At 47.8% G+C, this 71334-nt stretch overlaps 2 protein-coding genes and 1 long non-coding RNA gene across 7 annotated transcripts; 1 reads left to right on the forward strand and 2 right to left on the reverse strand.

Moving 5' to 3' along the window:
• Positions 1-7856: 7856 nt before the first annotated feature.
• Positions 7857-29182, reverse strand: LOC122374678 (broad-complex core protein isoforms 1/2/3/4/5-like). Of its 3 annotated transcripts, XM_043353568.1 has the most exons (6): positions 29009-29182; positions 26923-27114; positions 16649-16825; positions 15670-16276; positions 15140-15244; positions 7857-10766 (listed from the first exon to the last, which is right to left on the reverse strand). In XM_043353568.1, exons 1-6 carry the CDS (start codon positions 29033-29035, stop codon positions 10600-10602), a joined length of 1275 nt encoding a protein of 424 aa, XP_043209503.1. In that variant the 5' UTR covers positions 29036-29182; the 3' UTR covers positions 7857-10599. The 3 variants fall into 3 exon arrangements, with proteins under 3 accessions (XP_043209503.1, XP_043209502.1, XP_043209504.1); XM_043353567.1 differs by lacking the exons at positions 16649-16825; positions 26923-27114; positions 29009-29182 and adding exons at positions 11586-11737; positions 12422-12544 and having other exon boundaries at positions 7857-11195; positions 15670-16196; XM_043353569.1 differs by lacking the exons at positions 15140-15244; positions 15670-16276; positions 16649-16825; positions 26923-27114; positions 29009-29182 and adding exons at positions 11034-11195; positions 11586-11737; positions 12422-12544; positions 13198-14653.
• Positions 27550-35611, forward strand: LOC122374679. Of its 2 annotated transcripts, none has more exons than XR_006255261.1 (3): positions 27550-27961; positions 34278-34304; positions 35001-35611. It is a non-coding gene; the product is annotated as an uncharacterized LOC122374679 (long non-coding RNA). The 2 variants fall into 2 exon arrangements; XR_006255262.1 differs by lacking the exon at positions 27550-27961 and adding an exon at positions 31940-32041.
• A 28388-nt stretch (positions 35612-63999) lies between these two features.
• On the reverse strand, positions 64000-68347 carry LOC122374676 (microsomal glutathione S-transferase 1-like). 2 transcript variants are annotated; one of them, XM_043353565.1, is made up of 4 exons: positions 68208-68347; positions 66173-66431; positions 65371-65601; positions 64000-64916 (listed from the first exon to the last, which is right to left on the reverse strand). In XM_043353565.1, exons 2-4 carry the CDS (start codon positions 66299-66301, stop codon positions 64830-64832), a joined length of 447 nt encoding a protein of 148 aa, XP_043209500.1. In that variant the 5' UTR covers positions 66302-66431; positions 68208-68347; the 3' UTR covers positions 64000-64829. The 2 variants fall into 2 exon arrangements, with proteins under 2 accessions (XP_043209500.1, XP_043209501.1); XM_043353566.1 differs by having other exon boundaries at positions 66173-66415; positions 68208-68238.
• Positions 68348-71334: the final 2987 nt, after the last annotated feature.

Consider the following 71334-nt stretch of genomic DNA (forward strand, 5'->3'; position numbering starts at 1 on the left):
TTTCTTCTCGGGAGCGCCGGCGGATGGCCGGAGGAACCGGCAGTATCAGTGTCGGTTCCTGACTCTGAGGTAAAGTCTTCGCCTGTAGCCCTGGTGTCGCTTGCCGCCGGTCCCGAGAGCCCTTTCGATCTACTGATCAGGAGTTTCTCGTCCTTTTTTCGACTCAAGCGAGCGGTGGCGTGGTATCATCGCTTCCTCTGTGTCCTGCGTGACGGCTCTTTCCGCAGATGGTGTCTGGCGAGAAGGAGAGGCCTGAGGCGGCGCGGACACGGTGAAAGGACTGACCTGACCGTGTCAGATCTGTGCGGGGCAGAGCGTGTTGTTTTGCGGCACGCCCAGAGGGACCTGGCTGATTTTCCGAGAGAGGGATGTGACGATGGCCCAGTCGGAGTGCCTATGAGCAGTCCTCTGACGAAGCTGCGTCCGCAGATGCTGAACGGCCTGCTGGTCGTGGGAGGCCGACTCGGTCGGTCCGAGAGTGTTTCCGAGAGCGCGAAGCACCCAGTGATTCTGCCCCGTAAGAATCACGTGACCCAGCTGTTGATTCGAGAGGCTCATGAGAGGGTGGGCCATGAGGGCCGCGATCATACTTTTTGGGAGGTCCGGAAACGTTTCTGGGTGATAGGCGCTGGTCCTGAGATTCGGGGACTCATTCGCAGATGTGTAACGTGCAGGAAAGTGAACGCGCGGCCTCAGAAGCAGCTCATGGCAGACTTGCCAAAGGAGCGCGTGTCAGCCGATACACCGGCATTCTCGTCAGTGCTGCTTGATGTGTTTGGGCCGATCTTGGTTAAGACCGGGCGGACCGAGCGGAAACGCTACGGTCTGATGTGTGTCTGTGTCGTGACACGAGGCGTCCATGTTGAGATTCTGGATTCGTTGCGCACAGACTCGTTGATAAACGCCATTCGTAGGATCAGCGCTCGCCGGGGTCAGATCGTTCAGATCAGGAGTGATATGGGGACCAATCTGACCGGGTCGACAGAGAGCTCCGCGAGGCGCTGAGCGAACTCAGTCACGGTGATTTGCAGCGTGCCGCGCTGAAACAGGGCATTGACTGGCAATTCAATCCCCCCACAGCTTCTCACTTCGCAGGTGGCGTTGAGAGGCAGATCAGAACATTCAGGAAGGTATGGCGGTCCATGCCTACTCAGCAGCGTCTGGATGACGAATCGATTCGCACGCTGTTTTGCGAGATCGAGTCTGTTATGAACAGCCGGCCACTGACTTACGTATCGACTAGCTCCGGTCAGCTGGAGCCTCTGACCCCGGGGCATCTCCTATTTCTGAGGAGCAGTGCCGGACCGATACCCGGAGAGTTTTCAGAGTCCGATTCGCTATCGAGACGTCGATGGCGACACGTGCAGTATTTGGCCCAGCAGTTTTGGTATCGCTGGAGACGTGAATACCTGCTTTCTCTCCAGGCGCGCCAGAAATGGACGCGAGAGTCGAGAAATGTGCAGCCGGGAGATGTCGTTCTCCTAGCTGATCAGAACGTGCCGCGGGGACTGTGGCGGCTAGGAAGGGTAGTTAAGGCTTTCCCCAGTCAGGACGGACTTGTGAGAAAGGCTCTAGTTCGGACAGGTGAGTCCACGTACCTGAGACCGATCCACAAGATGGTATTGGTCAGTTCTGAATCTGACCTGGATTAGTACTGTGCGGGTCAGATGCGTGCGAGTGTCTGAGAGCATCTAGTTTAAGACTTAGTGTAAGGTGTCAACGTAAATAGATTCTTTACGAGCTAGAACCTGTTTGCGACAGACTAGTCTGTGTTGACCGACACCAGGGGTGTCAGGTTTGTTTTTGCCAGCAGGTTTTTTTTTTGCCAGCGGGTAGGTTTTGGGGTGCCAGACTGTTACGTGTGATTAGATTTAAGTGTCCATGTAGACTCGGCTAGCTGCCCTGGCAGTCGAGGGTTGGTTCTCACCAGCAGGTAGACGGTGAGTGGGTTCACCCGGGCGCCTTTGTGTTGATTCGAATGACAAGATATGGCCATTCGAATGGGGGAGTGTAGACGTCGCCCGTGTCGGGTTGTAGCGGCGTAGGTGTCGCTGTTATCGGGTCCTGAGTGAGGTGCGGATGGCGGGGGTCCCGCAACCCAGTTATTCGTTTTGACTTGTTAACCTTTTTTCCTATCCTTTCTCAAACCTTACCACCAGTGATAAGTTAGGTGCACTATACTCGCGGTATTGAGTGACGGAGATTCGATTGTCCGATCAGAGTGGTTTGTTACTGTAAAAACTTGCATCTCTTATCGTCAAGGAGCGAGTTTCGGTAATATTTGGTTCGGAGGCGGTATTTCATGTGTGATTATATTTCTTATATAAAAATATGGCTTGATTATGGTTAAAGTTTAGTTGACACGTCGATGTAAAAGATGCGACGCGAGTTTTTGAGTGACACGCTGGCAGGTCACGTGACCTAGCCGAGCTGTGGCGCAGTTTCCGAGCGGCGTGGGCGTTTTTTTTCCTGCCCGACCTTCATGAGGGGTGGATGCGTGTGTCCCAGCGCGACGCTGATGAGTGCTCGGCTCGCTCCGGTTGGCCCGGGGACGTGTAGGCCAGTCGATAGCTGTGCGCTTTCCCCCGTGGCTGGAGCCGAGAGCGGTCTCGTGGCCGGGGCGTTTGAGTGGCCGGCCCCTGACGGCCCAGAGTGCGGCGGTGCCGCTGTTGACGAGTGGCACGCACAGCGGAGACGAGGAACAGCCGGTAGGAGCTAGTGTTTATTATGTTCTGCCATTGTCGATATGTTGAATTTAAGAACGCTGTTAACGTAATATGTACAGTTTATCAAAAGGTCGACTGTTTCGGACGGAATTCAGTGTGGACTGTGGTTACTGATGGGAGATTTGGTACTGACCTGTGTACCCCTGTGTGTGCGTGCGCCTCCCACAGTAACAAGGGCAATAAAGGTCCTTCGTCAACGGCTCGTCTTTCGGCGCTCCGCGCTATTCAGCCACGTGGTGGCTGCTACAGTGGCGGCTGTGCCATCTACACCAGTCGTCATTCGGAATACTTCGGCTGTGAGGGCGCCAAGAGCGTTTTCAATGTACGTTTCCTGTGTACTACATGCGTCTTCGAAGCTGCATTTCTTACTCATTATGCTACCGTTTGTCTGGCCAATTCGGTCAAGTAATCTTCAGCACGTCTTTGCATAAGTGTGCTGCCTATTTGAAATTTATTACAGCACGTTAAAAAGTTATGGGCCTGCAAATGAAAGTATGGCTGGCTGGGGTAATGCCGAAAACGTGCATTTACGCGCGTTAAAGCACGCTACGTGAACTTTACCGCTGTAGAATAGCAAAGCGTATTTTTAGTCACACAAATTACACTTTTAACCGACACAACGGCCTGTTACCATAAGGAATGATTTACCTGGCCTTTACTTATTATATCACACAATTATAACTTTCAGTGTGCACCAAGCGTCCTCAAGCTCTTAAAACGCGTGTCAGCTTTGACGAATTCTGGATAAAATTTGAGATAAAGTAGCAAAACATCAATTTCGGCATTCCCGTAGATCATTTCTCCCATTTTCGGCTTTCCCCGCAGTCCGGGGCAACGCCGAAAAAGTCACTTCTTTGATATTTTTAGTTTGTGCGCTTAAAGGTAGTGTGCCAGCTTTCCTGGACCGTATGGAGTTAATGGCCCAGATAAGGAGAACCAGATTTTTAGAACTTATCCATACCTTCAAAACTCATGGAAACGTCTTAAATTCTTCAAATTTTGAGTACCCCAGTGCGAAATTCGCCCCGACGGGTTGTCGGTCGTACCCCAACCACATTTCACACCACTATGAACAATAAATGCACACACTGAAATCGCTATTACCGATATGCTCATCCAATCAAGTTTCGATAAACCCGTTCATCATCATCTCCTGCGGTTTCGAACACGCCTGTTAGGTGGTGCGGTAGACCGCGCCCAAAGCCAGGGCCCCGGTAACGTGAGGTAGCCGAGTCGGGGCAGCGTGCGCTGACCCAAGCCGGGGCCGCGCGTCCTCCCGGTGTCATGTGATAGCCCGGGGCTGCCCGCGGGGATGCGGTAGACCGCGCCCAAAGCTGCGGCCCCGGCTTGGGTCAGCGCACGCTGCCCCGACTCGGCTACCTCACGTTACCGGGGCCCTGGCTTTGGGCGCGGCTTCTGCTCATACTTTGTGGTGCGGTGGTGGTGCGTCGGGCCGCGCGCTCTGACTTCGGCCAAGAAAAATGCGTCAGCTGATCATTGTCATTTCTGCCACTTGCGTGTGGTGAAATGGGGTCATAACTTAAGAGACGGCTTTTTCATATCAATTATTTTACATAAAATCATATTTCAAACCATAAATAATGTTCGACAGCCAAATAAAAGAAACAATACCACAGGCTTACAGTTTAAGGCTCGACATTGTGTTGTCTACGATTAGACAGCTGATAACTCATTCCCGTACGTCGTAACTCTATAACCGGGGTTACATGAGCGATCCGTTCCAAATACGCACTACGCTAATGCGCATCAGCTCCCCACAAACGTATCTACGGCACCGGTTACATGAGACTAATTCGTTTTATCTACGTCAAACGGATCTTGTTTGGCTCACCCGGGCTGACTCCTCGACAGCCGGTAATTCGCATCACAAACGGAATAGGATTAGCGTACAGTCATGGCGCAGTTGCGGCATTTACCGGGACGACTGAACTAAATTTTAAATATTTATATCATTTGATAGGCTCAAAAACATTTAAAATTAACATGAAATCAAAACATGAAAACAAAGTTTTCTTGTTTTAAGTCACTGTGCACTGATTCGCCATGCAGCGACAGCAAGGTGGTCAGAAAAAAATCATCTATCAAAATATTTCATTCATTTTATTTTTGATCTTTATCAAATGCACCTTCAAAGACTAAACCGAAATACCAACATTTCTTTTTGCTATTTTCTACGAGCCAGCCAAAAAAAAAAATGCTTAGTATTTTGCATTTTGACGCTTCCATTCAGCAAAGAATAGTTCTTGTGAAATACGGCCCGAATCGTGTGCCTCGGTTACATGAGCGATCCGTTCCAAATACGCACTACGCTAATTCGCATCAGCTCCCCAAGAACGCATTCAGTGCACCGACTTCATGAGCAAATTCGTATCAGTGACGTCAAACGGATCCAGTTTGGCTCTCGGCCTGACGGAAGGTAATGCGCACTACAAACGGAATAGCATACAAATGTGGCGCACTTCCGTAGCAATAGAGGTGACTGAATTAAAAACTTAATATCTTATGTCTTTTTTGCATTTAATCTGCTCAAAACATTCTCAATTAACTTTACAAAAAAAAGTTAAACGTAAAGTTGTCTTGCTTTGACTCATTGAGCACTTGCCTCTCTTGATTCGTCTGTAGTGCTGTCAGAAAAATGTTTCAACTGAAAGTACTTTGATATTTTCTTTTTGGTTTTCACTATATTTATTTATGAAAACTTGACAAAATACCGACATATTTTTTTAATTATTATTTCAAAAGAAATAAATAGAAAAAATACCTATTATTTTGCATTTTAATGTTTCTTTTTGGAAAGAAATAGTTCCTGTAATACGTATCTTGGTCCTAATCGCTTCTAAGCCTCTTTCCCAGCGGATTTTGTTCGGACCGCCGATTCGTATTAGCAGGTGGATACATGAGTCGGTAGTACGCTCCTGATTCGCATTAGCGGTGAATCCGATCGTGATACGTATTTGCTTTGCTCATGTAACCGCGGATCGGATCGCCGATTCGTACTAGCAGGTGGCTACATGAGTCGGTAATGCGTTCCTAATTCGAATTAGCGGCTAAATACGTATTTACTGTGCTCATGTAACCCCGATATATAACACTGAACTCTATAATGTGGAAGGCGCATCGGCCGCCAGATGGTGTCCAACGGTGCCGCCATGTTGCGCAGACCAGGAAGCGGCCGCCGCCTGTGTTGGGGGATAGGGAATTCGGGACCTCGATTTACGTTTGCGGTCGCTGCATCCGTTACGTTCAAGCTATGTGGACACGGAACCCGGCGTCTTACGCAGAATTGAGTGGAGAACAAGATGAAATCCTAAAAAATCCTCAGATACAAGGATCTAATACGTTAAACCCTTATAAGTCAATGGGGAAATATGAAAATTGCTATTTTGGCGCCGAGAATGATCTGAAACTATCTCAAGCATATAGAATCATGATTTCATGCAATCTTTGCAAGGTTCTATGCTTCGTATTTGCATTGTTGCCCTTGCGTGGCGTCATTTGTGACGTCACAAAGGCCACAATTTTTCTTCAATAACTCCCGATCAAATTGAGCTAGCGAGTCGGGAAAGCCACCAATGGACTCAGGAAGACCTGCCGAATCGAATGATATGCGACATGACCTCTTTCGACCAACTTCGTGACCTGGGGGTGCTGACCTGACCTTGACCTGAGGTCAACACCCTAAGTTGACCTGACCCGAACAAAAAGTATATCACTCAATGCGCCTGAGCTAGCTGAACACGATGATGCCAAAATCGCGGCTCTACGGCCATTTTTGGCGAAGTTATTTACCAAAAACCGAACCCGTGCCTTAGATCACTTGACCTGACCTCAGAGGTCACCGGTTGACCTGAGACCCTTACAGAGGGCTCCTACCAGTCACTCTGCATTATACTTTGCCGCATACGACCACTTTACCGCTTAATTCTAGTTTAATTAGCGGCGCATTAGCGAGGTGGGTTCAATCAACCCCCTCGGCCGGGGCAAATGTAGGTCCGGCGAGTGAAGTTGAGGAATTCTGAAGATACGATCGTGTACCCCACTCAATTCTGCGTAAGATGCCGGGTTCCGTATCTACGTAACTTGAACGTAACGGATACGGCGGCCGCAAACGTAAATCGAGGTCCCGAATTCCCTATTCCTCAACACAGGCGGCAGCCGGTTCCTGGTCTGCGCAATATGGCCGCCACCGCTAGACACTACGGCCAATAGGGTTGAAGCGGCAGTGCTCCCCTGTGCTCTATAATGACCTTTGCTTATTGTCACATGTGCGCCGCATTCGCGATTGTTGCCGACGCCTGTTTGCAGGTCAGCCCACTACAGTTGTTATACATATCGAAAAACCGATAAACTTGTAGGCGAAAAAGGCACTATTCCAGGCCCATTTTTGATTTTCTTTGCGATATTAGGTAAAAACAGAAGCTTCTTATCCTAGGAAAAATAAAATGGGAAATCTTTCAAAGGTGGCACACTACCTTTAACGGTATGCGAATTCATCAAATGCGCCTGGTATGTTTGAAAGGCAAAAGACTGGCCTCTCGAATGACGCCAACAAGAATAGCTTATGTTGTCTACCTTGCGTGCTACGGGCGTCAGAAAAAAAGTATTCGGCGTTCCCCCAACTTCCCCTATCATGCACAATTTCGATACACATCCGTTTGGTGAACAATAAACAATATGCAGTCAGGGACATAAGGTGCCCGGCTGTCCTGCACGACAAAGGTCTAGCGTGACGCTAGGTCAGCCTCAAAGTTCTGACCACCGGAACAGTCTTGGCCAACGATAAAACACCATAACCTTCGCAACAGGCTATGTTCAGCATCAGCTCTGAGTGGTTAAAAACGTAGGTCCATTCAAGTTTACTCCATCAATTCAAAACAATCCACCAAAGCGTATATAATAACAATATGGTGTTCGAATGATGACTGAGATATTACAAATGAAATCAGATGCTCCGAGTTCCTCAAAAACCAGGACAGTGAATCGATACACTGTGGCGGGCGTGCTTACGATAAAGCATCGGTCGGAAACGCAACCAGCCGTGAGCGGGGCTTCCACTACATGGCATAACCGGCAACGACGATCAACGATTATTATTGTTAAAGAGGCATATCTGCGGGACATGTATTCACTCAGGCAGGATCCGTACAGCACTGACTCCAGCTCCCAGCTCCGGCACGCAGGCCCAGTCCGCCCACAGCCCCAGGCGGTGCGGCCGCACGGCGGTCAGCTGATCAGCGACCGCCGGCCGGCCGGCCAGCTAGAGGTGCGACCGCCGCCCGGCCGGCCAGCTAGAGGTGCAAGTTACCACACTCGCCCTTCCCTTTAACCCGCGCCCTGCTGGGGGGGGGGGGTGTTTGAACACCCCCCCTCGTGGTTTTTCGCGAATATCTCAAAAACGGCGGCGCGGAGCGCCGCCGTTTTTGGTACACCTTATCATACATCAATTCTACACATGTTGTAAAAATTTCAGACCAAGGTGATTCAAGGTCAGGTCACCAGGTCACTTGAAGTGACCTCACCTCATAAAAAGTTTCAATGTCTGTCATAGCTACACCGAGTGACCGATCGCTTTGAAACTTTCAGCGATTGCTAAAAGCAACAGCATGTACAAAATGTATATCTCAGAATTTTGATATCGATGACCTAAGGTCAGGTCAATTTTGCGACCTCCCCATTATAAGTCAAAGGGAGAAAATTGAAATGCGCCTCTTTTGGACGAAAGACATTATAAACACTCCCAAACACCGAATTACAAGTGGTTTAGACACACTGAACATGAAAATGGTGTCCGTGACCCTTGTTTATGCCCTGAGGTCATCTTAGGTCACGAATGGTATCTAACAGTTTTTCGCAAATAACTTTTGATAGAGGCATGCTAGAGCGATGAAAACGCCTTAGATGTGTTCAGCTCGACGATACGGATCGACTGATATGCAACATGACCCTTTCCGGTCAGGTCATGACCTTGACCTGAGGTCAAATTTTCAAGTTGACCTTTCAAGGTCAACTTATAGTTCATTCGATGCGTCTTGACAAGAGGAACACGATGCCGGTAAAAGTAAGCTCGTACAAGGCTTGGGTCAAAAGTTATTGCCGAAAAACTGTTTCCGAAAAAATCGGCTATTTTTGCAGTTTTTGCCCCCTGCAGGCAAAACCGTTGACGTTAGGTCAAATCTGAGAGAATTTCTCAGAAAGGGCGTTAATAGGGCTATCGAATGCGCTTTTCCGCGGCGCAGTAGCTCCATTGGTTCCCGAGTTATGCGTTGGCTTCTTGGAAATTTTCGATATTCGACCTGGAAATCGGCGAAATTTTGCCTTCAATGACCTCTGGTGACCTGACCTTTGACCTGACCAAAAAATTGACCGAGGTGATTTCGTCATTATTTTTGACGCTCTTTCGAACGCCGCCTTCCGCGTATCGCTACGTGGCCCCGGAGTCGAGTTACAGGGGGGGGGTTCAAACACCCCCCCCCCCAGCAGGGCGTGGAAATCCAGGACCCCCAGCCGGGCGCGGGTTAACCCGCGAGTTGCAGGGGGGGGGGGGCGTTAAACGCCCCCACTTTTTTCGCCGGGCCATGGCATAAAAACGGCGCACCGCAGGCGCGCCAAATTTTGGGTACCTGTAGGAAATTGAATGAAGTGTATTATGACAAAGTTTCAAAAAAATCGGTCGTCAAATTTTTGAGATATCGAGGTTTTAGTGACGTCATGATTTCTGAGTTTTCGACCAAAAACGGCATATGTTCAAAAAATCATATAAAATCACAGAATAGACATACAGACATGCCGTAAACGCCATTAGACTGCCAATACCATGAACAATAAAATGGCTGTCTTCGATTATTGATTATCGTTCCGCATTTTCCAAAACCTTAAACTGAATCTTGGCAATTTCTCGTGACAACTTTACGACCATGATACATGCATTTCTTAAGTTGAACTTTTTGAGCCAAACACGCACACATATGATAAAATGAATGCCACCATCGTGTTCTACGCCCCAAATTACCCATAAAACATGTGTCACAGGCTGCGAATATCCGTTTTGATTTTCGGGGATATTTGCCTACCCGGTTGACCTGACCTTGACCCTGACCTATGCTTGACTGACCCCTACATGGAGCTGACACTCTTGTAGGCCTTATATGATGGATTGTGCACCGTTTTGACAGAGTTTATGACGAGAGGCGCCCATTGCGAAGTCCTGAAGTCCATGCTACTGAAAGCCCGATTTCAGGTGTTTGACCTGACCTTGACCCGACCTGTGACCTCAAAATTCAACTTTAAAGTACTCATCTGAAGCGTCTCGTCGCGTTCTTTCGTTTGCCGCCTCGTGCGTTTCGCTGCGCCTATTGGTTCTCGAGTTATCGGCTGGGGGCGTTTAACGCCCCCCCCCCCCTCCCCCCCCAGCAAACGGTGGGTGGCGAAACACCCCAGCAACTGCCGGGTTAAAGATCAACAACTGTCTTTTGTAGGAAGAACGAACACCAGTTCACAACCCAAGCAGTTATAAGTACAATTCAGTCAGCGGCCGCAGCCGACACTCAGAACCGGAAAAAGTCCGTCTGTTTCCGAACTCGTGTGGAGCGCCGGAGGGACGGAGCCAGATCGTCTGGATCAGTCCCAGGTGGCAGCTCAGTTGCGGAGTCTTTGGCCCGGGCGGCCGTACTTCCGTTCTCCTCCGCCAGCTGACCTGCAGGAACGGCAGGAGCACCAGCCGGTACCGCACTGTCAGGTACCGCACTGTCAGGCGGCCTGCGAGCGGCCGCCGCCGGCTCCTCCACCACCGGCAGTGGTCCAGCCAGTCGCCGCGCTGCACACTGGTCCAGAGGCGGAGACGGGACTGGCGCGCTCACATCAGAAGCCGGAGATAGATCAGCGATGGGACGCAACTGATCGAGATGCCGCCGCCAGACACGCCCATCATCCAGACGGATGCTGGCCATGGCGTCACCCGCCAGGTCCACCACCGTTCCGGCCCGCCAGGCCGGGCCGGCGCCGTAGCTCCTCGCATAAACCCTGTCAGACACGAGAACACTCTTAGGGCGACGGCCAGAGTCATAGTGTCGCTTTTGAGAGTCTATGCGACGCTCCACTTGACCCGCCACGTCTGGATGCAGCAGCTGCAGCCGTGTTTTTAGTTCCCGACCGAACATCAGGTATGCAGGGGACACACCAGTGGTAGAACTAGCGGTAGTATGCTGCTTCATTAGCCAGTTAGCAACTCTTAGGTGCAATGACACATCAACAGACTTCTTAAGAGCACACTTCACCTCCCTCACGTACCTCTCCGCGAGACCATTACTCGCCGGATGATGCGGTGCCGTCGTGACGTGCCTGATGCCGTTCCTCTTGACGAACTGTTGGAACTCTCTGCCCACGAAGGCTGGCCCGTTGTCGGTCACCACGGTATCCGGCAGTCCGAAGCTGGTGCACAGAGATCTGAGCCTGTCAACGGTCACACACGAGGTCTGTGAAGACGTGATCTTCACCTCCACCCACTTGGTCATAGCATCTACTACGACCAGCAGGTATTTTCCTCCTTCCGCAGGGCCTGCATAATCAAGATGGACACGAGACCACGGCCTTCGTGGCCAGGACCACTGATGAAGGTCAACTTTGGCAGGCGTCGCTCTTTGCTGCTGACAGGCGGAACAAGAGCGAACGTAAGCATCGATGGCATCATCAATGCGAGGCCACCACACACATGAACGTGCTGCAGACTTCATACTGCTGACACCCGGGTGGCCCACGTGGAGTTCTCTCAGCACATACTCCCACGCCTTATGTGGCACCACCACCCTGTTGCCCCAGAGCAAGACCCCTCGGATAACATACAGCTCATCTCTCCTGATCCGGTATGGTTGCAGGCTCTGGTCCTCCGGCCACTCTCCGTACTGGACGGCGGTCAGCACCCTGCTGAGGAGAGCGTCACGACTGATGAGCTGAACGATCCTCCCGGCATCCAGCGACAGGTCGTCTTCGACGCTCTGCAACAGACAGACACTTTCAGCGGGCTCGTGGAGGCGGTCACCATCTACAGGCAGCGGAAGGCGACTGAGACCGTCTGCGTGACCGATACTCGCAGTCGATCTGTACTCTATTTTGTAGTTGTAGGCGGAGAGTCGCAGGGCCCACCGCGCTATCCTGGCAGAAGCGATCATAGGGATGCCCTCGTTCTCCCCGAACAACTTCAGCAAAGGTCTATGATCCGTGACCAGGATGAACTTCTGGTTACCGAGCAAGTACTGATGGAATCTTGTAACACCAAATACGATAGCTAAGGCTTCACGCTCTACTTGACTCATTTTCTGTTCACTTTTACTCAGGGACCGGGAGTGGAAACCAACGGGTTTTTCCACCCCATCATCATACCGGTGGGAAAGAACGGCACCGATGCCATACGAAGATGCGTCACAGGTCAAAACCAAAGGCAGGCTAGGGTCATAGTGAGCCAGAACCCCATCAGAAGTGAGAAGCTTCTTTGCAGCTTTGAAGGCCTGCTCCTCTGCGTGCTTCCACCTCCAGGGGGTGTCTTTTCGAAGAAGGTCATGTAGCGGTTTCAGGACATTTGAACGATCGCGCAAGAACCGGGAATAGTAGTTCAATATCCCCAGAAAACTTTTAAGCTGCCCAACATTCCCAGGAGCTGGCGCTTCATGGATGGCTCTCACCTTCTTCCCAGATGGATGGCAGCCGGCAGCGTCGATCAGATGTCCCAGGTATTCAACCTCGTCGACGCAGAAACGACACTTCTCCGAAACTCTCAGGCCAGCATCCTGGAATCTCTGCAATACCTGTGAGGTTCGTTCCAAACAGTCAGCTTCGGAGCTTCCGGCGATGAGCACATCGTCCAGGTACACACACACACACACACACCAGACATGTCTCCAACAAGTTTTTCCATCTATCTCTGGAAGAGTGCTACAGCCGAGTTGACACCGAATGGCATTCTGCGATAGCGATGGAGACCCAGGTGGGTATTAATGGTGAGCACATCTCGGCAAGAATCATCAACTACCAGCTGCTGGTATGCCTGACTGAGATCGAGTTTTGAGAACACTTTTCCGCCTGCCAGGCGGCTGAAAATCTCCTCGATCCGAGGCAGTGGGTACTTGTCTACACGGACAGCCTTGTTTGCGGTAAGTTTAAAGTTCCCACAGATCCTCACATTTCCATCAGATTTCAGCACGGGTACAATAGGTGCCCCCCATTCAGAGTTTGAGACTGGCTCCAGCACACCCATAGCTATCTCCTTCTTCAACTGTTTATCTACCTTTTCTCGGATTGCAAAAGGCAGAGGTCTGGGCTTGAAAAATCTTGGATGTACTGTGCGATCTACATCAAGCTTGACTTTGACATCTCTTAGCTCACCCAGACCGTGCTCGAAGACCTGAGGATACTGATTTTTGAACCTATCGACGACAGGCAGGGGGCGTTCGGTACTCACCGAGAAGACGCTTCTCCAATCCAGCTGAATGTGACTCAGCCAGTCTCGTCCCAGGAGATTCGGACCACTTCCCTTCGTGACGATGACGGGAAGCCACCATTCGTTGGAGCCGTAGCGGACGTCCACCACAGCCTCGCCCAGCACAGGTATCTTGTGTCCCGTGTAGGTCCTGAGGACCGACTGGGGCGCCTGCAGCTTGATAGTCGACTCCAGCTGTTTGTAAGTAGACTCATTTATGATAGAACAAGAAGCACCCGTATCCAGCTCCATCACAACATCCACGCCCTCTATCCCAACAGTCACCGTTACCGGTTTCTTTTTGTTACTGACAGCGTGAACGACAGTTTTGATCTGCTCCAAATCGGAATCTGAGTGCTCTGACAACTGCTCATGCTCCCGTGTCCCTCCTTCAGCTCCTTCAGCAACATATCTCGCATCCCCATCACGTTTCTTATCAAATGATGATTTGAACTGCCTCTTTCCAGGTAGGTTCGGTTTCGTATCACGACACACCCGCGCAAGGTGGCCAACCTTACCGCACTTGAAGCAGGTCGTCGCCGTATGACGACATCTCTCTCGACCGTGCCGTCTTCCGCAGCGTGAGCAGCTCGAGAACTGCTGGTCCATCCTGTTGACAGCTCCTTCCCCAGACGGCTCGACCGCTCGTGTGGACGTGCCAGTCAGAATGCCTGCGTCTCTGGAAGCAGCCTCCATGGACAGACACAGCTTTTGTGCACGAGCAAAAGTCAGTTCATCTTCAGCTAGCAGCCTTTTCTGCATCTGCCCATCACTCACACCACACACAAGGCGGTCTTTTAACATGTCGTCCAATGTGACGCCAAACTGACAGTGTTCAGTGAGACGACGCAGCTCAGCAATGTCAAAGCAGACACAGTCTGATCGCTCTTCCTTACGCACATGTTAAATTGAAAGCGCGCCACTGTCACAGACGGCTTTGGCTGCAAATGACGGTCCAACAACGAGACAATATCATCGAAAGATGCGTCTCTCACCTTGTTCGGCGATACCAGGCTCTTCACCAAAGAGTACGTCTCCTTACCACACACGGTGAGCAACACAGAACGCTTCTTGTCACTCTCGGTGATATTTTCAGACTCCAAGTAGAATTCCAGACGTTCCTTCCACTCTTCCCAATTATCCTCACCAGGCTTGAAAGCATCAAAGCCTCTTCCTCTTGAATCACCCGCCATGCCTCAACAAAATTAAGTTCGTAATTGTCCTCGTCGCCAATTGTTAAAGAGGCATATCTGCGGGACATGTATTCACTCAGGCAGGATCCGTACAGCACTGACTCCAGCTCCCAGCTCCGGCACGCAGGCCCAGTCCGCCCACAGCCCCAGGCGGTGCGGCCGCACGGCGGTCAGCTGATCAGCGACCGCCGGCCGGCCGGCCAGCTAGAGGTGCGACCGCCGCCCGGCCGGCCAGCTAGAGGTGCAAGTTACCACAATTATGAGCGGTAATATTTGGATATTAGAGTGATAATAGAGTCATCGATATCAGGAGGCCGCCAAAGTTGCGGCAGAAGCTGATGGACGCTGGTGACATCTATGGAGCAGCGCTCATACTACAGTTACGAAGTCTCCGGAATGGCCAGAGGACGCGCCAGCAGTCGAAATGCCAGCCCAAGCATGGAACAGCCCAATCGATTTGTTTACCATAATTTAGGTATGAAACAGACCAGAACATTGTGCGCTGATGCAATTGACCCCAGAAAATGTCTTGCTTTCAATGAATTTATGTGATCGTGAGGGTCAACATTAGTAGATGCCTTAGCAACGCAAGACTACGGCCGCAGTGCGCTTTCCGTTCAGAGATGCGCTTGATCCTCCTTCAAATCAATTTTCCAACATCCAACTGCCCCACACGCGCCACAATGCATCTCCCACCGTCCCGACCCCTCTGCCCCGTCTGCCGTTCTTACCTGGTGCCGATCCGTCCTCCATTGGTGCTCCGTGTGGCGACTGGTGAGCGGCGCCCGGCAGGCCGGTGGGGAGAGGTCCGTATTGGTGGCCGGAGAATGAGACGCCTGTGGGACGGGGGGCGGGGGGGGGGTTAGAGAAGATATATCTAGGCGGCTGGGCAGCAGTAAACGGGACGTGACATTAGAATAGGCTAGGGTGTACACTGAAGCGAGCACGTTAGTTTTTTATATTATTACTCACAAATTAAAAGAACTTTAACCATTATAAAACAATAAAAATATCAGAAAATATGATGGAGGCGCACAAATTATAAATAAAACACTAATGAATGATAATGAATTGATGGCCTATTGCAAAAGCAAAAAGAGTAAGACAGTCTAACTGTACAAGAATGAACAGATAAAATGCATAAGAAAATGAGCCCTCTCGACCATTCGGCCCCAAACACCCTCCCCCTCCCACCATGACTAAACTGAACCTGCTTGGCCACTGAGCTCCTAACACCCCCCCCCCTCCCCACCGTTCTCACCGTGAGTAGAGGTCGCCGTACTGTCGTACCCTTCGAACTCATTGAGCTGCCCCAGGGCGGCATCTAAACTACCGCCGTCCTCTCCATCACTGAGATCCACCTTCTCCACCTTAATGTTCTCCGACTCGTGCTTCGCTAGCGTCTCACGACCGCGCACCGTCGGCACTGACGATCCTGCTATTGATGGTGAGAATGATGAAGACGGTGCTGCCCCTGATGATGTGAATGTAGATCCTGATGTCGCAGATGGTGTGGTAGAGGAAGATGCTGGTAATGAAGGCGCTCCGTCAGCCCCTCCTCCCGTTTCTGCTGAACCCGGTGCCACAGCTGAAGCTACCGTAGCTGTAGCTGAAGCCACCGCGGGTGACATGGCCACGGGACTCGGAGACGGTACGGACTGGTCCGACAGTACGACGGGCGTCTCGGGGCGCCGGGCCGGTGAGGGGGCCGGCCGGGGCCACGCTGGTACGGGTCCAGAGGACAGGGGCGCGTCCCCGGAGTCTGAGGTCCTGCGCCGCTTGGGTGACGGGGTGGCCAGCCGCGGCGGCAGCGGGTGGTGTCTCGGGGGCGCCGGTCGGGGCGGCGGCGCAGGGGCCGGGTCCGGCGGCTGCGGAGGGGACAGAATCAGGATCAGAGTTTGATACTCTGTGGTAATTAGTCAAGAAACAACTATTAGTCAATCAGAGTTATAACAAAAACTAGTAGATATTTAACAAACAACTAGAATAGTTTTCGGTTAGGGAGGTAACAGAATTAAAACAAATCCCCTAATATTCTCCAAATAACATTTTTCTCCAATAGTTTTCATATCTCCAAGTAACCATTTTCTTCCTCCCCGCCCAACATCTTTTATGTTCCTAGTTCCTACCCTCCTACTCTTCACTCTCCTTATCCATACCTTTCCCACAGACTCCCTCTCCCACCCTTCCTATCCCCTCCACTCTCCCTCCCCCACATCCCTCTTTCTCCCCACACCCACCTTATCCTCCTCGCCACTCAGCCCCCTGATCTGCAGCATCTCAGCCGTCTTGATGAAGCTGGCCAGCTGGCTCTGGGACACGTTCACACTCCCCTTGTATATGAACTCCACTATGGCGCTCAGGTCGGCGGCAGTGGTATCCTTTAGGAAGATGGCCATCTGCTGGCACGATATGCTCTGGCAATGGAGAACAATGAGTCAAACGTAGATCAGGTCAAGATAGGCAATAGGCATTGATCGAAACCAATCAAAAAGCACAGACTGAGCATAGAAGAAGTAGGCGCATCTTCTACCACCTCCGGCTCCTCCTCCTTGACGACTGGAGCAGCCGCCTCCGCCCCGACGCCTGCCGCCGTCAAACGGGCGACGACGGCGTCCACCAGCCGGTCAACGTCGACGGCGGCGGCGTCCGGCTCCGACCCGGCCCCTGACTCGGCCATCGCCGCGCCGGACCGTAGACGGCGCGGCTCCGTCATCCCACCCGGTAATCGATCCCGAGTCCGGAGTGGGCGCCAAAAACTGAATCACCAAATCACTTTCACTTCTTCTGTTGGCCCTGCTCGGGCCGTGTATTTGTGACCACACCTGAGTCGAGACTTCTACTTCTTCTGTTGGCCCTGCTCGGGCCGTGTATTTGTGACCACACCTGAGTCGAGACCAGGGCGTATTTTAACATGTTAACTGGGTCGGCAATTGCCGACCCAGTCACGGAGAATGCCGACCCAGTGACAGCCGTTTGCCGACCCAGTTGCCGCCCCCTCTAGGATGCAGCACGCACATGCAGGCTAGGTGCCGTCATTCATAGTGAGGCTGCTGCCCTCCGAAATGATAATGCCGCCTCTTAAAGTGAAGCAGCCGTCTATAGAAAGTGATGATCCCGCAACTCAATGTGACAGTGCCGCCCCTAAATCTGTTAGTAGCCCCACTCAATGTAATGGTGCCGCCCTTCTAAGCATCTGTGGAGCCCCTCAATGTGATGATACCGCCCCTCAAGAAGATGATGCCGCCCCTTTCAGTAGCGGTGGCGCCCCTCAATGTGATGGTGCCGCCCTCAAAGTGCCGGTGGCGCCCCTGAATGTGATGTTGCTGCCCGCCAACTATGGTGGTGCCCCTCAAAATGATGCTGCCGCCCCTTAAAGTGTTGGCGCCGCCCCTTATAGTGTCAGCCACGCCCTTTGAAGTGTCGGAGGAACCCACCAATATAATGGTACCGCCCCTCTAGGTATCCACATAGCCCGTCATTGTGATGGAGCCGCCCCTCAAGCAGATGATGCCGCCCCTCAAGAAGATGATGCCGCCCCTGAATGTGATGGTGCTGCCCGCCAACGAGTCGGTGGCGCCCCTCAAAATGATGCTGCCGCCCCTTAAAGTGTTAGTGCCGCCCCTTATAGTGTCAGCGACGCTCTTCGAAGTGTCAGAGGAACCCACAAATATGATGGTGCCGCCCTTCTAGGTATCCACATAGCCCCTCATTGTGATGGAGCTGCCCCTCAAGCAGATGATGCCGCCCCTCAAGAAGGTGATGCCGCCCCTTTCAGTATCCGTGGCGCCCCTCAATGCGATGGTGCCTCACTCAAAGTGCCAGTGACGCCCCTAAATGTGATGGTGTCTCCTGTCAACGAGTCGGTGGCGGCCTTCAAAATGATGCTGCCGCTCCTAAAAGTGCTGGTGCCGCCCTTACAGTGTCAGTGGCGCCCTTCAAACTTTTGGAGGAACTCATCAATACAATGTTGCCGCCCTCTAACTTTCTGTAGCGTCCCTTCATATACATAATGGTGCCGCTTCTCAAACCATCCGAGACGCCCCTCAAAGTGATGGTGCCGCCCCTTACAGTGTCGGTGGTGTCTCCTCAAAAGTCAAGGTGCCGCCTCTCAAAGAAATGCTGTTGTCCCTCGAAGTGTCGGAGGCGCTTCTCAATGTCATGTTGCCGCCCCTCAAACCTTCCGTAACGCCCCTCCACAGTCCACGTCATTGTGCCCCCCCCCCCCCCATGTGCTCACGGCGCCCTTAAATGTGATAGAAGCGCCGGTCAAAGTGATGACTGTGCTCCTGGCAGTGTCGGTGGCGCCCCTTATAGTGTCGGTGGCGCCCCGAACAGTATCGGTGGTGCCCTTCAAAGTGATGATGTCACCCTCAAACAAACGGTGGCGCCCTTCGAAGTATCGGAGTCCCTAAATATCATACCTATTGCCGCCCATTAACGATCTGTAGCGCCCCTCCATATGATGGAGCCGCCCCTCCGCGGCGGTCCTTAACCCGCGCCCGGCTGGCGCTGGGGGTCCTGGATTTCCACGCCCTGCTGGGGGGGGGGGGGACTCTGAACACTCCCCCCCTTCTAACTCGGCTCCTGGGCCACGTAGCGATACGCGGAAGGTGGCGTTCGAAAGAGCGTCAAAAATAATGACGAAATCACTTCAGTCAATTTTTTGGTCAGGTCAAAGGTCAGGTCACCAGAGGTCATTGAAGGCAAAATGTCGCCGATTTCCAGGTCGAATGTCGACAATTTCCAAGATGCCAACGCATAACTCGGGAACCAATAGAGATACAGCGCCGCGGAAAAGCGCATTCGATAGCCCTATTAACGCCCTTTCTGGGTAATTCTCTCAGATTTGACCTAACGTCAACGGTTTTGCCTGCAGGGGGCAAAAACTGCAAAAATAGCCGATTTTTTCGGAAACAGTTTTTCTGCAATAACTTTTGACTCAAGCCTTGCATGAGCTTACTTTTACCGGCATCGTGTTCCTCTCGTCAAGACGCATCGAATGAACTATAACTTGACCTTGAAAGGTCAACTTGAAAATTTGACCTCAGGTCAAGGTCATGACCTGACCTGTAAGGGTCATGTTGCATATCAGTCGATCCGTATCGTCGAGCTGAACACATCTAATGCGTTTTCATCGCTCTAGCATGTCTCTATCAAAAGGTATTTGCGAAAAACTGTTAGATACCATTCGTGACCTAAGATGACCTCAGGGCATAAACAGGGGTCACGGACACCATTTTCATGTTCAGTGTGTCTAAACCACTTGTAATTCAGTGTTTGGGAGTGTTTATAATGTCTTTCGTCCAAAAGAGGCGCATTTCAATTTTCTCCCATTTACTTATAATGGGGAGGTCGCAAAATTGACCTGACCTTAGGTCATCGATATCAAAATTCTGAGATATACATTTTGTACGTGCTATTGCTCTTAGCAATCTCTGAAAGTTTCAAAGCGATCGGTCACTCGGTGTAGCTATGACAGACATTGAAACTATTTATGAGGTGAGGTCACTTCAAGTGACCTGGTGACCTGACCTTGAATGACCTTGGTCTGAAATTTTCACGACATGTGTAGAATTGATGCATGATAAGGTGTACCAAAAACGGCGGCGCATTCGCGAAAAACCACAAGAGGGGGTGTTCAAACACCCCCCCCCCCCCCCCAGCAGGGCGCGGGTTAAAGTTACAGTGCCGCCCCTTACAATGTGGTGGCGTCCTCAAAATAAAAGTGATGTTGCCCCCCCCCCCCCGAGTAATGTTGACGTCTCTTCTTTAAGTATCGGAGGCGCTCCTCATTGTCATTTTGCCCCACATCACTGCGCACATGGCGCCCTCCAATATAATGGTGCCACCCCCAACGCTCAAAGAGATAATTACCCTTCTCACAGTGTCGGTGGTGTCCCTCAAAGTGGTTTAAGTGCCCTAAAAAAAATTGGTGGCGCGCCTCAAAATGATGCTGTCGTCCCTTAGCATATCTCCAGCGCCCCCAAAATGAAAGTGCCTTCACTTAACCGGCGCCGGGCTGAGGCTGTTTGAACCCCCCTCCCGACCCCTATAACTTGGCTACTGGGCCACTTAGCGACACGAGGTAAGCGGCATTCGAAAGAGTGTCAAAAACTACTTGGGTTAGTTGGTTAACCGTACTTTGGTTAAGTCAAGTCAAATGTCAAATATCAGGTGACCAGAGGTCATCAAAGGTGAAATGTGGGTGAAATGTTGTCTGTTTCAACATTTATTGACAAACTGGCGCATAACTCGGGGAAGAATAGAACTACAGCACCACGGAAAAGGCGCATTCGATAGCTCTTCAACGTTCCTATAAAGTCCTCAGACTTGACCTAACATCAACGGCTTAACCCCCAGAGCACACTGCACAACTAGTTTAACCGTGCCGGGCCGGGGAGGGTTGGAGTGGACAATGGACCCCCTCCAGCTCTACTGAGCTGTTTTAATGAAGAACCTTTTTCTGTAATAATTATTGACTCACGAAAGTTATGACGTTGTTTTTTCAGTACTGTGCTCCTCTCGTCCAGATGCGTCGAATGAACTATAATTTGACATTCAAATGTCATTTGGGAAATTTGAGCTCAGGTCCAGGTCATGACCTGACTGGTAAAGGTCATGTTGCATATCAGTCGATTTGTATCGTCAAACTGAAATCAGCTAAGTTGTTTTCATCGCTCAGGCATGTCGCATGTCTCTATCAGAAGTTATTGAAAAAACTGCTGGAGGCCTTCCATGACCTGACATGACCTCAAGGACATAACGAGGGGTCATGGATGGCAATTTTCCGATTAAGTGTGTCATTTTCAATTGTTTTATGATGTTTAAATTCGTTAACTTTGTCTTTGACATTTGTCTACCTATAAAAAGAGGCACATGCCCTGATTTTCTCCTATTTCCTTATACCTAATGGAAGGGTCGCAAAATTGTCCTTACCTTTGGTCAAAGACATAGCAATTTCGAGACTTACATTTTATATATACAGTTACACACTGTTTGTCTTATCAATCGCTGAAGGTTCAGTCGGTGTATCTATGGTGAGCATTTGCCTGTTCCGTAGCTCAGTTGGTAGAGCACCGGACTCCCCGCATTGTCTTCGCTTGCGTTTTGTCCGCCGGCCGAGCCGGAGAGAAAGTTACCGAGTGAAGTTCATTCAAATTTCAAAAACTCAATAAAAATGTCACTGGGGTCACGAAAATATTTGAGTAGGTAGGTATACCATTCATTAACCCGCGCACCGACGGGGGGAGGCGGATATCCGCCCCCCTGAGGTTTCTCGTAGATAGCGGGAAAACGGCGGCGCGTAGCTTGGTACGACTATTTTCTCATCAATTTTACACATGGTGTGCAAGTTTGAACCTCCTAACTTTTAAGGTCAGGTCACCAGGTCACTTTGAATGACCCAACCTCAAGTCACTTTTTTGCAACTTTGTCACCGTGCCAGAGCTACAGTAGATGTCAGAGGCCTTGGAATTTGAAAGTCCCAGGATGTTATAAGGTCATTAGTAGCTACAATTTGTATATCTCGGAATTTTAATATCGATGACCTAAGGTCAGGTCAATTTCTCGACCTCCCCATTATAAGTCAATGAGAAAAAATTCAACTCCCCGTTTTTACCACTAAAACGGGTCGGAATGGCCCCATAAACCATGCATGACTTCATATACGATGATCAACCTTCACTACCTTGAGGTCTGTTTTGCTGTTGGGCAGCTGTAAGGTCATGTGACGTCATCAAAAGTCACCAACGTTTTTTTTTTTGCCAATAACTCCGTACAGGAACAAGATACAGTCGCGCGGATGGTCTCATTGTGTTCAGCTCGTCAAGGCACATCGAATGATATACATGATGACCTCGAGGTCACGTGACCTGAGGTCAACCTTTGACCTTGACCTTTCGAGGTCAACATATATATCATTCGATGCAAATTGACGAGAGGATCACGATTATGCCCTTAGTTTGTTCCTATCTTGACCAGTTCGAAAGTTATTCGAGAAAAACTCTCCATATCTAGCGCCGCCGTTTTGACTTTTTTGACCCCTGTGACGTCATCTTTGACCTGACCTGAAAATGACCTTAGTAAAAATTGTAGACCTTGTCCGTTCGTATCCCATGCCGCTTACCGCTTGTCGCTATCTTGCTTAGTTCTCGAGATCTCAGGGGGGGGGGGGGGGCGGTCATCCGCCCCCCGTCGGTACGAAGTTGGCGCAGACCCCCGTCGGTGCGCGGGTTAACGTGGGGGGGGGGATGAACGTATTGTTGCAATACGCTGTTCATTACGCGAGTAACTAATAAATAAAAAATGTATGAGTTCATCCTTACTTCACCCGCTCTCCCTCTCCATAAAAAGAGAGTTAAAGGTAGTGTGCCAGCTTTCCTGGACCGTATGGAGTTAATGGCCCAGATAAGGAGAACCGGATTTTTAGAACTTATCCATACCTTCAAAACTCATGGAAACGTCTTAAATTCTTCAAATTTTGAGTACCCCAGTGCGAAATTCGCCCCGACGGGTTGTCGGTCGTACCCCAACCACATTTCACACCACTATGAACAATAAATGCACACACTGAAATCGCTATTACCGATAGGCTCATCCAATCAAGTTTCGATAAACCCGTTCATCATCATCTCCTGCGGTTTCGAACACGCCTATTAGGTGGTGCGGTAGACCGCGCCCAAAGCCAGGGCCCCGGTAACGTGAGGTAGCCGAGTCGGGGCAGCGTGCGCTGACCCAAGCCGGGGCCGCGCGTCCTCCCGGTGTCATGTGATAGCCCGGGGCTGCCCGCGGGGATGCGGTAGACCGCGCCCAAAGCCGCGGCCCCGGCTTGGGTCAGCGCACGCTGCCCCGACTCGGCTACCTCACGTTACCGGGGCCCTGGCTTTGGGCGCGGCTTCTGCTCATACTTTGTGGTGCGGTGGTGGTGCGTCGGGAAGCGCGCTCTGACTTCGGCCAAGAAAAATGCGTCAGCTGATCATTATCATTTCTGCCACTTGCGTGTGGTGAAATGGGGTCATAACTTAACCCGGCACCGCCTGGGCTATTTCCGTACCCACGACAGCCTGGGGGGGGGGGGTCGGATCCGACCCCCCCCCCCCCTGTTATCTCGAGAACCAATGGTCGCATCGAGCCCCGCGAGGCGGCGTTCGAAAGGTCTCTACGAGACCTTCCCAAAGCATTCTTAAGATTTTAAGATTGAGGTCAACTTTCGGGTCAAGGTCAGGTCAAAGGTCAAATTCTGGAGTTTTGCATGATTAGGCTTACGGACAGCGGAATCGATAGCTGCTGCTCGAAACTCACCAAAAATGACCTCAAAGGCCTAGCAAAGGTACCATGTGCGTATAGGGGTCATACTAAGCACGGGTCAAGGTCAGGTCAGGTCACGAAAGGTCACGGTTTTCACTTTCTGCTACATGGGCGTGCGACACATGTTTTATGGCTTATTTTTCACGCCGAATCCGATGGTAATGGTTATATGTGACCCCAAGTCACTGTGCTGGTGATAAGTGTGCATTGAGAGCATAAAAAATCGTTTATACCATACATAACTAAACGAGGGCTGAGAAAAAAGGTCAATTTTTCAACTTTTTATTTTTGACATCAAAATGCACTTTTCTAGACGAGCTTTGTCCAAGGAATCTAGTGGTGCCATTTGTTTTCACATGCGATGTTCAGAAGTGCCTCTAATTCACGAAAATGCTTATGACGTCACCATGCCCTATGCATGTTGGAGCTATTTTTTACAATTTGGGGGTCAAAAATCGAGATAGAAAGTTGAAATTTGGGACATCTAATGTTCTAATAGAGCTCTATAACATATATTCCGGTTTTTTGGAAATTCTCAAAATTTTGGATTTTATTAGCTGTTTTCCAAAAAATGTAGTTTTTTGAATTTTTAGGGGTTAAAAACGCATTTTATGGAAAATCCGAGATAGCCATTTTAAAGAACTCGTTGAGCTGCGTCTCTTCATGTCCTTAACTTGTAATTTGCTTTAAACCCTGATTTGTGGCGATTTTTTAAACATTTACCACTTTTTGACTAAAAACGCCATGTAGTTACATCACTAAAATCGATATATCTAAAAAAAATATCGGAAATTTTTTCTTAAAAATTACACAGGAGACGTCAAATTGATGGGGGAGAAGGTATGCCAAGTTTCAAGTTGACAGCGTAAGCGGTTCTTGAGTTATTCAAGAAAAACGGAGGGGGGGGGGGGGGTCGGATCCGACCCCCCCCCCCCAGGCGGTCGCGGGTTAAGAGACGGCTTTTTCATATTAATTATTTTACATAAAATCATATTTCAAACCATAAATAATGTTCGACAGCCAAATAAAAGAAACAATACCAATACAGGCTTACAGTTTAAGGTTAGACATTGTGTTGTCTACGATCAGACAGCTGATAACTCATTCCCGTACATCGTAACTCTATAATGACCTTTGCTTATTGTCACATGTGCGCCGCATTCGCGATTGTTGCCGACGCCTGTTTGCAGGTCAGCCCACTACAGTTGTTATACATATCGAAAAACCGATAAACTTTTAGGCGAAAAAGGCACTATTCCAGGCCCATTTTTGATTTTTTTTTTTGCTATATTAGGTAAAAACAGAAGCTTCTTATCCTAGGAAAAATAAAATGGGAAATCATTGGAAGGTGGCACACTACCTTAAATTGTGTTGCATTTTATTTATATGCAGAAAAATAGTGGCGTCAAAGGATATGGCCGAATATCAGCGACCCTTGCTGTGTAAGCAATGGGGCTTGCAATGGGGTATGACAAGTGGGGGTAATGGCTTCGTCCAGCGCCCATAAAGTGGGCACCACTCGTGCGACCTGCCGACCACTGTTCTAGAGCCATAAAACACCGTGAATGTTTTAACCCTCGCATGTGTAGGGGGGTCGGATGGACCCCCCCCCCCATGGTTTTTCGCGAATAACTCGCGAAAAAAGCAGCCTATCGCGACAAAACTTTCAGTACCCTCGCATTGATCAATTTTACATCTACCCTGAAAATTTCAAGACCCTGATCCCAATGACCTTTGACCTGTGACCTCTTTTCCGAGACCATGTTTGGCCGAAATCGCGATTCCGCGTATGTCGACTCGCATTAGCCGCGCGTTTGCAAGCTTTTCGTGGTTTCAAACGTTCAAACATGTGATTTGATGTTGCTCCCATGCATAAGGGAGGGTGTCAAGGTCACCTGAAGGTAAGGTCAGGGCATTGACCTTTGGTTGCTAAATTCAATGCCAAGTGCCGCCCCTATGAGTGCAAAGGTCAGGTCAGGCATTGACCTTTGGTGACCTCGGTTCACTTTTTCGAGTTTTACATGTTTCTAGGCTAGTTTTTGGAGCTGAATTCGAATTTAGCAACCATTTGAACATTTACGAAGTAGTTTTGGTGACTTCGTAACATGTTACGAAGCTGTCAGAGGCGGTTGACACGTACTACGAATACCCGTCACGACCCCTATTGGTTGACCTGACCTGACCTGACCCAACCTGGTCTAAATGCTTAAAGACATCATCTGTGATCAAAACTAACACGATATTCGTGATCAGCACCCCGAAAAACCCCTTAGCAGCCACTTTTTACGACTTTCTAACAGGTCCCGATTTTCCCGACTTTGGGTCATTGACCTGACCTGGAAGTTCAACCAATGACCTAGGACCTTAAAGTTGGGTATCATCGGCTTCTTCTCGTCACGGGCAACACGCTCGTTTTTTCCGCGAAGCTCTAGCTCGATCAGGGGCCAAACGGCAGGGGGGGGTCCAACCGACCCCCCCCCCCCCCTTCACATTAGAAGCTGGCAAACGCCGCACACATGCGAGGGTTAAGCTTGACGATACGGATCGACTGGTATGCAACATGTTTTATTTCTGGTGAGGTCATGAACTTGACCTCAGGTAAAATTTTTAGATTAATTTTTGTAAAGTCAAATTAGCCTATAACATTTATCGCATTATGGCGAGAGAAATACTACATATATTATCCCGGAAAAATAAACGTTATACCGCTGAGCTTAGGTTGAATCTGAAATCATTACTTAGAAAGAGTTATAAAAGAACCGTCGAACGTGTCTTTTTTGGTCCTTAAATACCAGTAGGTATGCCGCCCCCCTCAGATGCCAAGTGCCGCCCCTATGAGTGCAAAATGCCGCCCCTAATTGTGATTGCCGACCCAGTGAAAATCCCTTAAAATACGCCCTGGTCGAGACTCTCAGTGTCGAAGTCGAAATTCGCAGCCGTTTCTGAGTTATCTCCGAAAAAACCACAGGGGGCCTTTTGCCCCCCCCCCCCCTCCCCACAACGGGTCGCGGGTTTATCCAAACTCACTCTCAACTGAATTCACTATTATCACGGTGACAACTCCCCATTAGACTTCAATTGTCTTTATACGACTACATTAACTCAACTTTCACGGTATTGAAAAATCATGATATAAGTCAACCTTGCATTTCATTTTCACTGTAATCAGCCCCCAGCTCGCTTGGTACATATTCGCATCACCCACCTTCAGCAGTTCCCTGAAGTACGGACTGCAGGCAGACAGCATCATCCTGTGGGCCCGGACACGCTGTCCCTCACAGCAGAGCGTGACGTCCAGCAGCTCTCCTCCAGAGCGGAGCTGGTCAAACACGGACGTGACGCTGCCCTGGAACCCATCCCACTTGAGACAGAACTTCTGAGAGTCCATCCTGGAGGGCTGAAGATCAGGGGCAAGACAGAAATTGGTTAGTTCATGAGAGATGGTTTGCTGAATAAGGGAGAAACATATGAACGTGAGAAGTGAAAAGAGCTGTGGAATATGGAATAAGACAGAGCATTGGAACCTCGAGGAGGGGAAAGGGGTAGGGGAGAGGATGGGTAAGGGAGGGGATGGGTAAGGGGGAGGAGAAGCAAACGATAACTTTCACGTGCTTAGAAACTATTATACACACCTAAGCCAAAACCTTTGTACACTGGGAAAAGACTTTCCACCCTGCACTGTAGCAAATTAGTCAGTGAAGCGATGGGGTTGTTGTCTTATGATAAAGTGCAAAAAATCAACAATAAAAATACTGCAAGTATGCAGATGTCATATCATTTCCCAAGGCACAAGTAAGGCAGTAAGTACTGCGTTCTTGCCTTACGTGTTTTGTAGAAATTCCTTTGCAAAACACTAAAAACCAGCCACTCTACCTCCCCCTCTCCTACCGGCTCCTCCCCTCCCCCCGCCACGCGTTGGACACTGGGCCGGGCTGGGCGGCGGGTCAGGCGACCGGTCAGCTGACCTGCCCCCGGGCGATAACCACGTGACTGGCGTCCGCCCGCAGCCGCCCGCCTGAGCCACGGAGAGGGCAGTCGCTGTCTGTTACCGGTTGGAGCCATATGTGTTCACGACTGATTTTTGCCTGAATTCACCTATTACAAATATACTCATCAAGAGATACCTACCTACGAGAACATCGAGAGATCCTACGCGGTTCGTCCCGGCAAACCTACGCGGGGAAGTACCAGTGAGACCGACCAAATCACAGGACCGACGACTTCGAGACAAGACCTACGTCAAGGTAAGCCCGGCCTGTGTCTGTGGCGGTCCAACTTTCCCCTCGAATTCTCATCCCTACATCATTACCCTGTCAAAACCAACGTCAAAGAATAATTTTCTGTGTGCCCCTCGTACAAATCCGTACAGTTTTTCTATTGCAAATTCCTGCATTTCCTAGGATGTGCTATAGGCTTGTGTCTCTTTACTGTAACTCCATCTCACAACTTCTGGCACCACTGGCTCACATTGTCTATGACAATTGAAAACATTGTCTCTTTATTCTTGCGATTACAATGTCTGGAATCAACATAATTGGGTTTAACGTTGAGCCATGGATGAAGTAGGGTAACCTGGGGCAAGACGCCCCAGATAATTTATTTTGCTACATAACTTTTGTCCCACATAACCTGGAAGGCCAAATTTGTGCTCAATGCGTTCTTTGGACATTTTACTTTAAATTCCACCCCTCAAATTCATTCACTTATGATCGGACTCCCAGCTAGGAAGTGGTTTGTGAGGCAACTGCAAATAGGGCGTTTTGCCCCAACCCCAGGGCAAAACGCCCCACGGCCTGGGGCAAGAAGCCCCATACTCTAGATTAAAGATTAAACATGCTAGCTGAGTAAATCTTATATGAAAGGTCCGTTAGACCTTGGGAGGCCTGGCACTGAAGTTAGCACCTTGCATCCTATCAGGTGTTCAGCTACGACACTATTGTATGAGCAGGTTTTTCACCTGCCTCATAAGGCCAAATAATATATTATTGCAATGGAAATGTTAACAAAATACTTCCTTTGCCATCCAGTTGCTGAGAAAAGTACATATAAATGCATAGAAACATACAGTTCGCCAGCTACCGAACATTAGGAAGTGGGTATTCCGAACAACACATGAGGTAAAACGCCCCATGGGGCTTTTTGCCCCGCGACCCACTGGGGCGTTTTACCCCATCACGTAGTTCGGTCAGAGAACAACGCCTTGCACTCCAGGAAGACATAATTTAACACGAACCAACCCGGCATTATAAGCGTTAGACAATAGTTGTTCAAAGTACATAAAAGTCGTTAACCTGATGTGGACGATAAAAGAACGCCATGATGCATAATCTGACAACAAAACATAAAAATCACTCCAAAAACACATTTTTGGCTATATCTCCCTAAAGAGTCATCACAATTTATTTCCAGAGCCCTGTTCGGGCAGCGCATCCTATTGTAAAATTTTGCACCACGCATGCGCAGTTGGGGTCTCTCGGGTGCCAAGCTCCGGGCCCTGTTTCAAGGCGGAGCGCTGCAGCGCGCTGCGCGCGTCGGCGCGTTGGGTTTCCATGGCAATATCAACAAACTTCCCTCTGACGCTACGCTATGACGTCATCGCAAAACGCTAGCACCCAAGCGCCAGCACCATCAGCACGCTAGCAGCATTCGCACTCAAACCTCTGTTCTCTCTGTACTTGATTCTTTAGGACCTCTGTTCCAAACGCGATTCATTATAAGCTAACGGATCGCACGCAACGTCATTCAAGTGACGTCAGGGGCACGCCTCAGCTCCCAGCGCGCTGCAGCGCGCGCAGCGTCGGGCGGTGAAACAGGGCCCCGCCCTTCGGCGTATGACGTCACACGTGTGACGTAGGCTCGCGCAAAATCTTTCAGTTTTGCGCAAGAAGAAAATAGTAGCTGCAGGAGGCGAAAGTGGCGCGGATTAAAGTTTACCCTCATATATTTCTTATTGGAAGTGGTTAGTATGGTGTTGTTTTGGTATCATTATCTTTCTTTTCAGTGGCACATTGCTATTAACCACATTTGAACGCATTTTACTTAGTAACTGAACGAAACACACCAGTCCATCCGCGCCACGGTTCGCCGCGTGTCGCGTGGCCCTCGGCTTTGCGAACCGGCGGAGAGGGGGCGGAGCATGGCGGAGCCAGGCGGCTGACGTCATCGCATGTGTGACTTCACACTCAGCAAAATATTTTGCGCGGACCCGAACAGGGCTCAGTCTGCTCATATAATGATCGTATAGTGCACGTTTTATAGAAGAGGGAATGTTTCCCCAGAACCTTGCCAGTTCCGAGAAACATCGGTGAGGCGTTTTACCTCGGCGGGGCGACTTGCCCCGGTCTACCCTATTCCTGGACAGGACACTCCCTATTCCCCAACACTAGCGCCGGCGACCAAGCGGCCCCCCTGGTGGTGGAGCTCCGAAACATCGGCGGCGAGTGCGCCGGCGGCCGCCGCACCGGCTTGCGTGCTAAAAACGCGGTAATGGAGAGCGAAATTAGCGAGCTTTAGCTCATAAGACACGATTTCAGATTCTTCACACATATTTTAAGTCCTTTCTTATGATTATTATGGCTCCATTTAGTCTCTATCACATACGGAATCATTACCTGATGCCCATAAACTGAGCCGGTATTCTTGACTTGCCGATGCAATTTATCATCAAATATCATCGTTCCTCGGCAGTCAAACAAGTCCCTATTGATGATTTAATATAAATATCAACTTATTTTCATGTTATCACATAAAACTTCACTTTATTCTAACATTGGCTCTTCGGCTGTAATCACGAACCCTCACTTGTCAGCAGAATTTAAGCAACTTCTTAAATCAGAACTGGTAAAAGAATATTTTCAAGACATTCCTCAGTTCCTGTTCTACCAGGCTCACACAAATTTTCATTAAAATCAGTTACAGGTAAGTAATAAACGACAAAAGTATACAAAAAGACACGCTCCGCCCATAGCACGCAATGCTAAAATGGCGCCAGCGCCCTCGCCGTCGGGAAATCAGCCGCCGCCGCCGGGTGGTCGGAAAATCGGCGGAGTGTCCCATCCAGGAATACCTAATCCATGGTTGAGCATTTCTAGTCATCAACCACAAATAACACAAAGACTTCCTTCAGGCATCCCAGCTCCTCTCATTCATCGCTGTCGCATGAAATATGGTATAGGTATGTGAAGATGAAGTCCAGACTCCGGACAACTCTTTGATGGAAATGATGCTTACATCACATGTCTTGTCAAGACAACATAAACACCACAACACCAACCAATCACACCTCAGTTCCGCGCTGACCTTCGGGGCGGCCGGTCGCGCTCGCGGTGCTCCCCGCCGGTCAAAACAGCCGTGACCCGCGGCCGCCGCGGCGGGGCAGTGACAGGGCAGCGAGCCTGGCCCACAGCGCTGGTGAGCGCAGGAACTTTTTAGTGTTTAATTGCGGCAACTAAAATGCTGAGGTCCGAGTGAGATTTAGCGCGGATCCTGTGGCCGTGACTGATAATTTGAAGCGATCCGTGGCGCAGTGAGACAAGTGCAGTGCCGAGATGTCTCAGCAGCCAGAAAGAGATGGTGCCGACGCTGGGACGGATAGACGTCCGCTGGGCAAGCAATCGTCCGTCAGCGACTTAGTGCGGTCCTATGACGGAGGACGAGCCGCCGAGGACGGGCAAGGAAAGAGGGACCGATCGGAGTCGGGAGATACCTCAACCCAGCCCCGAGCCCGGAAACGCGGCGCACCCGACAAACCTGGTGAGAGAATTTCTCCTCCTCCTAGGCTGTCGGGGGAGTTCCGGGCACGGCTAGATGACGCCATGGACGACATGGAGACCCATTTGACGTCCCTGCTATCGAGAGAGCTCCACGAGTTCAAGGAAAACATAAGTTCCCAGTTCGAGGCGTTGGAGCGGCGCATTTATGACCTGGAGCAGCACGTTGAAGCCAAGGATAATCAAATGGACGAGATGGCCAAGCAGCTGCAGGAGGCGAAGGAAGAAGTGGAGGCGCTGCGAGGACGGGCCGAGGACGCCGAACTGGTTTCTCGTCTCCCATGTCTGGTGCTGTCCGGTGCGGCGATGGCCCCTCGGCGCGGCGCGCCCCTGGCGGCCTCGGCGCCGGTGCCCGAGCCGGCGGACGCCGGTGCCGCGGGCCGTGATCGGGCCGGGCCGCCGCCGCCCCCATCCGCGAGCGGTTACATCGATGGAGCACCGGGCGGCGAGCGGGGGCGGCGTGATAATGGCGACTCTCGAAAGGGAGAAAGAGAGGACGTCAACAGCCTGGTGGTGAACACCCTGAACCGTTGCTTCCCGGATCTCCGCATTGAGGTACGGGACATTGACCGCGCACACAGGCTGCCGGGGCCTAATAATCGTGTCATTGTGCGATTCGTTAGATCCGGGCCCGGTAGCATTCGTGACATGATCATGTGGCGCAGGCTTGAACTGAAAGGGAAAGACTTGTTTGTCAGTGAAGGTCTGACTGCCCTGCGGGGAAAGATTTTCCGTAGTTTACTGGATGCCAAGAAAAAGGGCACCTCCCTTTCTTTGGTCGGTCAGCTCGTCTTCCGTTGGACGTCGTTTGTCATGCTGACAAATGTCCAGCAGCGCCAGTAGCGTGCGGTGTCGATCAGAACCAGATTCGAGAGAAGGTGGGCAAAGCAATCCAAGAGGCAGCAGCTTTGAGGGCAGCGAGTCGGACCGATCAGGTCAACCAGTTGACTTACCAGGTGGGTGATTTCATTTGGGTCCACAAACCGGTTAGGACTGTCGGAAGGTCCCCCAAGCTGCAGCGGCCATGGTCAGGCCCGTTCGTGGTCATGGAGATCTTGTCTCCCCAGTCCTATCGCGTGAAAGAAGAGGGCAGCCGGAAGTCGTTTGTTATTCATCATGACCGTATGAAGCCATGCACGTGTAGGGAAGATGACGGCTACGTGGTCTTGGCACAGTCGCCGGAGATCCCTCACGATGCCTCCACTGGTGGTGCTGGGCATTTACCGTTGTCAGATGGTGAGCCTGAGGTCCCTGGCGCCAGAGTTGGCCTACGTTACGTTATTTTGAAGTTTTCGGTAACCCGTAGCTGTCAGTTCCGTTTCGTAGCGTAATTGGGATGTTTCGGTAGCGTAGTACGGAAAATAATAGAATAACGTAGGAACTACGGAATGGATTCCGTAGCAATTACAGGTCAGCTGTATTTGTATAAGGTACATCATTTTTTTCAGTTTACTCATATCGTCACCAGACCTCCGGCCGTTTACACGGATGTGAGACGCCTGCTGTATGAATACCACTGAGTCTTTCTTCCGGCCGGACCGACACCGGGGATTTCCCACTGGGGAGTCCCAGGGAATTCCCTGTCGGAAGTCCAGCGCATCTAGCGAGTAGCGCGTAGGCACCGCCGCACCGACGATGCTGCAAAGCCGGCGATCATTGTGCGCAGTATTTGGCTTACTAGAGACTAACCGTTTCCACTGGGTAGTGGATGATGACATATTGCATAACGTAGTACGATAAAATAATTTGCTGCGTTAATTAACAAATACCGTAATTCAGTAACGTAGCAATATATAACGTATCGTAATTCGGTATCGTAGTTTTGGCTAAAAAAGCAAACGTAGCGTAACGTAGTGCGTAACGTAGCGTAGCGCAGGCCAACTCTGCCTGGCGCTCAGTCGGATTCGGATGGTGAGATCCCTGGCGCTCGGTCGGATACCGGTGCCACGCGTGCGCGTCCATCGGGGGCTGGATCGGCGCATGATAGCGACTTGGAGTTGACTGTCCCACAGTTGACTGTGATGGGTTCTGTGCCCTCAACTGCAGTCGGGGTGCCTGAAGACTCGACTGACGGTCGTGTTCAGGCTCTTGTGGACGCTGGGCGGACGGAGCTTCCTCGAGATGACGAAGGGACCGGTGGTTCGTCGCCTGTGACTGGAGCCACGCCGGCAGCTAGATGCGGGGGGTCTGATCACGACGAGCCCGGGTTAGCGTTGATTGGGGAGGGGGCTGTGGTTAGGCGCGGAGAGGATAGTAGAGACGCTGCGGAGACTCAACCGGGGGAAGCTGAATCTGTGCCCGAAGCTGTAGGAGAGGGTGGAGGGACTGATTCTCACTCATCGGTGAGCGAATCCCGTCCCGTTACTGATGTACCAAGGAGGGGTGCAAGGAGCAGGGCTTGTCCAGACCGGTTTGGAGAATGGATTTATTTCTGATTTTGGCGTGTTTGCTAGTGTTAAGTGTCCCAGTGTCTGATGTGAGAATGATGGGCCCGCGATTGTTTGCATAGCACAGGCCTTGAGCCGATGGCTGTGGGACGTTATCCTTATGCGTTTAGGATGTGCCACGCTCGTGGAGCGGGGGTTGGCGCGTGCACTGTGTTCACCCCGTCAATATGCCTTGCCTTTGCTGCGGGGAGAAATGTGATAATGGATTCCTGGCTGCATGGAATGTGGATGGTTTGTGCTGTGTGCCTGGGTATGCTCTGGTGGGATTGGGCCTCTGCATGGCGCTGCATGTGACGAGCGCTTGTGCATGTCTGCAACTACTGATTTGGGGTCCCTGTTTCCAGGATAGCTTGAGCGTGCTGGGCTGCTAAGTAAGTACAGTTATACAACTCTAAATACAACTCGGTAATTACTGGGGCGATTTCGCTGAAACTTGGCATACAGGTAGGCACCCACCAGGCAATGCATTCCCATGTGTTGCGGTTAAGGTGCTACTGCACGTGCGCACGTGCAGGGGGCGCTTACAGATCTCGAGAACGGCTGGGCCGATTGCGCTCAAATTTGGTACACGGTTGGGGACCAGTTAGTAGGGTGCCGTGCAAAAGTCAGTTTGGACCCCGTTTGCACGTGCGCACGTGCAGAATGCCGCTTCCAGATCTCAGGAACGGCTGGGCCGATTGCGTTCAAATTTGGTACACCGCTAGCGACCGGGTAGAAGGGTGCTTTGCGCAAGCCCGTTGGAAGTACCTTCTCGCCCTTCCGCACGTGCAGCCTGCAGGGCTCACTATCTCGCTCGCTCGTTCTTCGCCCAAAAGGCGTTTTACTGGTTTTATGAATTGGTTTGTTAGACATAGTTTCAAAAATTCAGTGTTTATCTTGGTTGTATGGATCGGATAGCGTAGCTCCAAAAGGTCTAGGCACGTCCTTTTTCGTAACCACTGAAGTGGCTAATATCCACCATTATTAGTTGTAACCACCACCATTATCAGTTGTAACCGCCACCATTTCTGCTGTAATCACCACTGTTCTTGCACTAACCAGTAACCACCCCTATCTGTATTCCCCAGATGCGGCGAGGAGGATTTCCACGGCCTCCACAGCGTGCTGTCCATTCTCGGCTACCTCCTCAAAGCGCCAGCTGTGCCCCCCGGCGCCCCCGTTATAAACGCTCTCTCCAAGCAGCGTGCTGCCATCGAGAACATTCTACGCGCGTGCGTAGGTCTACAGCCAGTTAGTGACATAGGCTTGGAGTTTAAACTCCCTGAGAGTTATCGTGAAGCGTGGCGAAAGCGTGGAGTGGCCACGGAGGTGGCGGGTGGTCACGTGACCGGCGACCGAGTCGTGAAGCAAATGACGTCAGAAGGGGTGCAGAATGGTACTGGAAATGTTCAGGGCATGAATGGACGTGGCTAGATGGAGGAGTGTAGATTTGTCACGTGACCAGAACGTGACTGAGCGAGAAATGAACCGAGGCAGTGCTGATTGGGCACGTGACCGCCGAGAAAAGCCTTAGGGGCTGCGCCGGTGTTATGGTGAGACTAGTGCTAGGTTCCACTATAGGCTAATAGGTGGCGCTGATGTAGTTACAGGTGTCGCTAGGGATGTGTAATTGTACTGAGAATATCGGTTTACCTGCGGACCACCCTGTATGATAAACAACATCGAATACACATAAAACGCTACTACCTCTTCAAACACTCTTCCAACAAAGTATTACCTATACTTTGTCTCTATATGTATACTAAAAGCTGGTTTAACCCTCGCATGTGTAGGGGGGGGGGGGGTTGAATGGACCCCCCCCCCCATGGTTTTTCGCGAATAACTCGCGTAACAAGCGGCCGATTGCGACGAAACTTTCAGTAGCCTCACATTGATCAATTTTACACCTACCCTGAAAATTTCATGACCCTGATCCAAATGACTTTTGACCTGTGACCTCTTTTCCGAGACCATGTTTGGCCGGAATCGCGATTCTGCGTATGTCGGCTCGCATTAGCCGCGCGTTTGCAAGCTTTTTGTGGTTTCAAACGTTCAAACATGTGATTTGATGTTGCTTCCATGCATTAGGGTGGGTGTCAAGGTCACCTGAAGGTCAGGTCAGGTCATTGACCTTTGGTGACCTCGGGTGACCTCGGCTCACTTTTTCGAGCTGTACATGTTTCTAGGCTAGTTTTTGGAGCTGAATTCGAATTTAGCAACCATTTGAACATTTACGAAGTGGTTGTGGTGCCTTCGTAACATGTTACGAAGCTGTCAGAGGCGGTTGACACGTACTACGAATACCCGTCACGACGCCTACTGGTTGACCTGACCTGACCTGACCCGACCTGGTCTAAATGCTTAAAGACATCATCCGTGATCAAAACTAACACGATATTCGTGATCAGCACCCCGAAAAACCCCTTAGCAGCCACACTTATCGACTTTCTAACAGGTCCCGATTTTCCCGACTTTGGGTCATTGACCTGACCTGGAATGTCAACCAATGACCTAGGACCTTAAAATTGGGTATCATCGGCTTCCTCTCGTCACGGGCAACACGCTCGTTTTTTCCGCTAAGCTCTAGCTCGATCAGGGGCCAAACGGCAAGGGGGGGGTCCAACCGACCCCCCCCCCCCTACACATTAGAAGCTGGCAAACGCCGCACACATGCGAGGGTTAAACTAGAATTGTTTCCCGTCGCTTTCACAAATGTTCAGTGAGCCAGGATGGGTAGCCAGTAGCCACATTCGATCATTCAATAAGTGTTAAATGGCAAAAGACCCTGCTCAAACAAAAAATGTATTAGCGGGCAAACATAAGAGGTGAATGCACATCTACACGCGACGCAACAAGCACACTTGAAAGTTGAATAGTTTTCTACTTATCATTTCTATAGGTTGAACAATCGTTGACAAAATACAAATATTTGCACGTCGATAGCTGACTTTAAGGTCGTTGTAGCCCTAGAAGCTACACCATGATAATTCATAGCACCAGCGTCTTTTGACAACAGATTAACAATATTTTGAACAGTGTCGTAAATTGGTAGGGAGGCCAAGACGCATGATGCATCTTCCAACCCACAACATTATCATATGGCGCACCGAATGCTATACTGTCAGTTTCGTCTGTGTCATAGCATGGTCTAGTGCCTGAGAGCTTAGCGATCATGTTGCTAACAAGTAATGGACATCTCAGACCAAGAACACACAGAAAACCCAGGACATAGTGGCCTGTTAGAATGACCAGGCCTTATCTAGCAGCTAACTATGTAGAATTTTTCATCTAACTAGATAGTAATTAGTGATCGTTATGCACTCTAACCGCTAGGAAGTGGAAATATTAGGGGAGAGTGGGGAAAGATGCCCAGGGTTTTGCTATGCCATATATTATTCGAAAATGACGATGGGAAAGCAAAAACTTGGAGTTTCAACGCAAGCCGACATCATTTTTCTGGAAAAATATCACACTTTCGTGCCTGACATATGACAACGCTTTTTTTGCTATCAAGCATTTTCCTGAAGAAGTGAAAGGGGGCATCTTACCCCACAGGATGGGAAAGACGCCCCCTGGTGTTGGGGAAGATGCCCCCTGCACTATAAGTGACAAAAATGGGCACGTGAATCGCCTGAATGATTCAGTAGTCCCTTCGAGCCTGCAGTAGACACCAAACGTCATCATAAGGGCCCTCAAAAGTAGTCGTAAGGGGCTTCAGAGGTCATCGTTAGGGCCATCATAGTCCAGCGCGGCCAAACATGAAACAAGCCTCCGTGGTGGCGTTCGGAGACCACTGTGGGGCTCTTATAGGTCTCCATGATGCTTGAGGGCCCTCGAGCCCATCGTGGGAACCTCAGATGCCAGCGTGGCCCGTGGAGCCAACGTGGGAGCCCTCAAAGGATGTCGTGAGGGGCCCTGGAGCCAATAATGGGGCCCACAGAGGCCGTCGTGAGGGCTCTCAGAGTCAGATGCCGCCCAAAAAGTCGCTGTGTGGGCCGAGAGACCGGCATGGGGAGCACCCGACCGTACTGGACTCTCAATAGTCCCAGATCGGCTTTTGTCTACATCACAAGTATGTAATAAATGATTTGACGGGCTGCTTGAAGGACAGCCTACGGATTTAGGGGGGCGTCTTTCCCCATCAGGACAGGGGGCATCTTACCCCAAGGTACCGAAGTAACATTAAATCAGTGCAATTTGTTAGCCATGAAACTACACCCTGAAACAAACTGTTTGGGCCACAGTACACGCATGCTAATGTATCACGACTATAGCAAGGGACGCAAAAATTATCTACCTTCTTTGATATTTACAATGTTTTGACACCAAAATATTTTTTGAAAGCAGCAAAGAAAAAACATGCAATCATCAGCCAGCCGTTGCCCAACTGAGCTTCGCAAATTTTTGTGCAGTTAACAAGATAGGCTTCCGCTTTACGCTAAGAACATTAATTTCCAGGTTCGATTCTTTGTTTCGCTGCTAGAGGGGGTGGGGCGTCTTTCCCACCCTGGGCATCTTACCCCACTCTCCCCTACAGTATCACAATTACACAGCAAACAGTCGCAACAGTGCCAGTGACAACGCTACGACAGTCACATTCGGGCTGTACTAGCGCACACGATTCAACGGCTGATTGGACCAATGGGCGGTAACATCAGCCAACTGTTTGGACCAATCAGCGTTCACATCAGCCCAGTACGGACCAATCAGCGTTCACATCAGCCCAGTACCGACTAATCAGCGTTCACATCAGCCTAGTACGGACCAATCAGTGCTGAGGCCGGACCCGTCAGGACCAATGAGTGCCGAATGACTGGCCCTGTCAGGGTTATTTTGTGCCAAGCCCAGCCTAGTTTGGACCGATGCAATTGGTGCAACCAGCCTAGTGCCTAAAAAGGCTAACATTTTAAATAACAGACAGTGACGTATCTTACCCTATACCTACGTCATACGAAACGAATCATATGATGACATCACTTTTACTAGGTAACTCAAGAGACAAAAGATAAATGTGGGGTACATATGTTTCGCTACGTTCAAGTGTAATCTTGTAGTGCCACCTATTTCTATTTCAAATACAAGTCAATCAGATGTTTATACAAATGCATCCCAATAATGCAATGAATCGCCAGTAGAACGTGTGTCTTCAGCCCTGCCTTGGTATTTTGTAAGGGATGGATAACGTTATGACGCGCTATAACCAAGCATAAGGTAGTGTTAATCGGTGTTTTTTCGTTTACACTCTGTTTTGGTAATAATATTACTTTGAACTAAGGTTATTTTACATAACAAAGTTAACTGTTGGTATTAGGCTATTAGCTACTGAAATATCAGTACCTACCTTCGTGCAAGCACACTGATCTAAGATAATGTTTATATGATCAACAAAGCGTGGCGCTGACTAAGAAACACGTGCATGAATCGGAGATAATAGATCTGGGACTGATTCAGGCGTCTTGATCTCGAGCGTGATGGGATCATACATAGGGAACTGTATGTACATACAGTTCCCTAAATTTCTCAACAGATCGATTTGGATCAATTTCTGCTTTTGAGAGATACGATGAACTAATTTACCGGGATGCATTGATTATTTGTTATGACACAAAATGTGACTTTTGTCATTATCACTTATGTAGTTAACCCTTATGGATTATAGGTACATAATACCTATTCTTATAGGTATACGTGGCAATTTGCAACGGTTGCTGATTTAGGAAGCTAACGTAATCTCAGGTGACGATACACAGCTTTGTGGCACTCTTCGAATGGAATGTTTTTTGGGTTAATAGTTTTATAGGGTAAGTGCTTTGGGATCCACACAGGTCACTGATCGTCACTTTCGTCCCTTGATTTGCCACCAAAATTCCTCAGATCATAGATCAAGAATAGAGGTTCTTCGTGGGGTCTAATGTAATCATTCACTGATTTTAACCTGCCGTTTACTGAAGACCCATTGAGATTACAGATCTATCACTCGTATCCATGCACATGTCTGGTGCCAACAGTAAATCACACATAGTTTCATTATCAATGTCTCTCCGGGATTCGGCGCGTAAGTCGTCAGGGAATGTAACCGTTTATAAGGAACCGGGCAGCTTTTATTTCTTGGAGTCCAGATGCCAACGAGTGATAGGATGCGGGCAGATATTGACGGTTGATTTTGACGCCAATTATCTGGTTGGTTTTGTTGGTATACTCTAGGTAAGCTGCGCACTGAACCGCAATAATCCAAGTATTTGCATGGGACATTATATATCGCTCTGAAGTTTTGTCATGTCAGTAGCTCGCTACCGTTGAATAGGTCTCCAATTCAGGGGCGGATCCAGGAAAACTCCAAGGGGAGGGTCATGAATCGAAGTGGTGCCCCTACCTATACCCAAAATTAAAAACTCAACGGATTTCGTCTACTTCATTTTGGTGGTGCCCCCATTTTCAGTTTTTTTTTTATTTTTTATTTTTAGTCAGTATCTTAACTCTTAGCCACAACCACATTTACCAATTGTAAGCAAGTATATATGAATGTGCTATGTGTATATATGTTGTGGACGCTGAGTAGTGAGTACTTACCGGGAACGTTATCAGGTAAGCAAATCGTTGTCAGTCCGACGAACTTGACCCTGGCGTCTAAAGGGTCTGTCCTTGACACTTCAGGCTTGTCAGGGGCACCAAAGTTCTTCCAGGGACACCACAAACCTGTCAGGGGCACCTACGGCCTTGTAGGGGCGCCACAGGCCCGCCAGGGGCACCACAGGCCTGCCAGGAAGCAGGGGCACCACAGGTCTAGCAAGTATACACGACAGGCCTGTCAGGGGCACAACGGGTCTGTTGGGCCCATGAGCACCCCTAGGGGCAGGGGCACCACAGTCCTTCCAGGGGCACCGCAGGCCTGTGAGGGGCACCAGCGGCCTAGCAGGGGCACCAGTCAACACAGGCCTGCCAGGGGCACCACAGACCTGCCAGGGGCACCAGAGGCCTGCCAGGAGCACCACCGACCTCGCAGGGGTAACTTGGGCCTGTCAGGGCCCAGGGGCACCACGGGCCTGTCGAGAGGCACTTCAGGCTTTTCAGGGGCACCATAGTCCTCTCCGGGCGCAGGGGTAGCAGGGGCACCAGAGGCCTGCCAGGGGCACTACAGGCCTAGCAAGGGCACCACTGGTCTATCAGGGGCACCACGAGCCTGTCATAGCCAGGCATCTCAGGCTTGTCAAGGCCCAGTGGCACCACAGGTCTGTGAGGGGCACCAGCGACCTAGCAGGGGCACCAGTCAACATAGGTCTGCCAGGGGCGCCACAGACCTGCCAGGGGCACCACAGACCTACCAGGGGCACCAGAGGTCTGCCAGGGGCACCACCGGCCTCGCAGGGGCACCTTGGGCCTGTCAGGGGCACCACGGGCTTGCCGAGGGGCACTTCAGACTTTTCAGGGGCACCAGTCCTCTCCGGGCGCAGGGGTACCAGCGGCCTAGCAAGGGCACCAGAGGCCTGCCAGGGGCACCAGCGGCCTAGCAAGGGCACCAGAGGCCTGCCAGGGGCACCACAGGCCTAACAAGGGCACCACGGGCCTGTCAGGGTCACCTCAGGCTTGTCAGGGCCCAGGGACACTACAGTCCTTCCAAGGGCACCGCAAGCCTGTCAGGGGCACCAGAGGCCTGCCAGGGGCACCACAGGCCTAGCAAGGGCACCACTGGCCTGTCAGGGGCACCTCAGGCTTGTCAGGGCCCAGGGGCACCACAGTCCTTCCAGGGGCATTACAAGCCTGTCAGGGGCACCAGAGGCCTAGCAAGGGCACCACAGGCCTGCCATGGACACCACAGACCTGCCAGGGGCACCACCGGCCTTGCAGGGGCGCCTCAGGCCTGTCAGGGGCACCACGTGCCTGCCGGGGACACTTCAGGCTTGTCAGGGGCGTTACAGTCCTGTCAGGGCCCAGGGGCACCAGGCCCGTGGTGTCCCTGCTAGGCCTGTGGTGCCCCTGGCAGGTCTTTGGGCCCCCGGGCCTCAAGGGGGGGGGCCATGACCCATGTGACCCCCCCCCCCTTGGATCCGCCACTGCTCCAATTACACGTATTCCTCTACTTTCCCAGCTTCGCAGTCGCGAGCTCTGAAATTTGGTGAAATCTGAATTGAATACATTTTCATCACATATTTGTTCATACGGTACTATAAAGACACTAGAGAAATGCAACCAGGCTACGACCACATCTTTCCGGAAGGGATTCTTTATATCTCTCAAACCTTTTTCAAAGCTTTTACACCATAATTCCATATAAAATCGTTTTGCATCTTTACTGGAATAAGTAATTGCCAGACACTCTGTTTGCCTGTTAATAGTCTTTTTATCCACTTCATTTCAAAGAGATCTCATGTATGATGATATATCTATCATTCCTAAACCATTGGATAGGAGCGATAGGATAATATACGGAAAAAGGTTAAAATGAGGTTAAGTTAATTCAATTCACCAAACGTCACATATGTATAACTTGTAGCCGATCGGATATCACTAAAAAAAGCTATGGCACAGAACAAAATTACTTGCTGCAAGCAATGATTCTACTGCCAAGTCAAATATGCATCACATCAAATCAAATCAAATCAAATATGTATAAACGTTCCTCGCGGATGACAGCTAAAAACAGGTCAGTTTTCAATAAAGTAAATACACCACTTTCCTCGGAATGCTTTTTTATAGTTTAATGATTTGTATACCTAACATGATCAGAGAAGAAATCCATAATAATTTTTTAAAATATATTTTTATATAAAAGAACTATATTCCATTTTTGGTAGAGGCTAAATAGTGTTTGACGCGGAAGCTTATTACGCGCTTAGCAATCATATTGCGTATAGTTCGTTTTTCTTAAGTTTGCCCCTCACTGTAAACGTCTTTTTGAACACAGCATGATAATTGCTAGCTGAATTACTGAGAAAACTGGTTAGCGCACATTGTATTGTAGATATGAATAATATTTTCAAAATAAGTTTTGAACACCGACGATTTAACGTTATGTTAAGCGCCGTGCAATTTATTTATTAGTTCAGACATAATTCCTGAGAAGTCGTCTATCCCTGTGGGGCTGTAGGTATTGGCAAATACGAGCTACGAGTCTGAGAAAAAGTAAATAAATTTGATGAAATTGATCGTCTGTGAAATCTGGTGAAATCAATGTGCGCCAACCAGTTTTCTCAGTAATTCAGCTAGCAATTCTCGTGCTGTGTTCAAAAAGACGTTTACAGTGAGGGGCAAACTTAAGAAAAACGAACTATAGTTCAAAAACAACTGCATGCTGATTGGAAGAGCCTGGCCTCTGCGACAGATGGCTGCATTTTTCTACAAGTCACCATATTGCTGCACACACAAGGCACTTCTTCGGAATGATAAATGCGATGTCTTTGCCTAGGGTGATCGTTAGGCCGTAAAAGCTCCTGATTTGTGCTGGTCTCAGCCCAAGCTACAAAACTGCTATTCGAGTTCAAGCCCCATGTTAAAAGTGGTATATTTGTACAGTACCTTTTTTTTTAGTACGCATGCTCTTTTGTCTGCGAAGGGTAGTTCTGCTGGCTTCTACCAGTTTCTACTGACACTCGGGTCGGTAACAGTTGCGAAACTGACAGAAAAAGGGACGATGCTGTGTGGCTGGTGACCTGAACCACAGTCCATCACGAGTTCGGAGTCCGAGACATGGCCAATCTGGGTAAAAACCAGGGTCCCCATACGAGCCAACCCAGATGTTGAAGTAAGTACTCGGGCCGCAGCCATCCTCCCCCTCAAACGACATCAGACTAACGTTGCCGCAGAATCCCAACCAAGGATAATAATAGACTTGGCTATTTATCAAGCAGGCGTTTTCCTCTGCGTTCCGCGGAGTTGCCAGATGTGCTCCCAGTGTGGCGCAATAGTCCACTCCGTCAGTGAAGCCGCCAGTTTGATCCACGGAGTAAGGGTCATGCCAACAGCGGCCGGCACAGCGGAAGAACTGCTCCGGGCAGGCACAAGAGTCGGTGGCGTTACCTGAAACAACCGAACAGTGCGACTGTCTGTAAATGAATAACTACCGGGCAGCCGAAATCTCACCTGCATAGTTGCACTTGTTCTTCACCTCTGATCATTTGTTTTGACCCGTTTTAACTTTAATCCACGTCCGTTTTTGGTGTTTTGCCAGCCGCCAACGCACAGAGGGGGATGGGGAGGGGACTCTCCAGCCATTTGGCCCCTGATCGAGCTAGAGCTTCGCGGAAAAAGAGCGAGTTGCCCGTGACGAGAGGAAGTCGATACCTCCCAATTCAACTCACGACTGCCGGAAGCCGCTGGTGGGGGGGGGGGGGGAGGGTGCTTAGATCCTAGTCGCTAGTTTCATCGCCAATCGCTAGTCGCTAGTTTCAGTTTTGCTTTTTTGCATAAAACAAAAAAAAATCTGGCCGAGGGCCGATCCCGCCCTCCTTATAAAAAGTGCATTAACCCTATTAGTGGCAGGGGGGTGTTGTTTTCATCCACCCCTCAGGTTTTTCGGGAATATCTCCGAATCCGCTGAAGCTACGATGCTGAAATTTTCTGACTTTTCCTAAAACTAAATTGGGCACATTCCCTGAAAATTTCAAGTTCATAACTTTACCAGGGGCGGCTCCAGAGCACTGGGAATTGGGGGGTCCTATTCGTGAAGCGAGTCATTTGGGCGAAGATCACGATGCTGATGTATTATAACTGTATGCACCAGTTTTACGAACAGTGAATGAAAGGTATCATGTGATAACATATACAAAGTTATTGTGCATCCTCTTTTGACACGTTTTTGCTATAATAGGCGGATCCAGGCGTCCAAAAAGGGGGGTTATGTTTTACCTCCCAACATAGGTGCCCTGACACCGCCTATTCATGACCAATACAATTGTAGTCGTTCTCTCATAAGACAATTGTAACATAACAAGACCATTACCACCCTTTTTTAGAAACAGTACCAACAAAAACCTTATTTACTATACTTTTTGTTTACCCCCAATCTCAATGATCTGTATCCGCCTATGATTTTTGAAAATGCATATTTTTAGGATCCATGTGAATTCCTGGTTCATTCTCTATCGATCGGCAAATATTGCGTTAAGATTGGTTCAGAAACCTGGCCGTGATAAACAGTCTAAAATGTATCTGCAATTTGCCCGTTTTTACCCCCCTCTACCCCCTTATTGACATTTTTTAATTTTTATTTTTTAGAAATGTAGATCACGTTGAGCGAAATCGAATGCCGTTTGAATTTTGAAAATCGGCCCGTTAGATCTTGAGATATCAGGGGGGGTCGTAAACAGCCCCCCCTGCCACTAATAGGGGTAGCCAGGAGCCTGCCACTAATAGGGTTAACCTGCGCCCGGGTGGGCCTCTCAGCCAACTTCGCCATGGTGGAGGGGGGGGGGGGCTTTTGGGGCACACCACGTTATCTCGGAAAGCAAGCAAGCAAGAAGGACGCGGTAAAAAGCAATAGAAGAATCGTTCAGAATTATAAAGGTCATTTTTCCACCAGGTCATCGCTGAGGTCACTGGAGGTCACCAAAGGTCGCGACTTTTTGTTCCCGATTTTGACAACTTTTCACAAAGCGGCACATAAGTCGGGAACCAATAGAGCCATAGCGCTGCGGAAAAGCGCATCCGATAGCTCTTTGAAAGGCCTTCCTGGATATTGTTTTAGATTTGACCTAAGGTCAACTGTTTAGCCTCCAGAGGGCAAAAACTCAAAATTGGACGTTTTTGCGGAATAACTTTTTCTTTAATAACTTTTGACTCCAGGCTTCTATGACGCAGATTTTACCTGCATCACGTTTGTCTCGTCGAGACGCGTCGAATGAACTATAAGTTGACCTTGAAAGGTCAACCTAAAAATTTGACCTCAGGTCAAGGTCACGGAAAAGGTCTAGTTGCACGTCATTCGATTCGTATTGTTGAGCTGAACACATTTAACCCGCGCCCCACTGGGTGGGGGGGGGGGGGGCTATTCATAGCCCCCCTCCCTTTTTTCTGCAATAACTTCCAAACCACTTGGCGTATCGACGCCAAACTTTCAATACCTTCAGCTGCATTAATTTGACATCTTGTGTCAAAATTTAAACTTCGTAGCCACTATAGGTCGGCCGAAAATGACGTCAGAGTGACGTCATGTTCGGCCGATTTCGACGCAAAACATTGAACCACGACAATCGCTCCCAAGAGCTCAGTTTTTAAGCTAGATCCAATTTTTTTGCATGGAAAGACTCAGAATTGACTGCGCTATCCAACTATTATCTCGGATTTTCAGAATTTTGAAAATTTCGGAAAATTTTTATATTAATATTCAAAATTTATATATTTTTATATTTTTTCCAAAAGTTTTTGACTTTTCGAAAAACCGGAATATATGTGACAGAACGCATGCTTATGACTAACTCTAGGAAGTTTTAGCTAAATATCTTCAAAAATGGCCAAGTTATACGCATTATTGCAAAAAAAAATCACCAATATTAATTTTTCAAATCAATTTTTAAGTACGTATTTGACATCGTACACCAATAAAAATAGCACCAATAAAAATAGCACCAATAAAAATAGCACCAATAAAAAAGCCAACAACATTAAAAATAGCACCATCGTGTTTCTGAGCCCAAACTGCATCCAATAGTTACCTTTTTTTTGTTGAAAAATTTTAGCTTCAAAATTTGACCTTTTTTGACCTGAAAGTGACCTGACCTAAGCTACATTCCACTCAAAATGACCTCGAATGACACAGACGACATCAAATTCGAAATCTATGGCCTAAATGGACCATAAAACACGTGTCACGTGACCGACGCATGATATAATATTTCCGTGACCTGTGATGACCTGACCCTGGCCTGAAAATCAAAGTACAAGTTTGGTACCCTCAAGGTATCTAGAGCATCTGTTCACGAGTGTGTAAACCAAAAATGAGCCTGATCTGACTTGTAAGACGGCGGCCAGATCCCAGTGTGATGAAGCCAAAATGCTAATAATTTTACTTTGACCTGACCTGTGACGTCATCGGTGACCTCGAGGTCAATGAAATTAGGTTTCGCTCGACAGTTTTTCCGGAGCTATCAGACACCGTTTGAATTTTGACGATCGGCGCAGTAGTTTCGGAGTTTGGAGGGGGGGGGGGCTATGGAGAGCCCCTCCCCCCCCCCCAGTAGGGCGTGTTATACGCAGACCCCAGTGGGGCGCGGGTTAACCCGCACCCCATAGGGCTATCGGCGGACCCTACCACCCGTAAGGGGGGGGCGTTTCGCCCCCCTTAAGATCTCGGAAAGTTACTGGCCGATTTTCAAAACTCAAACGGCGTTGGATAGCCCCAACTAAATGGATATGTAACCAAAGGTTGGATATCCAACCTTGTGACCATATTTCATCGACTTCGGCTAACCGATGACGTCACAGGTCAGGCCAAAGGTCGAATTTTCACCGTTTACAGGCATGTCAAGAAATCTGCTGTAAAATATCGAGCTAAAAGGAATGCTATTGAGAATCATCGATGGGGAATTGTCCATCAAACACATTTTGCTATTTGAGGTCAATAATACCAGGTCAAGTCACAGAGGTCAGGTCACTGAGGGTCACAATACGAAAGTGTAGTGTGATACATGTTTTATGGTCCATTTTACATGAAAAATGCGATTATGTGGGTCAGGCAACCTTTAGAGCCAGTTAAGGGTATATTGTGGAGAAGCCAGGTCAGGTCAAGGTCAGGTCTTCCAAACCTGATATTTTTGCATAAGATGGGTATCGATTCGATGCAGTTTGTCTCGGGGAGTCTGATGGTGGTCTTGTTTAAGCGCGACATGGTCTAGAATTGCTAAAAATTGAGTTTGAAAATTTAACGTCATTTATTTTGATTTTTTCTCTATAACCTAACCAAAAAAGGTATCGATCTAAAATTTGGTATGTAGATAGAACACGATATGTATGTACTATCATATATATTCCGTTTTTTGTTCCGAAATTCCAAAAAAAAAATCTTGGAATTTTTAGCTGTTCTATCCAAAACTGACTTTTTCATTTTAGCGGGTCAAAATCCCAAAAAATTAAAAAATTCCGAGATTGCAGTTTTGTAGCCTTGTTTGTTTTACACCCTTTACGATTTGAACGTTTTCTGTATCTTCAAAGCTGTAGGGCTGACAGCCCTTCCCGCGAAACCTTTTTTTGTCGAAAATGGCAGAACATGACGTCATTCTGACGTCATTTGCGGCCAACCTATGTTAGTCTTTGGAAAAAAGTTTTGGTCACAATGTGTAAAATTGATGCCCGGAGGGGTGCTGAATGTTTGGTGACGATATCTGCAGCCGTTTGGGAGATATCTACGGAAAAGGACAGGGGGTCCGTTTCGCCCCCCCCCCCTCCGTAAGGGGCGCGGGTTAAGTGTTTTTCTTACGAGAGAAAGGAGAACAGTGACAAAATTTCCTCTATTTGGAGGCTATGGAAGGTCAAATACACAAAATGTTCCCTTGGATCCCCCAGTGGGCACTGCGCGAGGCAGGATAGCGAAGGACAGCCATCTGTCATATTTATCACAAATCTGTCATATGTATGATTAACCTGTGGCTTTACATTGTTAATCACAAACCTGGACAAGCTGCGAATCCTCTTGGTCGGCGGTAGATAGCAACAGTGTCGGCCGAAGCTGCTGTCCCTTCTGTCGTTCCCTCGGCTGTTGCTGAATTATAATCTGTGGCCGACGTGCCGTCCACATTGGGGCAAACAGGACCATCCCCCTCTGAATCTGAATGGAGCTTGCAAGTACCGTTGTCAAGGTACTGGAATCCGTTGCAATGCCACTCTTTGGTGGACAGGCAATGGACTGAACATTGTGACACAGAGTGAGCCATCGCGGTGGCTCTGGGCACGGTAGCATTGGCGTCTTCAAGGTGTACAGTAAAGACTTCTGCCTGGGCGACATTGAGGTCGGTAACCAGTACCAGACCAGTAGTCAGGATGGTAAAAAGAAGCATGGTTAGGAAAGAGGGGTGGTTGTCATGAATTTAAGAGAAAAGGTGGTTAGAATGATCAGAGGGAGAATAATCAATCCAGGTTTGGAGTGGCAAGACGGCAAGAGATTGGCAGCGAAATAAGCCAAAAGCTGTTGACAAGGATGTTGAGGTGTATGTAGGAGAAAAAGGTCTCGAACTCTCCTGGGGCGGAGTCTGAGTTCCACAAAAGTCACCAGACTGGTGGAAAAGTCAGGTGACGGAGCGCGTCTTCGGTTGGCTGTTGTCGCTCCGAGCTTGTGTCGAGGAGTGATGACACGGCGTAACGCCGCCCTTATAAGCCGTCTCGTTGTCAGGGGAAGTCGCAAAAGTTGTCGTCAAGGGCGGTCCGTTGTCATGCAATAGTGACGTAAAGCCAAGACAGTGGCCAAGATTGGCCAAGGCTGTCCAGCATTTTGGGCACAATCTCGGTCATTACCTTGACAGCTATTTGAAATGGCCAAGGTAGTCACGACCGTTCCGTGCTTCTATCCTCAGGATTCAGAAATCCTTCTCCTCCATGCCGCAACCCCACTCCGGGCTGGACAGGCACCTTTATCTCATGCGGGCTGCTCCCTTGGAGCGGCACCGCTGCTCCCGAGGGAGCGCACCCCGTAGCCGGGTGCAGAGAGTGCTTGGGGGGCTGGTCGGCCTGTCCATTCGGACGGGCTCAGCCCCGGCGACTCTCTAGGGTGTCTGCCCAGACCAATGTCTCCCCCTAATTCCTACCATCCTTCCGGCTCTGCAATGGTCTTGTCAGACCGAAAGGGCCTAACCCAACAAAACAAACAAACAAACAAAGCCAAGGTAGTGGCTAATATTGGCCACAGCTGGCATTATCTCGGCCAATATCTCGACCCAAAAATTTATCCGTGCATCGGCAGTTTATTTCTCCACACTATCACCGATTTTACGTGTAATTACAAAAAAAAATCTTAAACCGATGTGATTTGGCACAAGCCTGCCTTGACAACTATATGAGCCGAAACAGGCGAAGTTTCAAACAGAAAACAGCCTAAACTAATGATTTAATGAATGCACTGTACAAACGCTGATTCGGAGATACTAAACTTAATTGAAATTGAAGATCCATAGCATTGCATATTAACTCTCGCGGGCCCTGGGGGCGTTTTTCGCCCCCTCCCTTGACGAATATTTACGATAGCTCCCGAACGCCTCGGAATAGAAAGATGAAACTTTCAGTATCTTATCCTCCATCAATTTGACATCTTCTGTAGTAAACAATTTTGACCTAGCCCTCTTGATGACGTCACAGGGACGATTTTTCTAGACCCCTGCACGGCAAACTTCGGCGTCACAGACGTGAACTTCAAACAGCTGCCATAAAGAGAGTTTAAGAGATAAGGACAAATTACGAGCACGGTTGTGTCTTGTGTAGCCTTTGACCTAGGGAAATATACAAAAAAAGTTTTGTTGACCTGAGGTCAGAGGTCAGGTCAACGACCCAGAGCTGGGGTTTTAGTTTCTTTTTTCGCAAATAAATTCAACACAAAATGGACCTATAGCTACGGCAGTGGTACCATCGCATTCGTCTTGTCAAGACGCGTCGAATGACAATCAATTTTGTTTGGAAAAGGTCAAGTTTTATGATGACCTCATGTGACTTGTAATGACCTTAGACACATAAAAGGTCGTTTATGATGGATTCTTAGCCGCTGATCACGCATCTGGCATCCATTTTGCTCTAAGCATCCATTTAGAGCGTCAGGATAGCAAAAAATGGATGGATTATTATGGCTGACTTTAATCCGTAAAATAGCCTCTAGCAATGATCCTTTTGCCCGACCTTGACCTTGGGGCAGCCTTTTATCGTAACATGAACCAAAAGCCAGGGCCCGATAACCTTCCAAATATTTCAAAACATTTTGAAAATTAGTGTACAAGATAAAAGGTATAAGTTTGAGGTTAGCTTTGAGCATGACCTTGACCTTGACCTTCAATGTTAAGCATACCATCGGAATCCTCAGACTCTCTTCTTTCGTATATTTGCACTTTAGCCCGTTTAATGCATCATGGCGCCCTCTGAAACACATAGACTGAGATCACTACATGTGCCGGTTTTTGCCTTTAACCCGCGCCCTGGTGGGGTCTGTTTATAACGCGACCTGGTGGGGGGCTATTTTTTGCCCCCCCCCCCTCGTATCTCCGAAACTACTGGACGGATTCGAAAAATTTAAACGGCGTTCGAAAGGCCTGTCAAATTTGTTGAGGAAAACCAAATTTCATTGACCTCGGGGTCACCGATGACGTCACAGGTCAGGTCAAAGATGAAATGTTTCACCGTTCACGGGTCATCTAGGGAATGCGCTATAACACCGAAGAAAACGCATTTTGTCGAGAATCAGCGATAGGGCGTCAGTTGCCTAGTACATATGTTGCTATAAGAGGTCACTGACATTACCAGGTCAGGTCACAGGTCAGGTCACCAAGGGTCACAGGTCAGGTCACATGAACCTAACTTTAGGTACTAAGGTTGTGCGATGCATGTTTTATGGCCAATTTTTCATTTCCAACTCAATGGTGTTGGTTATAAGACTATCAGGTACGGCTTAGGTCACTTTCTGGTGAAGGTCAGTCAGGTCAAAAAAGGTCAAATTTTAAAGTTGATATTTTTGCATAAATTGGGTATTGATTCGATGCAGCTCGTCACGGGGAGTCTAATGGTGGTCTTTGTTTTGCGCTACGGGGTCTAGAATTGCTAAAAATTGAGCTTGAAAATTTGACGTCATCAATTTTGAACAGTTTTTTCGCTATAACTTCGCCAAAAAAGAGGTATCAATCTCAAATTTGGTATGTGGATAGAAGGCGGTAGAGACTATCACATATGTTCCGGTTTTTGCGAAATTCAAAAAGCTTTTTGGATTTTTCGTCTATTATATTCAAAAAATCTATTTTTTTTTATTTTTGGGGGCTAAAATCCAAAAAGTTCAAAAATCCGAGATAGCAGTTTTGTAGCCCTGTCAATTTTACAGCTTTTATGTCTTATCGTTTTTCTGTATTTGCAAAGCTATAGGCCTGACAGCTCTTTCCGCGAAACCCTTTTTTGGGTCGAAAACGGCAGAAGATGTCGTCACTCTGACGTCATTTCCGGCCAACCTATCATAGCCTTTGGAATTTTTTTTTTGGTCACAATGTGTAAAATTGATGTCCGGAAGGGTACTGAAAGTTTGGTGACGATCGGCGCAGCAGTTGTGGAGATATATCGAAAAGTCTGGAGGGGGGAGGGGCAAAAAATAACCCCCCCCCCACCAGGGCGCGGGTTAACCTTGACCTCTGACCTTGAAAATTGACATGAGGTCAAACATTGTGAGTGCTTTAGAACCGTCTCGTGAAGACCTTTCGTTTGGTACCGCTTTTGTTTTACGAAGAAAGGTAACCGAAGAAAGGTAAGCGAAAGGTAAAGAAAGGTACCGCCCTATTTACGGAGAAAGGCAGGGGGGGGGGGAGAAAAACGCCTCCTCGGGCTGGGGTGGTTGGGGCTATCCCCGGACAAGTCGGGGTTAAATATATTTTGTTTCACCTTTCTTTCCTCCCAGAAAGGAGAAATAATTGACATTTTGCGACAATTTGTGGTCCACAAACCCATTTCACCCTCGAACTTATAAGGAGAAGGGTCGAACGGTCGAACGGAAGGGTCCTGTATACGTTAGACGCTGGCAAAACACCAACACGAGCGAGGGTCAAATTTCTCATTTGGACAGCAAACGTAAGCGTAAAGCATAGAAATGTAGGACAGAGGGGACATAGGGGGAGGAGAACCGTCTAAAACGCCTTGGTAGGTAAAACGCTCCATGCCCTTATTTACGACACAATTGTGTCATTGCTTTTATAAGCCTTACAGGTGAAACAGGTATTGTGGAAGCAAAATGCTGGTTTGGTGGGCGCCATTATCATTGGGCTGACTTTATAGCCAAAAACATGATTTTATGAGATTTCTTAAATAAATATCTGTCATAAAACGACATTAATTTGCTGTTCAGTTGTCACTTTGATCTCAGATGCTACGGTAAGCAAGACTATTTATTGTCTACCAACAGCAGTGCGAAATGACTGTGCCATATTTGCTGAACTATCAGAATTACCGCTACACACAGGCATTGTAAAATTCCCAAAACGCCCCGGCACCTGGTTTCTAAAACGCCCATACCATTTTTACATGTAAAAATGTCTTATATGTATTCCAAAAATGGCTTAATTGCGATAAATTGTTATCGTCGGGTAAAGAGGTGACAAAACATTGGATAGTGTTTTTTTTTTGCAATGGTTCAGTTTATTGAGCGAGACAACTTTGCTTGCAAACGCTGAAGTATCGTTTGTTTTCGAAACGGTACTCCATCTAACTCTATTCTCCGAAAGCCATGCTACTGACCTTAATACGTTTCTACTTACCTAAACAAAACAATAGTATGGCTAAAAACGGAATATTTAATGCAATATCTATGCAAACGAAACTCATCAACAGGTGACAACCAAAATGGGGCGTTTTACAACACCCGTAATGTAAAACGCCCCGTTTGCAGAGGTCTTGCAAAAACTCATGCTTGTTGGAATGCAATATCCGAGTGCCTTGCGTATCATTTTGTTCAATAGTCGGAAGATGAGACAAAATACCTAATGACGCATGGTGATATAACCAGTTTAGTGGTGAGTGGTGACACACCGTTTTTCCTTAACCTTCCAGGCGGTGGGGGGGGGGCATTTTTTTGCCCCCCTTTAGTTTTTTCAATATATCTCGAGAACCACTGCGCCGATCGTCACCAAACTTTCAGTACCCTCCTGGGAGGAGCTAGCGCACAAGGTGACCAAAATTTTTCCAAAGGCTATGATAGGTTGGCCGCTAATGACGTCAGAGTGACGTCATTTTTGCCATTTTCGACCCAAAAAAAAGTTTCGCGGGAAGAGCTGTCAGGCCTACAGCTTTAGAGATATAGAAAAATGTTTCAGACATAAAAGGTGTGAAATCAAAAGGGCTACAAAACTGCTATTTCGGTTTTTCGGATTTTTTTGGATTTTGACCCCCAAAAATCAAAAAATAGATTTTTTTGAATATAATAGCCAAAAAATCCAAAAAGTTTTTTGAATTTCGTAAAAACCCGGATTAAGTATGATAGTCCTTACCACCTTCTATCCACATACCAAATTTGAGATCGATACCTCTTTTTTTTGGCCAAGTTATAGCGAAAAAACTGTTCAAAATTGATGACGTCAAATTTTCAAACTCAATTTTTAGCAATTCTAGACCTCGTAGCGCAAAACAAAGACCACCATTAGACTCCCCGTGACGAGCTGCATCGAATCGATACCCATTTCATGCAAAAATATCAACTTTGAAATTTGACCTTTTTTGACCTGACCTTGACCTGACCTCCACCAGAAAGTGACCTAAACGGTACCTGATGGTCTTATAACCAACACCATTGAGTTGGAAATGAAAAACTGGCCATAAAACATGCATCGCATAACCTTAGTAAAGTTGGGCTCATGTGGTGACCCTTGGTGACCTTTGGTGACCTGACCTGTGACCTGACCTGGTTTGACCAGTGACCTCTAATAGCAACATATGTACTAGACAACTGACGCCTTATCGCTGATTTTCGACAAAATGCGTTTTACTCGGTGTTATAGCGCTTTCCCTAGAAGCCCCGTGAACGGTGAAACATTTTATCTTTGACCTGACCTGTGACGTCATCGGTGACCCCGAGGTCAATGAAATTTGGTTTCCTTCAACAAATTTGACAGGGCTATCGAACGCCGTTTGAATTTTCCGGATCCGTCCAGCAGTTTCGGAGATACGGGGGGGGGGGCAGAAAAATGCCACCCCACCGCGCGGAAGGTGGCTGGTAGGCCCACCGCCTGCCGGGTTAAGGGGGGGGGGGCGTTTTGGACGGTTCTTCCCTATAGTCGAACCTCTCCTTCCTTGGTGAGTTTCGTTTTGAGTGTTGGCTGCTGAGACAGTCAAACAGCCATCAATCATTAACCCGCGCCCCACTGGGGTCTGCGTATAACACGCCCTACGGGGGGGGGGCTCTTCATAGCCCCCTCGTAACTCCGAAACTACTGGGCCGATCGTCAAAATTCAAACGGCGTCTGACAGCCCCGGAAAAACTGTCGAACGAAACCTAATTTCATTGACCTCGAGGTCACCGATGACGTCACAGGTCATGTCAAAGTAAAAATTATTAGCATTTTGGCTTGTTCACATTTTGGGCTCTGGCCGCCGTCTTACAAGTCGGATCAGGCTCATTTTTGGTTTACACACTCTTGAACAGATGCTTTAGATACCCTGAGGGTACCAAACTTGTACTTTGATTTTCAGGTCAGGGTCAGGTCATCACAGGTCACGGAAATATTATATCATACTTCGGTCACGTGACACATGTTTTATGGTCCATGTAGGCCATAGATTTCGAATTTGATGTCGTCTGAGTCATTTGAGGTCATTTTGAGTCGAAGTCAGCTTAGTTCAGGTCACTTTCAGGTCAAAAAAGATCAAATTTTGAAGTTAAAATTTTTCAACAAAAAAGGTGTCTATTAGATGCAATTTGAGCTCAGGAACACGATGGTGCTATTCATATTGGTGTACGATGTCAAATACGTACTGAAAAATTGATTTGAAAAATTAATTATTGTGAATTTTTACAATAATGCGTACCTATAACTTGGCCATTTTTAAAGATATTTAACTCAAACTTGCTAGAGTAAGTCATAAGCATGCGTTCTATCACATATATTCCGTTTTTTTTTTAGAAAAGTCAAAAACTTTTTTGAAAAAATATAAAAATATAGTTTGAATTTTATTTTATAAAAATTTTCGAAATTTCCGAAATTTTTAAAGTCCGAGATAGCAGTGTGATAGCGCATTCTATTCTTAAGGCCTGGCTACACTATGCGTTTTCTGCGTGCGTTTTTTGCGAGTTTGCGTAATTTGCGGAATATCGTCCTAGAAAAAAACGACATTACGTTTTTGTTATATGTTTTTCATATAAACGTTTAATTATCATAAACGTTTTATTAACTTTTATATAAATATTAAAGAAGTTAAATTAATAATAACATTTTTTCTAGAACGATATTACGCAAAACACGCAAACTCGCAAAAACGCACGCAGAAAACGCATAGTGTATCCAAGCCTTAAGTCTTTTCATGCAAAAAAATTGGATCTAGCTTAAAAACTGAGCTCTTGGGAGCGATTGCCGTGGTTCAATGTTTTGCGTCGAAATCGGCCGAACATGACGTCACTCTGACGTCATTTCCGGCCGACCCATGGTAGCTACGAAGTTCATATTTTGACACAAGGTGTCAAATTGATGCAGCCGAAGGTACTGAAAGTTTAGCGTCGATACGTCAAACGGTTTGGAAGTTATTGCAGAAAAACGGGAGGGGAGCTATGAATAGCCCCCCAGTGGGGCGCGGGTTAAAACTGTCTGACGGGGTAAGGTGTTTAGAAATTGGTAAAACGCGAGAGATATTCGCCATGAATTCCTAAACTTTCACTCCTCGGTTTTTCTTTCTAAATGTGATGAAGTCCTATGGCAAAAGGCCAAAACTAGCTTGTTTTTAATGGAAGCATAAAGGTATGCTGGTGAGCGTTGCGTGTGAAAAAAAGAAGAGTGAAACAGAAAGGTAAAATGAAAGCTTGAAACTATAAGATTCGGCAAGGTATGAAAATTATAAGCATAAAACAGCATAAATATACGGTATACCTACATACATATATACTTGCTCAAGCCAGTACTTTTCCACAAAGACCCTGACTTTCAGTCCGTGTTTACTCGGTCTCAAAGTAGTTTTGTCCGGTAGAATATAACCCCGTTGCACACCCCAATTTTCCTCCATCAACCCCATGTGGGTTAGGTTTCATGCCACCACCGCTAGTGAACGCCATGCTGAGCATTTCGCATTACTGAAAACATGCCCATTGCTCGACAATGGCGAACATTAGCTAACTGCCGCGGTTTGCTGAGGGAAGTGAACAAAGGAGCTGCGATGTAGTTGCCATGGCATAGGAAAACACACCGCCATGAAATTGTGCGGTAGTTTGAGACCGGTGGATAAAGCAAATATTCTTAGAAAATCCAGATGCAGGCGATATCAGTGCAATACAAACGTTCATAAAAAACAATGTCTGGCTGTTCTTACTTTTCCCTACAACTTCTTGTCCTGATCGAAGCACAAAAAACATTGAGCTGAGTAACATCTACCCAATAACCTGCATTATTGTACCAGTTTATTACTTTCGACTGACTTTTTACCCTTGTTGATGTAACTCCGCGTTTGGAATGACGGATATTTTTGCGCCCACACCTTGAGACTTTTCAGAATACAGTGGAATCCGCTTAATAAATCCACCTTGGTAACATGACGTTTTGGATTTTTTTTAAGCGGTGGCTTTATTAACCGGAGTAGTTATTTTCCTGAAAAAAAATATGTATCGCAGCTCCACAAGCTCTACAAGCGGATAGGCTAATACTCCTCATTGCCCGAGTTATCCGAAAGTGACCAACGCACACTACAAAGCTGCCACAGTGAGCGATAACCAAGTCGGCACATCCATCCGCGATCACACTCCTGTCATGTCTGCCGTGCCAACGAAACAGGCGAGCACCGCCTGCTTCGTCGGGAACATTTATCTGAGGTGCATGGTGATGGCGCCCTTTCTATCCCCGAACTCCCCCGAACACCTGGTGGCTTTATTAAGCGGAGTAGCTGGATTTATTAAGCGGATTTATTGACAATGGGCTCCTATGGGGAAAATCCGTAAACAGCTCAAGCGGCCACAATAAGCGGCTGGATCCGAGGATTTATTAACCCGCGCCCGGCTGGGGGTCCTGGATTTCCACGCCATGCTGGGGGTATTTGAACACCCCCTTCTAACTCGGCTCCTGGGCCACGTAGCGATACGCGGAAGACGGCGTTCGAAAGAGCGTAAAAAATAATGACGAAATCACTCCGGGCAATTTTTGGTCAGGTCAAAGGTCAGGTCACCATAGGTTATTGAAGGCAAAATTTCGCCGATTTCCAGGTCGAATGTCGACAATTTCCAAGAAGCCAACGCATAACTCGGGAACCAATAGAGCTACAGCGCCACGGAAAAGTGCATTCGATAGCCCTATTAACGCCCTTTTTAAATAATTTCTCAATTTGACCTAACTTCAACGGTTCTGCCTGCAGGGGGCAAAAACTGCAAAATAGCCGATTTTTCGGAAATAGTTTTTCTGCAATAACTTTTGACCCAAGCCTTGTACGAGCTTTCTTTTACCGGCATCGTGTTCCTCTCGTCAAGACGCATCGAATGAACTATAACTTGACCTTGAAAGGTCAACTTGAAAATTTGACCTCAGGTCAAAGTCATGACCTGACCGGAAAGAGTCATGTTGCTTATCAGTGGATCCGTATCGTCGAGTTGAACACTTGACGTTAAATGGCGTAAAATGGCGTTTCATCGCTTTAGCATGCCTCCATCAAAAGTTATTTACGAAAAACTGTTAGATACCATTCGTGACCTAAAATGACCTCAGGGGCATAAACAGGGGTCACGGACACCATTTTCATGTTCAGTGTGTCTAAACCACTTGTAATTCAGTGTTTGGGAGTGTTTATAATGTCGTTCGTCCAAAAGAGGCGCATTTCAATTTTCTCCCATTGACTTATAATGGGGAAGTCGCAAAATTGACCTGACCTTAGGTCATCGATATCAAAATTCTGAGATGAACATTTTGTACATGTTTTTGCTCTTAGCAATCGCTGAAAGTTTAAAAGCGATCAGTCTTTCGGTGTAGCTATGGAAGACATTGAAACTTTTTATGAGGTGAGGTCACTTCAAGTGACCTGGTAACCTGACCTTGAATGACCTTGGTCTGAAATTTTCACAACATGTGTAGAATTGATGTATAATAAGGTGTACTAAAGACGGTGGCGCTCCGCGCCGCCGTTTTTGAGATATTTGCGAAAAACCACAGGGGGTGTTCAAACACCCCCCAGCAGGGCGCGGGTTTAGCGGATTCCACACCAGTGACCTCACTCCTCACATCACTGGTGTTGAACATCAAACACGTGCGTTTTATACCTACATTACAGCACTCTCAATAAATGATAACAGAAGCAACAAATCGTCCCTGGTACAATTTGGTATTCACTGGGTGAAACGGCCGTACATACACATGTGACTTCAGCTAAGGTGTGCTGGTGACCTGACCTTAACTGACTTTGATCGTACCCTTCAACATTTGCGAAAAATGATCATTAGGTGTGCCAAAACCATGGTGCGAACTGCGAAGCATCAAGCCCTTTTATATACAGTGGAATATTGTTGAATTGTTGAATTGTCAGCTTTTAATCTAGATGGCTGGCTTGAGTCAAGCCATCAGCATAGTCAAAATAAATCGATGTTGAAATGATCAATAGCATGTAACGCGCACCGTTGGGCTATCGGCGGACCCTACCCCAGTCTTACATTAACCTTCGCCCCAGTGGGGGGGGGGGGCATATGTTACCACCAGGGTTTCGGAGTCGTGGTAGCGCTGTTCCGACTCCGACTCCGACTCCGACTCCGGGCTCCTGACCGACTCCGACTCCGACTCCGACTCCGGGTCTGATACGAAGGGCAATGGCGGCCGCCAAAATTTTGCGTGATATGACGCCACGTGCTAGGTCTACGTGCACGGGAAGAACGCTCCTACTCTCCGGTTTCCTTCATGCAGTCACCATTTCTCCCACGTGGACGCAGCTGAATCCACAAGAGGTCAGCGGTCAGCGCGGAAACCCGCCGAGAAGCGCGAGAGGCGGCCGTATCACGAACACGAGCATCGCCATCATGTCGGTCATTCCTATGTGTTGATACTTTTCGGAACATAAACGAAGAAAATAAAAATACAGTTGTCATTCAGTCTTTGACCCGTCAAATACTTCAGATAGTGAAAGTTATAACGCGCTGCAAAATATTTGGCTACTGAAGTATGATATAACTTGAAACTTGTAAGATCCAATGTTTGTCATTCAGAACAAAAACAAGATGTGTGCAATTTTTATCGCCGGAAGCGAATTCTACCGCGGGCAACTGGTAAAAAAATATGACAAGTGATATCACAGATTTTAGTTATTTTCCGGAGTCGGAGTCGAGGCAGCTTGACCAACTCCGACTCGGACTCCGACTCCTGGCTGCTTGCCACGACTCCGGGCGACTCCGACTCCGACTCCGACTCCGACTCCGAAACCCTGGTTACCACCCTGTCGCGCTTTTTGCGTGTGAATAAAAAACTGCGGCGCGTAGCGCCGCGCCGCTTGAGGTAGCTTTTGGTACATCAATTTTGGACAATGTGTGAAATTTTTGACCCCAGGTTATGTCAGGTCAGGTCACCAGGTCAAGTTAACTGACCAAGCCTAAAAAAGTTTGCAATCATGTCCACTGTCCAGCCTGCAGTGTTTGTCAGAAAGGTTTTAAACTTGGTTGATTGCATGCTGTTATGGGCGCCTACAATTTGTATATCTCGGATTTTTTATATCCGTGACCTAACGTCAGGTCGGTGGCGTGACCTTTCCATTACAAGTCAATGGAGAAAAATGAAAATGCCTCTAGATCTGTGTGTACGCATAGGAACAGTCCAAATATTTCAGGATCACAATGATTTAGTCCACTCGTGATGACCAAGGTGTCATTTTTGCTGATAGCCTCTAGAAAGGTCATCCGAGGTCATTTGAGGCTACAAACAGTTTTTTGCCAATAACTCGCGATTGGAAAGAGATAGAACGCTGGGGATGGTCTCATTGTGTTTGTCTTGTTGAACCGCATCGACTGATATGCAACATGACCTTTTCCAGTCAGGTCATGACCTTGACCAGGGGTCAAATTTTCAAGTTGACCTTTCAAGGTCAAATTATAGTTCATTCGACGCGTCTTGGCGAGGGGAACACGATTCTGGCAATAAAAAGGTCGTGGCTTTTTGTAGTCGAAAGTTATTGTCGAAAAACACTTTTCGTAAAAACAGCTATTTTTGGAGTTTTTGCCCTCTGGAGGCTAAACCGTTGACCTGAGGTCAAAATTGATAATGACCTTTTCAAAAGAAGAGTTCAAAAGCTATAGATTGCTCTTCCATGCGTTTTTCTAGCTACCTAAGTTCCTGAGATAGCGGCATGTTTTCTGAAAAATATAATGACAATTGGCAAATTTTGACCTTTGATGACCTCTGGTGACCCCAATATTGCTCTAAGGTGAAAAATGACCGAAATACTTTCAAACGTACGCATTGAGAGAGCTATCGACTGCTTTTTTCCGCGTCTTTCTAGCCCTCTTAGTTTTTGAGTTAGAGGTGGGTGGTAACATATGCCCCCCCCCCCCCCCCCACTAGGGCGAAGTTGGCTGAGACCGCCACTGGGGCGCGGGTTAAGTCTTCTTTAAAAGATAAATAAACAAGCTTTCAGATAACAGCCAAAAAATAATGATATGTAAATTTATACCGAAGTTATGACGCTTCAAGTAAAAACTGGCCCAGCTAGCACCGGTCTCCCCTAGGGTGGGTGTCAAGGTCACCTGAAGGTCAGGTCAGGTCACTGACCTTTGATGATCTCGGTTCACTTTTTCGAGTTTTAGCTGTTTCTATGCTAGTTTTGGGAGATGAATTTGAATGTATCACCCATTTGAACATTTACGAAGTAGTTTTGGTTCCTTCGTAACATGTTACGAAGCTCTGTCAGAGGCTGTTGATACCTACTACGAATACCCGGCAGGACCCTTACTGGTTGACCTGACCTGACCTGACCTAACCCGACCTGGCATAAATGCATGAAGACATCATCTGTGATCAAAACTAACATGATTTTCGTTATCAGCACCCCGAAAAACCATAGTAGCGACACTTTACGACATTCTAACAGATCCTGATTTTTCCGACTTTTGGGTAATTGACCTGGCCTGGAAGATGAACCAATGGCATAGGACCTTAAAATTTGGTATCACCGGCTTTCTCACGTCACGGGCAGCACGCTCGTTTTTGCCGCGAAGCTCTAGCTCGATCAGGGGCCAAACGGCAAGGGGGGGAGTCAACGGAACCCCCTTATACGTTCGCGGCTGGCAAAACACCAACACGGGCGAGTGTTAACCCTCGCCCGTATTGGTGTTTTTCCAGCCGCGAACGTATAAGGGGGGGGGTCCGTTGGACCCCCCCCCTTGCCGTTTCGCCCCTGATCGAGCTAGAGCTTCGCGGAAAAAACGAGCGTGTTGCCCGTGACGAGAGGAAGCCGATGATACCCAATTTTAAGGTCCTAGGTCATTGGTTGACCTTGCAGGTCAGGTCAATGACCCAAAAGTCGGGAAAATCGGGACCTGTTAGAACGTCGTAAAGTGTGGCTGCTATTGGGTTTTTCGGGGTGCAGATCACGAATATCATGTTAGTTTTGATCACAGATGATGTCTTCATGCATTTAGGCCAGGTCGGGTCAGGTCAGGTCAGGTCAACCAGTAAGGGTATTCGTTGTAGGTGGCAACCGCCTCTGACAGCTTCGTAACATGTTACGAAGGCACCAAAACTACTTCGTAAATGTTCATATGGTTGCTAAATTCGAATTCAGCTCCAAAAACTGGCCTAGAAACATGTAAAACTCGAAAAAGTGAACCGAGGTCATCAAAGGTCAATGACCTGACCTGACTTTCAGGTGACCTTGACACCCACCCTAATGCATGGGGGCAACATCATATCACATGTTTGAACGCTTGAAACCACGAAAAGACTGCAAACGCGCGGCTAATGCGAGCCGACATACGCCGAATCGCGATTCCGGCCAAACATGGTCTCGAAAAGTAGGTCACAGGTCAAAGGTCATTTGGGTCAGGGTCATGAAATTTTCAGGGTAGGTGTAAAATTGATGAACGCGAGGGTGTTGAAAGCTTCGTCGCGATCGGCCGCTTTTTACGCGAGTTATTCGCGAAAAACCATGGGGGGGGTCCGTTCGACCCCCCCCCCCTATACGGGCGAGGGTTAAGTTATGAGAGGGCACCTGCAGTTTTGCGATAATAACTTTTAACAACAAATTAGCATGCTCGACAATAATGTGTTTGAAAGGCAGCATTCCAAAGTTGGATTACATTTTTGTTAATGGCACAGTGACAGATCAACTGTTACACGGCATGCTCTATTGAGCATTTGACTTTTGGTAAGGCTTAGTCGAAAGGTTGGTTACTAGAACCGAAAATTGATTTTTTCGGGGGGAAATAAATAAGCGATTGGACGATGTAAATCGCATGGTTTATAATTTTTAAAAATATTTTGAAGGCAAAAGACTTCAGTTGTAAGGACTCTAAGGCCTTAAAGGGTTGATACATTCCAGGCATCAAATTAGGTTCTACCGCGATAGTCCCGTCGTGAAAACGGCCATTGTAAACTAAAAGTCAGTTTTGCTGTTTAGCTTAACCACAAACCTTAAGTCAAGTCTTAGGACTTGTTAATAAAATAGCTGAAAATGGTTATCAAATGACTTTTTGTCCTTGAATGACCTTGTCCATCTGTATCCCATGCCCTTTACCGCTTGTCGCTAGCTTGCTCCGTTTTCGAGATCTTAGGAGGGGAGGGGGGGGTGGTCATCCCTGTCGGTACGAAGTTGGCGCAGACCCCCGTCGGTGCGCAGGGTAACCTTTGATGATCTCTGGTGACATGACCTATGACCTGACCCAAAACACCTGAAGCAATTCTTTCAGGGTTTTAGGCGTTCTTTCAAACGCTGCTCACTACGTGTGGCTGCTTGGCCTAGAAGCCAAGTTAGATACAGGGGCAGACCCCCGCGCCTCTAGGTATTTACTAAAAGACAAAAATAACAAATATAGAGTGATCAGCAGCATTATAGCCGCTGTGGCTGTACTTACATATACACCTCCAGTCTGCTGTATAATCCCTGCTGAACCTACATATATCTGACTACTGTATACCTAAATCTCTGCTGAACTTGCAAGGTACATTCTAAAAGACATTATTTCATTTTTATTCCAAATACGCCAAACAAAATAGTCAAACTGTTTGGTATTTCCGACGCTACGAGGTGCCCTCTACAAAATTACGGTATTTGCAGTTGAACAAGCCATTTGAACATTGATAAATGTATTAAACAGACAATGAAACGTGCACAAACATACACAATATAACATGCACAAACACACAGCAAAACGTGCACAAACATACACAGTTAAACGTGCACAAACATACACAATAAAATGTGCACAGTAAAACGTGCACAAACATATGCACAGTAAAACGTGCACAAACATACACAGTTAAACGTGCACAAACATACACAATAAAACGTGCACAAACATACACAATGAAACGGGCACAAACATACACGATAAAACGTGTACTTGAAAGTTGAATTTCGAGGTCACAGGTCGCCGTCCACTGGTTAGGGACGAATTTTACGATTAATCATCTAGTGCCCAGAGCGCGCTGAAAAGCTGAATAATTTCAAGCCCTGACCTCAGGTGACTCTTCAGAAAAATCTGAGATATACAAAAAAAGAGACCTCTCAAGGATACTAGGTCCGCAAGTTTCATCTCCCTGTGTAGGCTCCTGTGGCACTGGGGGCGTCGCGAAGACTGCGACATTTAAGGACCGTGCAGAGGTCCACTTATGATGTCATAGGTTGGTGACCTGACCTGACCTGAAAATGCAATTGAAACAAAAATATCTGGCTTGATCAATTGGGTCAGGACTCAGGGACGCCAAGTTTCAGCTCTCTATCCCCTGCGTATTCTGATCTATCGCAAAAATACCAATGGGGGGGGGGGGGGTGCCTTTCTTTTCGGCCGGTGAGGATTAGGATCCTCTCTAGTTCTCTACATATGTTTCCAAGAGTGCATGTTTTTCCTCAGCTGTCTTGAGTTTCCTTTCTCACGAGCAGGCCGACATTTTATCTTGCTAGAAGGTGAAGCAGATGACAGATGTTGCCATATACGTGGTTATCGTAATTCCAACGCCAAAAGCGACACTCCTCCAGAGTGATATCTGAAAAAGACGTTTTAGTGTGACTTTCGTTTGTAGTTAGGGCATGGTTACACTAAAAATGCACTCTATTCCCTCTCTCTCTCTCTCTCTCTCTCCCTCTCTCTCTCTCTCTCTCTCTCTCTCTCTCTCTCTCTCTCTCTCTCTCTCTCTCTCTCTCTCTCTCTCATTCCGGTAGGCACCATATTGCGGGCGGAAGATTATCACTACATTTATATAGAAAATTGTATGAATCATACCAGCAGCAGAACATTAACTTCGTAGTTCATTCTAGCAGACACTTATGTCATTCCGGTAGATACAAATCTCATTACGGTAGACACTGATCTTATTCTAGATGACGCGCTATCCGGATAAAAAAGAATGCATCAGGCGCGGAGTAGCAGATGACACCTCAATGCCGAAGTAGAAAATTACATGCAGTAGCAAATGACACGTCATTGTGGACGAAACTCACCTCATTCAGGTAGAAAAATGAATGGAGCACGCGCGCAGCAGCGAACGCTCTGATCAGCATTCCCGCCACTCTCTCCGTGGGACCAGTGGCCAGGTAGAGTGGGCAGAGTGCTAGGAACGGGAGCACGTTCTCCAGGTCATTCAGATGAGCTCTCTTCACTCGTAGCACATCCGGGTCGGAGAGGTCAAATTTGCCGCCTCGGAGTTGAGCGTCCTCGGGATTTGAGAAAACCTGTGGAGGAGACGAGAGAGAGGGAGAGAGAGAGAGAGAGACAGAGACAGAGACAGAGAGAGAGAGAGAGGGAGAGAGAGAGAGAGAGAGACAGAGACAGAGAGAGAGAGAGAGAGAGAGAGAGAGAGAGAGAGGGGGGGGGGAGAGAGAGAGAGAAGTTTTGAATCGCGCAATCAGCAGTTTTTCATCTCTGAATAGTCTAGAAGAAGAACCAGATTATTCCTAGTAAAGGGAAAATTTGCTGGTGACAACAACAAAATAGAGGTGTAGATTTCGATACTTACATTTTTACAGCTCTAATTTATCGGTCAGCAGTTGGTATTACCAGTTGATATTTGGGAAATCGGTCGGTAATTTTCCGAGATCCCTCAGTGGGTTAGACGTTGTACTTACATTGAGCCTATTGCATGGTACAGTGAAGTGTAAACGGTGAAGTTGTAAAGGTAAGGTGACATCGAAAGGTGCATCTAAGCTATCGTTTGCCTTGTGGAATTTTTAACTCCGTTACGTTCTTACAATGCCAGTTCTCAAACGTTCTCACCTTCATCTCTCATTCTCACTTGATTCTCACCTTCTTACGTCGTTTCTGTCGTGAAGTCAGGAAGGACATGACGCCAACTTTTACCACCAGCATCGCCGCGTAGAAGAGGTACAACTTGAACAGATCACTATCCACACTGAGTGGGATCTTGTCCGTCATCTTCAACGAGTTGTTGAACACCTTCAGTGGCTCGATGTCTGGCTAGCTGGGTCTCTTTTTGGATTATCGTGGAGCAGGCAGTGTGTCGAGATGATGTCTTGCTTGTATGTCTGTCTTTGTTTCGTGGTGCCTGTCAGGCACGAGCTTATCAACAACAACAAAAAGCTGGCCATGACACGTGGAAAACCAAAGATATTCAAATGAGCGCTTAGTATGATGCTATTAACCCTCGCCCGCACATGCCATTTTCCCATCCTAGAACGCACATGGGGGGGGGGGGGTTGCCACCCCCCCGCGCCATTTCGTTCCTGTTGGAGATAGAGCTTAGCGGTAAAGACCAAGAAGATTCTTTGGGAAGAGACAAATCCAATGATACCCAGTTTTACCTTCTCAGGTCAGTCATTGACCTTCCAGGTCAGGTCAAACTAAAAAATGTTGCTGTTTTAGGTCACCGTTGGATATCAAGTGCGCTGCTTGTCATATACCGATGACGATGCCGTTTTCTGGTGCCAAGCCAGCTAGAACCTCTTTGTCACACTACCCGACCAGGTTTTTGCTGCTGAGGTCATCTCAGGTCAAGTTAGGTCAAGGTCAATGATATGTGTTTGTATGTCTGTGTGTGTCTGTGTGTATACTGATGTGTGCACCGATTGTTTATGTGTCCATATTACATGAAATCATGATCTGAGAAGCTTTTACCAAAAATGTAGTCAAAAAATTTCAAAAAAAGTAAATTCAGCTTCCCTAAAACGCAATTGTCTTAGATGACCTAGGTTGACCTTGACCCTGCACTTGACATCAGTACATCGTCGAACAACATGTTTCATGATAGGTGGGAGGTAAGATTGGCATAAAAGGCCGAAATCAAGGTGTTAAAAGCCCACAAGGCCCATAGCCAACGCAAGATGTTGAGAATTGGCCATTTGGGTCATAACATGACCTGAAAAGTGAAAAACAAGGTCATATCTCCGAAACCAAAAACCACAGAAACTTGAAATTTTCAGTGGACATTAAGAAAGTATAGAGAAGCAGCTATACGAAAAATCAGCCTTCTAGCTCTAAAAATGTTGAGTGCAGAGCAGAAAGACTACCTGGGGGTGGGGTGGCAACCCCCCCCCCCATGTGCGGGCGAGGGTTAAGGTCTCATGATAGTTGCGAGCCGGTTAATTACCGTGCTTATTTATAATAGCCGTTTTCACGACGGCAATCTGGTACACATTTAAATTAGATTAGGTGCAGATTTTGGTACGGATTTGGTGAAATTAGGTTCATTGCGTTTCTTTAACGTTATCAGCTTGGATCGCACAGGTGATTGCATATCTTATTTTTCATCTCATCAGACATTATTTTCGAAAGACTGAAAAAGTTCATATGAAGATATTTGTTAGAAAAAGATTAGGTGCAAATTTGATCAAATGTGGTGCAAATTTGGTCAGTATCGGTTCATTCGCTAGATAGCCCGTCTTGAAAACGGCTATTACGACCACGACATCGATTTTAAGACTGATTATTTTCGCACATCTACCCTGCCTGCATATTAATCTACTGCCGTTAATGCCCACAGAATGAGTAGTGAGGGTAATGAGTTGCCTTGCCATTCATTCACTCGCTCACACAGTTCTCACTCGATCAATCAATCATCATTCGCTCATTCACTCACTTACTCTCATTCACGCGCACTGTCACTCATGCACCAACATATCGACTCACTAGCTCACTAACTCACCCGTTCACTCATTCGCCCACTCCCCACTCACTCACTCACTCACTCACTCACTCACTCACTCACTCACTCACTCACTCATTCACTCACTCACTCACTCACTCACTCGCTCACTTACTCACTCACTCACTCAGAGCCTCACTCCAATCTCTTCAACTCACTCTCTCACTCTGTCTATCTCACCTGATCCCACTCTATCCGACGTTCACATTTCTTCTTGACACCAACTGCAGCTTCGTAGTTGCTATCTTCACCGTATTCAGGCAGGTGCCCACAGCGCCTCTGGTGGTCGATTCACAAACTACAGTGGCTGTGCCAGCCCCCTGACCTTCAAGTAGTGTTTGATGTCTCCACACAGCCATACGTGGTCGGCATACCACAGCGCTGGGGGGAGGGGGAGGGGGAGGGGGGAGTCAAGCGGCGCGCTCAGAAAGCGCCGAGTCATCCATGACGACCGGTGCTCTACGCTCTACGTATGCGGTAGGTGGCATTCGAGAGAATGTCCAAAATAAGGAAGAACCACTTCGGTCATTTTGGTCAGGTCAAAGGTCAGGTCACCAGAGGTGAACAAAGGTGAAATGATGTCTATTTCAACATTTTTTTTTAACACCGCCACATAACTCGAGAATCACTAGAGCTACAGTGCCGCGGAGAAGCGCATTCGATAGCCCTTTTAACCTTATTTCTGATGATTGTCCTTAAGTTTGTTCTCAGGGAAACGGTGTAGCCTGCAGAAGGCAAAAATTAAAAATAGCCTTTTGCGGGAAACTGTTTTTCTTCAATAACTTTTGAGTCGAGAGGGCCACGACATTATTTTTGCCAGCATCGTGTTCCTCTTGTCAAGACGTGTCGAATGTACTATAATGTTGACCTTTAAATGTCGACTTGAATATTTGACCTCAGATCAAGGTCATGACATGACCGGAGAAGGTAATTTTGCATATCAGCCGATCCGTATTGTCAAGCCGAACACATCTAAGGCATTTCATCGCTCTCGCATGCCTCTTTCAGAAGTTATTAGTGAAAAACTGGTAGATTGCATTAATGATCTGAGATGACCTAAGGGGCATAACGAGGGGTCATGGGTGCCATTTCTCGGTTCAGTGTGTGATTTTTACGGGTAATTCGGTGGTTGAAAGTGTCAAGAACGACCTTCGTCAAAAAACCGCCTTCAATTTTCTCCCGTTGACTTATGTCGCTTATGTGATTTTTATTTTTTACTTAAGCTATATATATATATATATATATATATATATATATATATATATATATATATATATATATATATAATTTAAGTCTGGGAGTATTCAGGTGACCTAAGGTCAGGTCAATTTTGCGACCTCCCATTATAAGTCAATGGGATAAAAGGTAAAACTGAAAGGCAGCTCTTTTGAACGGAAGTCATTGTAAACACTCAAACACTGAATTACAATTAACTTCGACAGTTGATACAATGAACATAAATATGACACCCGTGACCCCTGTTTATGCCCCTGAGGTCATATCAGGTCACGAATGGTACCCAACAGTTGTTCGCGAATAACTTCTGATAGAGGCCTTCTAGAGCAATGAAAACGCCTTAGATTTGTTCAGCTCGACTATATGAATCGACTGATATGCAATATAACCCTTTCGGGTCAGGTCATGACCTTGAACTGATGTGAAATTTTCAAGTTGATCTTTCAAGGTCAAATTATAGTTAATTTGATGCGTCTTGACGAGAGGAACACGATGTCGGTAAAGTTCGGCTCTTGCAAGGCTTGAGTCAAAAGTTTTTGCACACAACTGTTTCCGCAAACAATAGTGTTTTGGCAGCTTTTGCCCCTGCGGGCAAAACCATTAACGTTAGGGAAGCCGGGGAAACCCCGGGCGCGGGGGAAGCCCGGCCACCCCGTTTGCGGCTAAATTATTCATAATAAAATGCTAAACTGTTTGCCTTTTAGCGTGGCAGCTGAGTTAACCCCAGCATTAAAGTTAACGCTAACAAAAATTGTATATTGTTAAAGTTATTGAGCAAAAATGATATTTTAAGGGCTTTTAGCTAAAAACTGAGATATGTTGCACTGTTAATGTTTTAACATATAACCCTAATATTTATACGAATGTTATGAAAGGATCGTTTAACCCGCGCGGGGCTGGGGGTACGCGAATTTTCGCAATATCTCAAAAACGGCGGCGCGCAGCGCCGCCAAACTTTCAGTACCTTTTCTTACATCAATTTGACACGTTCCCTGAAAATTTGAGCGAAATCCGTCGGAAATCTTTTGAGAAATTGACGTTTTAGTGACGTCATGTTCGCCATTTTCGCCTCAAAAACGGCAAAATTTCAAACGCCGCTAACATCTTTATTTTTAAAGGAATCAAGACGTAACAAAAAAGGTTATACGTAATTCTACTTTGTCTATCAAATGGCTATCTCGGTTTTTTGAAAATTTTGGATTTTGGCCCAATTTTTTTCAAAAAACTGACTTTTTTGGGAAAATAATTATAAAATCCAAAATTTTGAGTGTATCGAAAAAACCGGAATATATGTCAGAGAAGTGGTCTATGTGCACCTACATACCAATTTTTAGAAGAATCGGTTCAAAAATGTGGGAGTTATTCAAAATTTTATGACGTCACGACACACAAAAATTTTGAAAAATGATTTTTTTTGGAAGTTCGAGACCTCGTACGGAAACAAAAATAGCACCATTCGATTCGCCGTGAAAAACTGCATCAGATAGACACCTTTTTAGGCCTTAACAACCAACTTAAAAATTTGACCTCACTTGACCTGACCTTGACCTGACCTCGACCTAAAATTCATCCAGAGGTGGTCCATATCACTTATTGAGTGTGCCTATTGAATTCTATGAGTAAAATGACCCATAAAACATGTGTCGCACATGCCCTTTTCTATATTTTGTTTTTGGTGACCTGACCTGACTTGACCTTGACCTTGACCTCTGAATGGTATTGTATGCAACGAATATTGTCTTGGTAGCCTAAGAACACGTTTTGGGCAATCAGTCTCAGTCCATGACTCCATTCTTCGGCAACTACGGTGCAAGGCCGTTACTGTAGGATTTTGCAATTTGTACCCTTGACCTGACCTTGACCTTGACCTCAAACTTAAAATTAAGTACATGTTTTTAGTTGTTCGTGATGAGATCTTTCGATTGGCGTTTGAATTTTCCAAATCGGACCATTAGTTCGGGAGATAACAGGGGGGGTAAAATTTACCCCCCAGCCCCGCGCGTTCGGCTGGAGACCCCAGCCCCGCGCGGGTTAAGTGTTTGTAGTGAGGGGTGACCAAGCAGGCTGGCTG

The sequence above is a fragment of the Amphibalanus amphitrite genome, unplaced genomic scaffold, assembly GCF_019059575.1.
Source record: "Amphibalanus amphitrite isolate SeventyFive unplaced genomic scaffold, NRLGWU_Aamphi_draft 001693F_arrow, whole genome shotgun sequence".
Lineage (NCBI taxonomy): Eukaryota > Metazoa > Arthropoda > Thecostraca > Balanomorpha > Balanidae > Amphibalanus > Amphibalanus amphitrite.

Excerpts from the sequence above, each read along its gene's own strand:
- LOC122374678 (XM_043353569.1), bottom strand. The coding sequence starts at position 14,019 with ATGTTAAAAGACCGCCTTGTGTGTGGTGTGAGTGATGGGCAGATGCAG. Across the intron at positions 12,545-13,197 it reads ATTGGAGAAGCGTCTTCTCG|GTATTGCAGAGATTCCAGGA; the intron begins GTGAGTACCGAA and ends CGAACCTCACAG. Across the intron at positions 11,196-11,585 it reads CGGATCAGGAGAGATGAGCT|GCTCAGATCTCTGTGCACCA; the intron begins GTATGTTATCCG and ends GACCGTTGACAG.
- LOC122374676 (XM_043353565.1), bottom strand. The coding sequence starts at position 66,301 with ATGACGGACAAGATCCCACTCAGTGTGGATAGTGATCTGTTCAAGTTG. Across the intron at positions 65,602-66,172 it reads GACAGAAACGACGTAAGAAG|GTTTTCTCAAATCCCGAGGA; the intron begins GTGAGAATCAAG and ends TCTCCTCCACAG. Across the intron at positions 64,917-65,370 it reads CATTTTTCTACCTGAATGAG|ATATCACTCTGGAGGAGTGT; the intron begins GTGAGTTTCGTC and ends CGTCTTTTTCAG.